This window comes from Tinamus guttatus, unplaced genomic scaffold (assembly GCF_059628265.1).
Source record: "Tinamus guttatus ecotype Peru unplaced genomic scaffold, ASM5962826v1 Tinamus_guttatus_pri_ptg000052l, whole genome shotgun sequence".
In the NCBI taxonomy this organism is placed as follows: Eukaryota; Metazoa; Chordata; class Aves; order Tinamiformes; family Tinamidae; genus Tinamus; species Tinamus guttatus.
This window is the reverse complement of record NW_028288586.1, coordinates 2,181,728-2,253,816: the sequence shown is the minus strand read 5'-3', so window position 1 is coordinate 2,253,816 and position 72,089 is coordinate 2,181,728. Positions and strand designations below refer to the sequence as shown.

Below are 72,089 nucleotides of genomic sequence, written 5' to 3'. Positions count from 1 at the left end.
TTGTGCTCAGTCATAGTGTGTTCTTGGTCTGTTCCTAAAATACAAGAAAAAAATCCAGAAAAAAGAAGTCGAAGCCTGGTGAAGGCATTTCCTCAGAAAATTTGGTGGTGGCACTGCACTCTCCAGCACTCAAAGTCCTCATTACTCATGGATTTCTCTAACAGCACAATGTCATTTTTCTCAACTGTAGTGATTGTGCTGATTCTTATACACCAGGAAAATGTATCTGTTTCAATTTGGTATTTAACAAGGTGCACAGATGGTGTTAAAAAGCAGGTAGAAGTGGTTAATCACCTGTGAATTTTGGGGCATTTTCCTGCTGTCCACAGAGGAGTTTAGAAGTGCATTTACTGCATGGATTTCTCCACAATGATTTGCATTTTCACGGTCCTTTTCAATCAGTCACCCCAGGGAGGTTTGCAAATCTTCTCATTCCAAAACTATGAAGACCTACCCGTATCCCCATTCCTGGCGCAACAAATGATTTGGGACCTGAGTCATGTGGCATTCAGTATTCACATTCAGGCATATCCCTACCTCGCTGCACCCTGAATTGTTTCATTTTACTGACACCATCTGTTTCTGGTGCCTAAATCCATTTGTATTCTGTTTCAAGAGTTGTCCCCTATGCTCTGCTTTCTGACCTTCTAAATCGATCTCTTGTACAGTCAGTAACAGATACTTTCCTGAAATCTGGATGAATAATGTCAACAATTTCATCTTTACCAATTCAGCAATGCATTGAAATGACCCTAATACATTTGTCATACATGATCTTCTTTTTACAGAACCATGCAGTCTTCCTTTTACTAAATCACATCTCTAACTGAATTGTAATCTAGTCCCTTATGAATGTTTCCATTATCTTGCCCACTATTAAAGTCAGTTTTATAAGTATGTATTTCCTTGGATCTTCCCCGTGTCTCTTTTTGACAGCTACAGAAGCCACTCAACAGTGAAGTGCATTTCAGATAAATATCATTGATATGCTCCTTAAAAGAAAAAAAAAATTAAAAAGCTAGTAAAGTGTCTTGATGTTCAATAATAGTTTTAAAAAATCACTGAAATGAATGGAGAAAAAAAAGGAGGATTTCTTTACTGCTGGCAGTTAGTGGCATTGATGGATCATGGCATGGCCATTCTCAATATGACCAAATAATTTCACTGTATAGAATTTTATATAGCTACAGCTAAAATTCAATGAACTGATTCAGAAGGTTCAGTATAAACTATAACAATAACTTAAGCCCCTAAATTGATTTGGTATCTTAAAAGGATAGGGAGCAGCAAGACGCTTGCTCATGTCATCTTCCTTCACAGATGTAACTTTAACTGGGACTGTAAATCCAAAGCAGAGTACTGGGGGATAAGGCTGTATAATGCATGATTTAAGACCCATCCTGGAAATCAGTGAGGATTTGAGTACACCAACTCTAAAACATAATCAGAGCGTTGTAAGAGTCCATCCAGAAAGTTAGGCAGATATTTTTTAGAAGAATAAAGATAAATTTCATACCTTAAGAGGCTGTTTTTGAAGAGTGCTAGGCAAGATTAGAAAAGAAAATGACAGTGAATAGAAGAAACAGAGAAGCAGAGACATAGATAACCACTCATCCGACTATCCTCTCAAGATACGGGCTGAGGATGATTTCTATCAACCACTTCCAAATATAACATTATACGCCCTTCATTATGTTGTCAATCTAATTTGGATGCAAGCTGTTCAGAGCACGGGGCTGTTTTGCCTTTGTGTTTGTCTGTAAAGTGCTGCACACCCCAAGCGGGGGAAAAAAGAGATAGTTCCTGGATTAGAGGAGATAACACCCTCATTGAAAGTCCTGTGTGAGAATGCTTGTTTTGTAATAGTCTTTCTGAAACCTGCCCCTGCTGCATAATACAGAACAATTCTTCAAAGTAAAAAGCAGGTCACTGAAGCTTGTTTTGTACTAACTCTGGGCAGTTTCTACACTGAGGAGGAATGGGAGAAACTCCTGCCATCTTACACTAGTTTGTGAGAAGAATAAACTCTGGACTTAGAGGATTTGCATTTGGTTCATTACCTGAAGTTCAAAGTTCTCAATATTGAGAAAACTCAATGTTTGAGAAGAAAACCTGAATTCACTCTAGAGTGAAATAGAGGGTTTTTTTGTTAGTTTTTTTTTTTTCATTGGCATTAGAAAGGTTAAGGCTCAAATCCCTCTTTTTGAGAAAGCAGCTGTAAAGTTTCTGTGTGCTGAAGCATGGTTACATCAGAATTGAGTTCTGCAGAGATAACCCACAAGTAATACAGGAAATATTATCCTTAGGGCTGCAAGATCTAGGATATAGTCTGTCTGACCTAAAATTGCTATGCACTGCTTATGTGCTGACAAGCTCAGCTTCCTCCTCTTAACTCCAAATAAAAGTATAGAAGTTTAACTAAGATAATTAGACTCAGAACTTTAGAATATGCCTCTTCATGTCCTTTATCAGCCTTCAAGGTAATTTTCTGGCTTTCAATATCCCTTTCCCCTTTTCCCTCTTTTTACAATAAATCTCCTTTATTTTCTTTATTTTCTTTGTCTGGTCTTTTTCCTCCTCATTGTATTTTATTTTTGATCTTTGCCTGCTTTTTGGCTCTAAATTGGCTTTATTTTGCATGTCTCTTAAGCAACTTCCCACCCTTTCCACCCTACGGCCTAACAGAGGGACTACTTCACAGTTAAGAATGTCTGTCCCAGACAGGCTGTTTTCTCCTGAATAACTACATTTGCCAGGGGCGCATCTATAGTTCCCATCACACCCTCAGACAACGCCAGAGCAAGCACCAGTTATCGCTATCAGTAAACTAACCTTTAGCTCAGGCTGCTTTGGAGCACAAAGTGCTTTTGCAGTGTGATCAGAATCATGGAGAAACCACTTCCAGGGCACACAACCTTCCAAGAATGTGAGCCAAGGATGGGGCGAGTCCACAAGAGTAACTACGGCAGCAGACTGTGTCTGCTTTACTCACTTTACTCAGAGCAGTAGCTCAGAGCAGAAGTGGTAGCTGCGTGTGGCAGTCATGGGTCTATCAGCATGCTCTGCACTGCCACCTTTCCCTGGAAGACCCCAGGGAATCCACGAAGACTGAAAAGCAGCCAAGCAGGCTGGTAGGTTGAGGAACCATCACATGAACAGCAAAGCAGCAAAGGGCAACGCACAGAGGTGACTTGGACATCACCACGCTGGGCTGCGTGTGGGCTCTGGCAGCAGGGGCTGAGCAGGAGGCCGCTGTCCGCAGGCGAGCAGGGCTGGGTGCAGGTGTCGAACGCCATCCCAAGCGACAGGGAATGTGGTCAGAGAACACAGCTGAGGAGAAGGGGCAGATCCCCAGGACAGCAAAGTGCTCAGTGCCCAGGGCAAGCAGTGGGGTCCTGATGGAGGAGAGCAAGCTATGCAGTGAGCAGAATGCATCAAATATCATGACGTGTTATGTGATCCTACATGGAAGTTAAAAATAGCAGGATTTTATGATTTTGCAGGGTTCTGATTCATGATTTTTTGCCTTTGAGTAACAAGTATCATAAGCAGCTCCATAACACATTCTCCATTTGAGGATCCATTCTGCAAATATCAAATTAACTGAATTTCACAACAACCAAGCGCTTTTTCCAGGAAAATTCTATCAGTGATAAAAGGAGGGAAAAAAAAACATGAAATTGAAGGGCCCAAGGAATAGCATTTGCTCTATGGCTCATCTCCCTAAGAGGTATGAGCTGTCCCGCGCCATCTGCACGTTGGCCTGTGCTGCGTGGTGGCTGCGAGGCTGGGGAGCTGCTCTGTGGCAGCAGCGGGAGCCCAGGCGGGATCGAACCTCCACGGCATCGCCTGGCAAATCCACACCTGCCGCTACAGCTACCATTTCTCTTTCCATTAGGTGAAGTATTTAAATCAGCTCCCGAGTTTAGCACCGGTATAATGTCAAGATGAAGGCAGTTAGTAGTGGGGGAAAAAAACTTACTGCCACAAAAAATAAACGAGCTATTCTGTTACAATATTTGGGCATTTCAGCCCTGAGGGGTGCTCATGTAAATGAATCTCGTGCTTATTCTGTCAGAAAACACAAATTAATAGCACATGAAGAAATAAGAACCAACGATCTTGAAACCCCAGATGAAATCAAACTACACAATTTCAGATCCCATTACAGATTTCAGCATGAGGGTCTTGGTCAGAAAGGATTCTGTTTCCGTAGACAGGATTTTTAAAATTGTTAAACATGACCTTATGGTAGGGTGGGAGTTTTAAACCTACCTGTCCAAAAAACTGAGATGTTTGGAGCAGGGTTTTTCCTTTGAATTGAGCCCATAATCATTTAAATCTGAAAGGTCTACAAATACGGTTTATTTGGAAAGCAAAGGTTTGTTTTCCAAATATATAAAGGTTTGATTGATTCCAGATCTTTGTTGGCTTAGACATCTACCAAAGTGTGTTTTCCAAGAAAACAGTCAGCTGTTCAATGCTACCACCATAAGGCTAGCATCACTCCCGCAGAAACTAACCATGTTTCCTCCGCTTAGCAGTGACCCAGGGCTATAGGTAGTGTTGAATACAAGGCGCCATGCCCACAGTAAGTCCACTCCTGAATACGGGGAAATACCCAAATATTTAAAAGTCCCCAAATTTGGTCTAGTAGAGGAAAATTAAAAAAAAAAATGAAGCTTCAACAATTTAAAATGTAGTCACAGTAAAGAAAAATCACTCTTGATATCAACACCATTGGGAATCCACGCATTTCAGACTTACCTGTTGCCTTGTCATCTGCTCATCACAAGTTGTGAGACTGTTTTTTTTTTTTTTTTTTTTTTTTTTTGAGAAAGAGAGAGAGACTTTTGCCTGCTTACTTGCCTCTCAGATTTGGAGATTCAAATTACCCACATAATGGGAGCGAGTTGCCATGTTTAGCCTGAATCAGAACAGATTTCACTCTACAAAAGACAACCCCTGGAGAATGCGTACTTCCATAGGAAAGGAATTCAAATTCAATCCACCTCTGTGTTATCTGTATCGGTACACGGGTACCTTCCCCTGCTGAACTGCTGTTAGAGGTCTTCCTTTGTTCAGCAGCAGAGTGTCATTGGGGTCTTTCTGCAGGTTATTATGTTGTTTATGATGCTATTCCAGCTGCTTCTGGAAGTGCTTTTCTCCTCTTCCCGGTGTGGAGATATAACGTGCTGTTACTGCTTACAGCATGACTATGCAGGTAAGGAAGCACACACTTGCATAGGGTTATTTGTTGTGATGCTTTCACAATAACCTGACCAAGTACAATTTTTTACATATTTCTAGTATCAGAATGAGTTGTTCTGAGTTACAGAGGGAGTGTGATTTTTTTATTTAAAATTAAGACTTTTATTCATAATAACTATTTTTATGCCCACAGATAAATAATAAATAAGGTGTGACACATCTGAAATATGGCAAAATGACAAAAAAAGTTAATAAATTTGGAAATTGAGGAAGAGAGAGACTAGGCTAAGACCCACACTTAATACTTGCACTGGACCTTGGTCTTGGTTACCTATGCTCTGGCCATGGCTGCAATCCCTCATGGCCTATCTAACGTCTTAAATTTAGGTGGTAAAATTCACCAGGCACCTGCAGTTATGCTTGGGCCTCTGATCAGAACCACCATCTGAGCTGAGCAGCTCCACATCCCTCTCATGAACAAGTCGCACTGAAAGCCTCTGGAGTGGCTTCCCGCTACCTAGGCCTCCACTGAACTTGATCCACTGTGTGCCTCAGAGCACACGATTTACAGTGATCACAGCAACTTTTATTTAAAAGCAGAAGATACTGCCCACTTTGACACAGCAGCCTAAAGATGAATAAGGGCAAACTGCTCTGCTTAAAAAGACCCAAAGCCAACGAGTAACAGCACACATTTCTCACAGGCTGTGGCAGCATGCAGCTCCATGCCAGGTCGTTCCCTTTGATGGCTCCCTAGATGCTTGCAGATAATGTGAGAATAGAGCAGGTTAGGACTTACAGCCTGAGAGGGGGAGCCCCATTAACTGCTGTGATGGTTTCTAAGCTCCTGTGATGGGCCTGCCCCTGTGCATGAGCTGTGCAAGGAGTCGGGCTGCAACGCCAGGGCTGTTCGGCTGGACGCTCCAGGGAGCCCTGCCACCCACATACCCTGTCTCCAACCCTAAGTGACACAATCGCAGTGACAAGGAATTGGGGCAGAGAAGAAAATGTGAAGTAGGTCTTCATCATACCAACCCACGGCCCAGTCATACAGATCCCATGTCCTGAGTCCCTTCATCAGATGGTTTTGCATGCCCAGGCTGAGGAGCTCCAGGCAGCTGCACAGCTTTAGCACACAGGATTTTTCCCATGTGTTCACTAGAGGGAGCCCATGTGATCTCAGAAATGGGATAGAAACGCTCTGACTTAAGCAGTGAGGAAGACATTTATTCCAAGACAAGTTATTAGCAGTATTGGTCTTTTCCCAGATCAGCTAAAACCACTGGTAATCTTGGTTCCTTGACGGCTTTTCTGTATTGGGGATTTTCTCACTCACTGCAGTGAAGGAGAGAGCCTTTGGAAACATTTCCTGAGGAGAATCTTACATTTTACAAAGACAAGACTATACACTGAATGGTGGCGTGGTTGGTTAGTTGAACCTAATCTAATGATGTTGACTGAGGTCAAATGGCATAAAAATGGCAGCTGTCTAGATGTTCCTTTGAAGCTCTCCCTGACCTGGAGCACACTGTAGCACCAAGATGCTGAGACATTCACTATACCTTGAGGCTGAGGGCCCAGATCCCCGAATTCCATGGGGAATCATGAACTGGAGCATCCTGTTAGCCAGGATCTATACTCTAACACCGATCACAGCAGAGGTGCCTTGAGCTCCATGGAATTATCCTTCCAGAGTGTGGAGGATAGCACCCCTCTAACAGGGACCTACTGAGGTGGGGAGCATGACAAACTGGAAGCTCCTTGAGGTCACACAGGCCTGCCAGGCCCATGTAAACTTACTATTAGTGATGGGAGCTCTGCATTTTCATTCATTTGCTTGGGCTCTTGTTATGTTTCTATTTTCTGTTTGAAAAGACTTGTTTAATTTTGCTAACGACTCTGAATGAAGATAAGGCCCATGTGTGTAATAACAAACTAAAATTAAACTTCAAACAAATTATCTGTTAGGATTTAGGAGAATCTTATCTGGGGAGGAATTAATCCTTGCTGCTTGTTCTGGGGCTTTAGCAGGCCACTGGGGATTTGAAAGAGAACACTTTTTTCAGGCTTGTGCTTACACAACAACTGAAGTGACGTACATAATTCTCTAGATATGCTTTAAAATAATACAAAAATCCACACCTAAACATCTGAAGTGTAGCTTGAATTGATTGCAAACCAAAATGCCGTTGCTGTACATCATCATCTGTCACTGTCAAAGCCATGGTCTCCTTGTAACTAATGTCCCTGCTTCCTTCGTTGTTGCTTATCAGGACAAGTCTCTAAGATGTATCTTAAACCCTAGTGCTCCTAGTGCTCCCCACCGAGCTGTTTTAAAACCAGGCATTGCACCCGCTGGGTGATGTGAGGTTGCTCTGTAAGGAGGACTGTGCTCAGCCTAGCCTGTTAAACAAATTATCAGAGACTAGGGGCAGGAAGCCTATGGGGTCACTTTGCAGAAAAATGCTAACACAACTCGGAGTGATGTTGGGAACGGGAATAGACCTGGGCTGGCAGAGCTTGCACAAGGTCAGCTCTTCAGGCTCGTAGAAGGTCTCTCATGATGATTTGAACCCAGGAATGCTTTCAGACTAGCAGTTCAGTTCAGCTGCACTGACCTGTAAGTACTGCCCATGGCAGGCAATAAGTACACAGAGAAGAGAAGACCTCCGGAAACACCTTCTTACCCTCCTACCACCCACAGAGATAACTCAAATTTCCATCAAAGAGAGGCTCTCAATAGAGTCCTTACATCTTTTTCACATTTGATAATTTTTCTTCTTTCAGTTTAGCTGCCCCCACTGGTTGGAGGGTGAAAGAGCAGCAGGAAGAAGGAATATAAGAAAAAAAAAAGAGGTTTTTTAACAGCCAGGAGGAGATAAATGAAATGCGTAATATTTGAAAGCATAAACTAGACTTAGAGCCAGAAGAATGATGAGTCCATTGGTACCTGCTGGTCTGTCTCCCATTTCAAGGCAGCCAAGCCATTGCTTGGCCCACTGTAATGAAGTATTTCTTTAGGATGTTAAACAGATGAGAACTTGCTGAGGTCCAGCCCAGTCTGGTGCCTGCCCAGCTTGTACCATTTCTCATTGCAGAGCCATGACAGCAGTCTGCACCGTTGTTCCTGCATGGTGCCTTGTCGGCTGTGTTGTGTCTGTTGGGCCTCAGAAGGACCAAGAAGGCCCCTTGCCATGGGCAGAATCTTGTCTGATTTGAAACCACTCCTCTCCCCAGGACAAGGCTCCTTCCCCTTCCTGAGCTGCTCATGAAGCCGCATGTCACTTTTGATAAATCCCCAATGCCAGCAGAGGGACTGAAGGTAGGTGGACTACACAGAGGAAGAACTCGAACAACCTTTTCATTACTGAAATGCAAAGACTCCCTCTTCATTCTCTAAAGCTTCTAGCAAAGATATCAAATTTTCAGTCACCAAAGTTGCATGTTGAAAGTTAAGACTCTACACCTTTGATGGAAGGTTACAGACACATCCTGAACTCAGAGCTTGGAGCTCTAAATACTTCAGTCAGGAGCAATACACTGCAAGCTCCTTGGATAGGTCATGGAAAGAGACAAGCTTCTCTGAAAGGTAATTCAGTTAACAAAACAGCTGAATCACCCCTTAGAGGTGCCTTTAGTCAAATGCACAAAACATCTGGGCCTCAGACAGACTGTGTGAGACTATGCTGGTCACGGTCACCTCTGTGGTAATTTTTATTCACACTGAAACTGTATTTTCTTCTACTCTTTATTCCTCACCTTATTTATGCACATTAGGACATTTTCTCTTATAAGAAGCACAGTTCTCTAAGCATGGCACCTCCTTTGGCAGACATGCATTGAAGTCTGCAAAGCGATAGGAGGCATCCGCACCTTCCAGTGCAGCATGGTGGTGCCCAACTCACTGAGCCCATGTGCAGTGCACAGACCTGAGGATCTACCAGCCTAGAAATGCTGTGTCTGTTCAGTACTTCAGAAGGGCAAAACTCTCTGCCCTTCTTTTTCTTCCAGGCCCCAATGGTGCAGCCGTCACACTGACTGAGCACGGTGCTCTCAATGTCCCTCTTACCTACATAGTCATCTGCTAAAAAACAAACAGAACAAAACCATGGAGAAGAACATCTTGCACCCACTCAAGTTGTTCTTTCATACTATTTCTTGAAAGGCATGTAACAACATGCTAGTAATCACTACCTGCACAGTCTTTCTCAGTATGCAGCCAAGCAAGACAAGCCAGAAGTCTTTAGAGATGCTTGGTATTTTTTCAATCTAGCCTTTAACTGAGCAGAGAGGTCACTACTGAGCAATCTCTAGTCCATGCAAAAGGAGTATGTTATTTTGGCAACATTTCAAATGTCTGTTGACCTGAACAGTGAAATACCAGAGACAAGAAGTTAAGTGCTTTAGTGTGCAGTACACATTTGGTATAATAGCTCTTTTTACCTTTCTTGAATTTCCATCCATATCTCCCATTCAGCTGTGAAAATAAATGTCATATGTTTTATTGTAATAGATATTACTGAGCAAAAACCAAATATATTTGCAAAGGATTGAATTTGTTGCCATGGGAGGAAATGCAAATAATTTGGGGTTCAAAACAAAGAGACAAAAGAAAGCTCTCTTGCTAGAGTAAATACAATCTCATTGCTTTGCATTCAGTTTTAGAAGGTTCATGAATATCCTTGTTTTCTGTAACCTTGCACGTTATTGAAAAGATATTTCATTTGCTCCTACTTTTTGCCATTCCCTTAGATATTCTATTTCCTTGTCTCTGAGAAAGTAAGCTGGTTTTTATGTTTGTTTGACAAACCATCAACATCTGCACGAGAAAGATTTCAGAGAGAGAAGAAACAGTAAAAAAAAAAAAAAGGGAAGAAGAAAGAAACCTTTCCTAATCATTTTTCCTTTGATCTTTATACACTTGTGTAATAGGATGCATCTAGCACTGGATTTTTCTGAAAATATATTTAAACTGAGAGAATTCAGATATGATTTGTTTACACTAGAGAACAAATTCAGTGAAACATGTAGTTTATCTTGCTGAGAATTAAGCTGTGCACTCTGCCATGAGTAATATACTTGTAGCTTTACACAGGAACCATTTGGAAAACTGGTACTGGTTTGAGAATATAAAACAAAAATATGCAACTGTGCAAGTCTTGCATCTGTTCGTAGTAGCACCCGTAGCTGGAAGGTCACCAGAAATACTGCAAGGTGACAAATTTGTCTACCTTTTCAACGTCACACTGCAGAAAAAGAGAGTGCTGAAAGCTGTGTGGGAGCATCTAGATATCCTTTCTGTCGAAAGGGTGCGTAACTATATGCCATGCCTGGGATTTTTGGCCACAACTGTGAATTTTGATGAGGCAGGGTAAGGGAAGGCAGAGACCCATTGCTGGCTTCCATGGAAGTACAGGGGTCCCTTGCCTATCCTTCCTTCCAAGGACCAGGCTTCGAGACAGTAGAGCCTTCCTGCCCTGAAGAGGTGTCCTGGTACGCATTCTCCTTCCCTTAACCACCGGGAGTCCTGCCAAGGGTTGGGTGGGAAGGAACTCATGAGCTACTTCTCAGAGGGCTTACAGAAGGCCCTTTTGTCACCATTTTTATGACTATCTATCTTTACTGAGATGTTTCAATACACTCTGATAACTGCAGATAGATGGTCTTCTTTGGTTGGGAGGGAAGATCTTGGAGATAGTTGTCAGTGTGGACAAGGGAAGGTGAAGAGGAGGAAACCATGGATGAGCTTGAAGCTTTTTTTGTTAAAGACAAACACGCAACCTCGGGCTGCAGTTGAGAGCAATAGGAGTGACTCACTGTCTTTCCTAAATCATGGCACTGCGCAGGGCATGCATCAGATATCAGCAAGCTCCCAGGTACTCCCAAAGTTAGTACAACTCAGTGAGTGCCAACTCATTACTTCCTAAATAGCTTCAGTGTCAGTGCTAAGTGGTGACTTAACTGGCCGCTGACATTCACTACAAGGTTACCAAGATAAGTCTATACTTAGGAACACTCTGGTGCTGCAAATGACGTAGAAGTGATTTAATCTATACACATTTTGAGGGGAGTGAAGGGAACAGAGAATAAAATGGCCAGGATGACTGGATTTTCTACACAACTAGCTATAAAGGTATATTTTCTGTTTGTGCTCCCTCCATAGTAAGGACTTTTTAAAAAACAAAAAATCTTGGGTCAGGTCATGATCTGACAATCTCTTCTAAACCTGAATTCCTGTCTCTGCTGAGCCTTCGTATCACAGGCGTGACCAACATGGATGGAGTAGAGAAGAAGGTGAAAAACACAATTAATATTCAACTCACTAAATATAAACTGGAGAAGGAGTCTCAGAAAAGCAAACGCTTAAGTCAACAGCACCACTAAGGAACTGAAGGAAAACTAAAAAAAGTGATTTTTTTGGCAAGAATTCGTAAGGGATTCGGTATGTTATACGAAGCACTACAGCAACCACACAGCATTTCTCATGGCAGAGAGCACCCTGGGTGTTTTGCACAGCCCTCTTTACAGTCCTCATATTGCAAGAGGATTCTTCTCTCCTGGTACTCAGTGAAGAGGGTCTCACTGAAAGGCCCAGTGCCTTGGTGAGGTGACAAAGATTTGTACGTAGCTCCACCTGGCAGAGTTGAGCTTTCAGCAGCTTCCTAAACTCCTAAATCCAAAGGATATTCTCACTCCCTAGCCTTACATCTATAAGTGTATCAGCAAGCAGCCAGCTTCCCTTACCATCCACCCCTTCCCCTTGCTACTAAATCTCTGCCTATTCCAAGCTCCAGGCATTTTAGAAACCATTCCTGCAACCTTGCATCAAGCAATATCATAGCAGCTGCCAGGATCCTCTTCTGAGCACCAGGCACATTTGCTGCGATATTCCAAAGCAGAGCAGGACTAAGTCAGCATCTTGTGAAGGGGACTTTTTCCTCCTTACTTTCATAGATGGATAGCTTAGCCTTCCCTCAGCACCTTCCCCAGGGGAGCTGGTGTCTTCATTGAGAAAAAAGGTGCCGAGAACCACTTGATGCCAGACTAAGAGAACCTCTTTCTTCTGCTCTATTCGCCATACCAAAGTGCCAGGATCTGCATAAGTTAGAGCTCACTCATAGCCCATCAGAAATATCAAAAAGCAAATTCCCCTCATGTGACCTACAGATGTTGATGTAAGTCTTCCTACAACAATAAAGATAAATACCTCAGTTGTGATTTAGGAAAAAAAGGCACGTGGTTGTGACTCAGACATAATAATCTCCCAGTGATTAAGAAGAAAGAGAAAAGAAAAAAAATGGGACAAAGAGGAAGAAAACAAAATTGAGAAGAGATAAACAATAGTTGATCCTTGATTTAACCCCTACCTGAATCCAAGATCTAAGAAAAGTAAAGGAACTAATAACTATGCATTTCTAGCATGGCAGGATAAGTGTTCCTGCACACATAGATGCTTCCTGCCAAGCCAAGGGTGGCAGAAAGCCTTGAGAGCGCTAGTCCTCTTCCCGCTGTACCTGCATAGAGGAACAAGCTCAGGGTGGCCAGGAGCCAGAGCCCTCTCCATGCAGTTGTCACCTAGGCTCTCCCTCTCATTTAAGAAAGCTCTGCTCCATTCCACAAATCGTTTTTTTCTCCCAAACTCACCTATCTTCAACCCTCAGCATAATCTGAGCTCATCCAATCTGGGCTATGATGGGGAGCTGCCCATGCGGAATCCCAGTCATTTGAGGTTGGACAGGATAAACTTAGAATATGAGGTTTTCCTTTTAAAAACTTGTAAAGATCAAGTGGTAGCTATTCCTAATGATAGAGACAGATGCAATAAGTTGGTGGGGAGTAACTACAGAGTCCTGTAGTTACTCACTTCATTAAGCTTTAATTGTAACTATTTCAAGGTGCAACCCCAGCACCATAATCAGATCCCGAGGTGGCCGAGGCACGGATAAGTGTAATGAGCCTTTCACAAAAATGAAAGGCCTGCAGTTTTCTCCCCAGACACTAATGGTACAAAACAGAGTTAGAAAATGCTGTCAGCAGGAACAGAGAGAAGCTGGGGATCCAAGAAGACCTTTAGGCTATGGAATTTAGAAACATTGAATAGAAGGATGCTATTAACCTGGGTTGCTGATTTAACTTCTGTTTCTCCTAGCTGCATCTCCAGCTTTCTCTGGGAAGCATCTCAAGTAAATCCCCACCATCCTGAGCTCATTCGTACCTCGCTTTCTGTAAAACCATTTACCATACTGGCAAGACCAGAAGCCAAAGAAATGGAAGAGAGATAGTGATTGACATAGAGCCAACACCGCTGCCCCCTCCTTCCACCTGCCACCTCTGGATCCACTTTGTCTCTACTGGTCAAAGCAGTTTCCAGCTGCAGTTTGCAAGCCCTGACCTTTCCTGCGTCAGACTGAAGTGGAGAAGGAATTGTCTGGGCACCTGCAGCTGAGGATGCGTCAGACCCCAGGGAGACTGCTGAGCCAGAGGAACTGAAACAGCCACTGAAGTCAGAAAATGAGCATTCTGGTACAATCCAGTGCTAATGTCCAGGCAGGAAATAGAAATGAACTTTGGAATAAAAGTCAACAATTGTGAATGAATGAAAATGGGAGCAAGGCTACCAGAACCCCTTCATTTTGGTGATGTCATGCTTCCCAAATGCCCTTCAGAGATGCAAATTGTCTACAATGTAATAAAAAGGGCATTTTCTAGAGTGTGCAGAGCTTGCATAGTTTAATTAAGCATAAACTAGGGTGACTCTGAAAAGGAAAATGATGTAGATTGCATTCTCTGAGTGACCTTGGAAATGTGCTCAGATACTTTCTCTGCACAGCAATTAAATAAAGTCGCACTTTGTATTCTGACATGAGTATCCTTTTCTTTTTGTTAGAAATATATATTTTTGTTTTCCCCAATTCCCTGTTCTCGCACTGGTTTAGCTCTGTGCTTAGCAAATATGACTTCTTTCCCTTACAGTAACAGTTGCCTATAGCCTCACCAGGTCTACTTTTCACAGAATCACATAATGGTTGAGGTTGGAAGGGGCCTCTAGAGGCCATCTAGTCCAACCTCCCTGCTCCAGCAGGGACACCTAGAGCACGTGGCACAGGGTGGCGTCCAGGCGAGTTTTGGAGATCTCCAGAGAAAGAGACTCCACAACCTCTCTGGGCAGCCTGTTTCAGGGCTCTGTCACCCTCACAGTAAAGAAGTTCTTCCTCATATGAAGATTAAACTTCCTGTGTTTCAACTTACACCCATTACCCCTTGTCCTGTCACTGGCCACCATGGAGAAAAGCCTGGCCCCATCCTCCCTACAATCACCCCTCAGGTACTTGAATACATTAATCAACTCTCCTCTCAGCACTCTCTTCCCCAGACTAAACAGGCCCAGCTTGCTTATTCTTTCCTCATACGATAGATGCTCCAGTCCCTTAATCATCTTTGTGGCTCCACGTTGGACCCTTTCCAGAAGTTCAATGTCTTTCTTGTACTGGGGAGCCCAGAATTGCGCACAATACTCCAGATGCAGCCTCACCAGAGCTGAGTAGAGAGGCAGGATCCCATCCCTCAACCTGCTGGCAACGCTCCTCCTGATGCAGGCCAGGATCCCATTGGCCTTCTTGGCCACGAGGGTACATTGCTACCTTATGGTTAACCTGTTGTCAACCAGGACTCCCAAATCCCTCTCCATGGAGCTGCTTTCCAGCAGGTCAACCGCTAGTCTGTACTGGTGCCTAGTGTTATTCCTCCCCAGGTGCGGGACCCTGCACTTGTCCTTGTTGAACCTCATGAGATGAGCGGGGCCAGGCACAGCTGCTCCCCATGCAGCTGCCTCAGGCTGGAACAGTCAGAGGGCTCTGCCCTGCCCTGCAGTCTATAGGGCGCCTGCAGTGCCCAGGGGTCTCTTTGGGAACACTCTTCTCTCAGCAGCTCCATGTGGCTTTCAAAGGGGAATAGGAATCGAAAATTCTAGAGGAAAGGCTGGAAAAAGTGGTGAAGCATGGGGAAAAAGTGAGCTTGTGAGGGCACAGAAATGGGGAGGGCGGGCAGGGAAATGGTGCTGGTTGGAAGCTGCTGTTTGAACCACAATGTAGTTTCGATGAACCATAGCACGAAGGCTGCTGGCTCATAAAAAGGTGGGATACCCAAAAGGAAAGCAGTGATCCCAGAGCAATTGCATCCCATTACGGTATGTCAGAGATGCCTTTGATGGCACAAACCTGTAATTAGTTACGGGCAATTTTGCTATTTTTGAAGAAAGAGAAGGAAACAAAAATAATTATTCCTTGTATTAGGGAATAGCTCATTCAAGTCTTGCTTTAAATAAAATTCGTTCACTGCTGATATATATACTCTCATGATTTCAGAATAAACAGCAGTGATCCAGTAAAGTTTAGACAATCTTGAGAACCACAGGAGAGATTTGAAAGTCTACTGAGGTAGGCTTCTTTAAGTTTTAAGGATTTGAAGGTTTGGTTCCCACCCCTTCTGCATTTGAGAAGCTCACTTAACTACTAGTATTTTGAGAAGGAAGGTCTCTCGGTTCTGTAAGAAAAAAGAAAACAGAAGGATTCGGCATGAGCTGCGAAACGGCCGAGAGCTGCATTTCACGCCTGCTAACGCTAGAGGGGGCAGCAGGAGAGCGAGGGAACAGAAGCACCCGGGAAGCGCCCGGTACCCCGGCGAGAAACCCGCCCAGGGCACTCGAGCTCCAGGTTCCCAAAACCGCAACCGATCGTAGCTGGACAAGGTCTGCTCACCTTGGCCGTTCCTCCGGGAGTGCCAAGCACCAGTTTTTGCAATTCCTTCTGGGAACCGTGCCTCTTTTGGGGCTATTTCTCTGCATGGAGAACAGGGAGCCACAGTTGCAGTTCAAGAGCTCAGGGCTGCAAAGCTGTGACGGGCGCCACAGTGAATCTGTGCAGAGGCCTCTGGCACATGGTCAACTCGAGCACCCGCCAGGCCACAGCAGAGGCTGGGGCTGGTTCGCCTCCTGATTTTCCGTAGTATATGGCAGGAGCAGGAAATAACTCACCCCTTTACGGCTGGTGCGAAGAAGGCTCCCAGCCCTGAAGTGGTGCTGCTTCCACGGCAGCCCGGGAAGCCCAACGTGCCCCGGAATTCCGGCAGCAACACTGGCTTTGTGGTGCGGATACTATAACACACACAGGCACTCCTCTTAATCTCACTAACCGCCGTTTATTCATATACTGAAAGAATACACACGCGTGTCAGTAGCAAGGAGTGCACCACCTCCTCTTCACTAAAAAAAGCTACATGTATGTACAGCCTTTAAATGTTCCCAGTGTAACTACCATACTGTATTAAATGTACTTTCATATAAACTACTTCTCTTTACATCATTGTATGCATTTGAAAATGCGTTAAAAATTACCGAGGGGCATGTTCTATTATCCTTTCTCACTTCCTATGCTTCTGCCTGGCGTTCTGACAGGCACAGTAAATTATGGTTATGCATAGCTTATTTACTACCCAAAACAGAATATATTACAGAATACAGGCCAGGGAGAAAATACTATTGTGGCATTTGACAAGGCAGAAAGAAAGAATAATTTAGGTGCTTCGTAACTGCTGTTATTCTGGCTGTAATCTGGAGCTCTTCCTTGGGAGCAGAGCAGAACATGGCGCTTTTTGAGACACTGCCTCATTTAATTCTGTAAAACACTTTGCAACCCCTCTTCTTCACTGGCCAGTGCTTTTGTGCCCCCTCCTGCTGCTTTGATCCCAGGCAGGTCCTGGCGCTAACTTGGCTGGGAGCGGCCAGTCCTGGGCCTGATGGGGCGGCAAAACCCATCCCGTCCCACGTGGATGAGCTGCGCTCCCGTTGATCACTTCATCTTCGTTATTAAGCCCGCCTCTGCAGAGACCATTTTAATTTAATTCTATTTGATAGCCAAGTCTCAAAGCCCCTTGGCTCTTGAATAGTACAATCGTTTGCTATTGGGTACAAAAGCCCTTTGCAATCGTCCTCATCTGCCTTCTCATCAGAAATAAGATCCAGCTTCTTTAAACCAGCTTTTTGCTTTTCGGACTTCGGCCCCTCGCTGTGCGAAGAGTACGAGCAGCGAGTCCCAAAAGCAGAGGTGAGCACACTGTGAAATGCTGCTCCTGGGCAAAGCCAGGCATGCACAGTGGGCACAAAAGCAGTGAAAAATGCCGCCTCACAAGGCAAGTTAAAGAAACTGCTTGTCAGCTCTACCCGCTGCACAAGGACAGGCTCTAAAAACTGAGAGAACAGTGAGAAACCTCATTCACTGCCAGGCACGCTAACCACATCTTGGTTTCACAGGACTGCTTGGCTCAATCCCAGGGAAGCTAGTGACAACACTTACTGCCCTGCGCGGGGCAGCCTGGGCGCCATCAGCCCGAGCCGAGGAGCGGCCGCCACACGAGCGGTCAGAGGCAGTGCCCAAGGCCTCAGGGGCAGCCACCACACGAGCAGTCAGAGGCAGTTCCCAAGGCCTCAGCGGCAGCCGCCACAGAGCAGCCGCCACACGAGCAGTCAGAGGCAGTTCCCAAGGCCTCAGCGGCAGCCGCCACAGAGCAGCCACCACACGAGCAGTCAGAGGCAGAGGCCTCAGGGGCAGCCGCCACAGAGCAGCTGCCACATGAGGAGTCAGCGGCAGTGCCCAGGCCTTGGGGCAGTGCTGCTAAACTGTAGCTAGAAGTAAACCCAGGGTGAGCATCTGCATAGGACGAAAGTTAACACGGAGTTTAAAAACACAATTAAATGAGTTATATTTTATTTCATGGCACCTAGACAAATTTGTTGAAAACTGCGATATTCTAGGTCACTGGTAGTTTATGGCTCCTCATGGGAGTCCTTGAGCATCAGCCGCTTCTGCAGCACCGTCTGCCTCTTGGATGTCTCAAAACCTGTGTGAAACATCTCAGTTTGTGGTAACGGAGCAGGTCTCCACATGCCCAAGGCAAAAAAGTGAGGCTGGGGCTGCACAGAGATGCCATGAGGGCCTGCGTCACGGAGGAGCAAACAAAGAGAGTGTCAGTCTGCACAAAGCCATGCTGTTGCCCAGCTCTGGGGTGCCACAAACAGGCTCGTGATGAAACCAGCCAACTGGGAGGGAAGTTTAAAGAAACCCAGTGTGGGGTGAAACAAAAGGCGGTTCTGGGAGGCAGCTCTTTTTGGATATGGTGCAGACGGCCTGACACAGGCTCCATGCATGGCCTGAATGCCCTGCTGAGGATAAGGGAATGTCTTTATCTGTAGCCACCCAAAATATTTTTAGACTACCCAATATATAGCATGGTCCTGTTGTTCAATCTGACTTTTTGCATCCTGGCAAAAGCCTGGAATGATCAAGAGGAAAATTCTATTTTGAAAACAGGGTTAGGGGTCATTTGAAATAGTTCTGGCTGCCTTGGTTTCCAAAGATTTGGTGCCACCAAAGTAGCATTTAGCTCTCAGGCAGGATTCCCCAAACACAGCTCGTGATGGCCGGCACCTGCACTCATGGCTTGGGAGCTGTGCTGGAGTGAGACTTCTGAGGGGGGGAATAATGAGCTCCCTGTGTGCAGGAGAGCTACAGCTCAGAGAACGTGAACACAGATGTATCGTTCAAATTAACTGAAGCTGTGCTTTCCAGAAGAGCAGGAGATCATGACAGATTTCTTACTTCTTAAAATGCCCCAGAAGCTACTCAAAATCATCAGGAAGACTGACTGAGGGCCACATAAGGTGAACTTATGGAAAAGTTACCAATACATTATGAATTGGGCTGAGCTTGCAGCTGATTTCCTCATGTCACCAAGCAGCTCTCTGTGACCCAACACTGTTAAGATGCCACCACCCAAAAGTGACAGACCCTTCTTTTCCTGGCTACACAGCTCTTGCAGGCTGGGCTATTTGTAATGCATGATCTGTTACCGAAATAAATACCGATTAATGGAAGAAAAATGGCAGTGGATTATGGCTTTCCTTTTGATCTGCAATGAGTTAAAGTGATGCCTTGGGCTTATTATAAACCACAAAGACTTTGAAGACATTCCTCAAGAACCGAACAAAAAGCGCATTTTGGAAAGTTGCTGTTCACTTTTATAGTCCATCAGCAACTATGCACAGCTGCCTCCCATCTTAAATATCACTACTGAGATGTTAGTTTAGGAATCAAGACCTTTCTATGCTTTGCATGATTTCCTCTTTGCCCTTTTTTTTTTTTTTTAAATGAGATAACCAATTTAAGGCAGGTTTCGGGGTAAAATGCAGACCAGTCTTGGATGTCAAAATTAATCTTAATGCATAGCACTCTCCTCTGAATGACTGCAGATTGCAAAGTGTTTTTGAAAAAGGCTAAAATGGACATGACATGCAGTAACCAAGTAGATGCAATCCCTGATTAATAGGCAAGTTTCTAAAGTCCGCAAAATGCTGTCCACAGGTCCACAGGTGCACCCTATTTTTGGACAGGTCTCTGTTTTGCTTGTGTATAAATGCCATTTTAAATGAATTTCACTCCAGCAGCTTTTCATAAACTCAGGTCAATGATGATGTGTTCAAATATCTGTGTGTTTCCTTTAAAACTAGAAGCAAAGAAAAAATCTCTTCGATCTGTTGACACGGCTGTGAACGAACGCGGTGCTTGCACATAGATTTCTTTAAACAACCTAAAGAGCTTCTTCTCCCCATCCCACTGGTATATCTGGGAGAAGGTATAGTCACTTCCCAAGGCCAGGTAGTGATTACTTTTGAAGGAGAAAGGCTGCAGTATCATGGCTCCTCGGGAGGGAAGAGCCTGTATCTCCACAAACTGTTTGCTATTCCATTTCATGACTCTGGAGTCGCCAATGAACCTCGTGAGGGTGATGAACAGGTTGTTTTCCATCCTAAAACTCTTCACAGCCAAGACGTCCTCCATGTTGGGGATTTCACTGTGTGGGACAAACTTCTTTGAAACTTTGTTCCACTGGAGTATGATGGGAACCTGTGAGCGGCTAGAGAGGATTAAATGCGATTTCCCATCTATATCCAGGAACTCGGCATCAGTGTCCCTGAACCACTCGTGAAGTGACTGGTAGGAGTAGAAACCTTTGTTATTCCACTTGTACACTGTTGACAAACCTGCCTTAGAGCTATCTGCTATAACAAAAAACATCTCGCTGTCTATCTCAAACAGCTCTATGTCATTTGGTTTGGAAATGCGAGATACTTCGATATCCTGGAATTTCACAAATTTCGTCCAGCTTTCGTCATACTTGTAAATGTGTGAGCCACCAAAGAGCTGTGCCACTACCACAAAGACTTGGTCACCAACAAGAATGGCTTTACATCCCACTATGGACTGACCTATTGCCCAAAGGAAAAAAGCAAATATGTTAGCACAGTACAAAGCAACATTTACAACACAGAGATTTGTAAAATCACCCCATTCTCACTCCCGTTTTAATCTTCACCATCTCGTAATCTTTTCATGCTGTATCACATATGTCATTTTTGTTTTCTGCCCAACAACTGGAAGATGACTTCAGATGCTGGAACATTGCAAGTGTTTGTGCAAGTGTGTGCAAGTTTGTGTGCACCCTGAAACACTCACTGCATTTTATCCAGAATGTTTTTTCTTTCTCTGTTCAAGCACCTTCCCCTTAATATCCAAAACAATTATTTCAGACAGGTTTTACTACCCCAAAATCGCAAGACTTGTTATTTCATGACTCAGCAGGAATTTGCAATTCTCTTACTCTTGGAATACCTGTGTTTCCACTTGTTTTTTTTTTGCTCTAAGAAGGCAGACCCTCATTTTCATTATTTCAAATGGTGTATCCAAAGGATACCAACTGACAGCAAGATGAACAGATAAACTTAACTTTGTTAAGCTTAACTTCTGTTAAAGTTTTCCAAGTATTCCTGAAATTCCAGATTTATTTTCAACTCAAAATATTCAGGAACAACACAGTTGCCAAACTAGATCAGATCAGGTTAAGGTCCGTTTTGATAAGCACCAAGTCACTATACAAGATCCCCATCTAAAAGGGTAATAATCAGGCTATTTATGAAAGCACCAATGGCAATAAAAGAAGAATTACTCTCGCAAACATGTAGTTGATATAGAAGTTCAGATATACAATAGAGAGTTGTGTATCCACACAAACTCTTCTACACTTGCTCTGGCCATGTCATTTCGGGAGACTTGCACTGGCTTTCAGGCAGCCTACATGGCTGTTTCAGCTCTGACCTGTGATGATTTCTCCTTTCAGAGCTAGTACGGTAAGGGAGATTAAATTTATCTGGAATACCATTAGGTATCCACCGCGTAGACATCCGTACTGGAGTCTGACCATCCAAGCTCCTTCTGGCCTAATCTAGTTTTTTTTTTTTTTTAAAAAAAAAACAGCTTCTAGAAAAGAATTAATCTGACCTATTGCAGAGAGAGGGCAAGAATGCCTGTTTCTCTGTGTATTGACTAAAAAGGCCATCTTGACAAATAGTTCAGGTCCATTTCTTCATGCTGTAAAGAGCAAAATTTGGACATGTGAATGACAAACACATAGTTACTAATACAACTCTCCACGGAGTGTGTAGCTGGATCCTGAGCTCTCCAAAATGCTCTTCGGGCTCTGCAGAGGCTCTCACCTTTGTGCACTCTGACAGAAGTCTCTAGCTCATTTTTATGTGGAGTCCAGAGCTTAGGCTCTGGCCTTCCAAAAACCCAGGTATGTCATTTGAGAAATGAGTCTTGGCGCACTTGCTGGGTGTGCAAAAGAGCAGACACAAGTCCTGAGGGGAGTGTCTCCTAATCGTGCCATTCAGATGAAGGTGAAACATGTCTGGAAGACAAACTCACACAAATGAACTATTTCACCAGCTGTCTTGCCCAATTTTGCCAATGACTTTAGCTCTCAAATCATTTCCAGAGCTTCTAGAGTCTTCTGCTGGTTCTCTTCAGTTCATTTCTTTATATCCACCGGCATGTTTTCCCCTAATCTACCGACACATAATGGAACGTAAAATGCAAATTTTTCCATTTCCAAAATCGGCTGATAGGGAGGCAGCACCTTTCAAAACTTTCAGTAGTGACACAAAGCTAATCTGAGGAAGTAGCTGCTGGTTGGCTCTGTAAACTCCCCAGAGCACCTGCTGAAGACACAACACGCTCTTTGTTACCAAGACTGCAAGGCAAGAAGTAATCCATCATACGTAAGAAGGAACAGGAGGAAAGGATGCTTCATGGATAAATTTAGCTCCAAAGTCTTCAGAACTAATAGCTTGAAGTGGCTGGGAAGCCTGACAGTGTGTAATAGCTCTAGAGACTGTCCCTTCTGCCTGTACACAGTCCTGACTGATTGAGCTTTGCATAGCACCATGATTGTGAGCTTGGGACAGAACAGTTCACAGCATTAGAAAGCCACCTGGTATCCATATGGACAACTGCTTGGTGAGGGATGTAGCCAGGATGTAAATTTAGCACTTTTGTAAATGGAAGGTAAACCTGGAAGCTTTATAGTACACCTACTTAGGTAACAGTCACAGCTTTAACATTTCAGCTGTGGGACAAGCTTTATTGACCTGCCCACCCTAGATGCACTCTCTGTATTCTTTCTACGCACAGGAGATTATTGTTACATTTGGTTTTGAAGGTGGCAAAAACTTGGGCAACATGAAGCGTTTCTTTAACAGGTACTTTAACCTATAGCATAACATAGGCAGTGTCTAAGTTGGGCCAGCGTGACATGCGCAGCAAGTGTATGTGCCTCTGGACCTGTTGGCAAGACCAACGCTCTCACACAGACAAGAAAAAAAAACAGCTTGCACTAGCTTGTGCGCTACAGTGAGGGTAAGAGCACGGGTATTACAAAGATGCACTACTCCATAAAATCAATCTTGTTCAAACCTTATGCACTTTGAACTGCTCATTTCAGACAGAAGGATTAACTGGTTCCCACCTATGAATTTCCTCTGCATGATTCCTCCTTGTGAAATGCCAGTCACTGGAATCCCAGTGTTCATATACCTGTGATATTGTCATAACTCCTGAAATTCATTTCAATGTGATCCCACTCGAGGACCATGCAGTTCTCCATGCTGGGCTGTGCAATGGCTACGAACACATCGTTCTTAGAGTTGAATGTATCCACGGACACTGAGTGGTAGGGCAAAACCTGGTGAACAACAAAATCTAGAAACGTACATTGATACTAGTTAGGATACATCCTGGCTGGGAACACAGAACAAGTGATTGCTGAGTACAACCATTAACACTGAAAATGTTTTCAATGGAACAGTCTGGGTTGTGTATAACATGGAATTGCCAGTGCTCACGTGTCAGGCATGCAGCCATCAGGGAAGAAAGTCTCCTGCTTCAGGCATCATAGATTGTGCTCTGGACGAACATTTTCCAAGCAGAAAATAGTGGCCAATAGTGCCACTCCAATTTTGCACCTGCTTTAGCTGATACCAGTGAATTCAAGATACATTCACACAGTCACATGTCATCGAGATAGAAGCCTCTTTCCCCTCAGCTGGAAGTTGCTTTCCTGTCAAGTGAAATGGTCTCACTAAAATCACTTTCAAGCTGAGAGGCAACAACTTCCAGCGCAAGTCCAATAACTTGTTAAAGACATGCAAATTTAATCACTCGCAATTTGTGTTACGCTAAACCAGGCAGAAAGTGAAATTATATCTGAAGTTTGCCTGGGGACAACCCCATTTTGGCTAGACCATAGACAAAGCAGTGTAATCAAAAACTCAGTTAACACAGCATTTTATGGGACACTGTTAAGCAGTTTAAGCATAAAATATGACCAACCTGCAAGTTACTATCTGGTGGAAAATGTGTCTGAGATTCTAAGACCAAGGACTTGAAGCAATCCATTAAGATTAAGAACCTAACTCCCAAGTGTTAAGATTCCTTCTCAAAAACCAAGCGTCTTTTTAAACTTAATTCTAAAACTCGCCTTGTGCTAAGTCAGTAGTCAGCTTACAGCCTGTTTGGGGCAAAATGGGGAAACTTGAACGTGAATTTGGTATTTGGACTTGATATCTGGGCAAGGTCATTGATTTTCAGTTAAAAATAAATAAATAAAAAAAAATCAACACAGCAGAGCTGACACAGGAAAAACAACATTTATAACATGCTTCAATCTAGAACATGGCAGAAAATCTGAAGTTATATGTAAATATAGCTGTACAGAAAATGAATGAGACTTCCACTAAGATGAAACTTCTTTGTAGAACCAGGCATGCCTCTGTATTCAGCTCCATTTGCTGCATGCTTCACTATTCACTCCTACTTCGGAAGGGCCTGAGCATTCAGGAATTTTGGTGAAACGTTAATTAAATCCTCACTCTGATCCTTCATTTTGGTCCGTTATAAAATAATTGCTTTCAAATGAGGAACCTGATGCCTACACAAGCTTGAAAGTGCTGCCCTTGAGGAGACAGACTTCTGGAGAGTAAAGATAGACCACTACAACTGAGCAAATACAGCAGACACCACAGCTGGAACAGAAATGACAGACTCCCTTCTTTGGGCGATTACTATAAATAGACCAAGGGCTTGATTTGGAAATGCCAGTATGAAAACAAGGAATTTATCTTCATTCTCACTGGGAAAACAGCAGGATTGGAGAGAACTAACACCAGGGCAGGCAGAAAGTAAGTGATAAATCATAAAATGTGACTAAGGATGCAACGATAACAGATCCAGTCACAGAAAACCTAAATACATTTAAAATATTGAGAAAAAGAATATTGAGGGAAAAAAAAAAACCACCAAGCCTAACCCAGATCCAACACTGAAAGAAACATCTTTCTTTTTGAACCTCTGAGCAGTTCTGCACCACTTTGGGGGCACGTGTATGGCATCTGTGTATTAAAGCAAGCCGGAGTGCACATTTCAATGCACGGCTCCTCTGGAAAGGAGGCCACGTTCCATGGAGCTCTTTTCACTCATGCCTGTCACTGGGCTCATTACATCCCCACATATGTGAGGGTGCCTAACAGCAGCAGCCCTTGAAAAACAGTCAAGGCGACTTGTAGCTCCAGTGGGGACTTCCAGACTCTAGCACAGCCCAGAGCTGCACAGCAGAGCTGCTGCCACACCAGGCTGGCCATCAGCTTTGGGCTCTGGGGCTCGATCTACACATAGGCCCACCAACCCTGCTTTAATGCTTGGGAGAGGCCATATGGTAAATATAGGGTAAGGGCAGGGGAGAACCATACTACACCTGACTTTCCAAGCAAAGGCTACAGAGTGTGCACGTGGATTTACCCTTGGAAAAACTTGACTTCAAGCAGGGCAAGGGAGTGACATTAAGGGTGACTTTTGCCCGCAGCAACTTTATAATTACCTCTGCAGACAGGAAGGTGGGACAGAGGGACCCTAGGCCAGCAGAGCGCTGAGGATCAGGTAAATAAGGTTTATTGTTGCACTCAGTTAGTACAGTGTAACTTCTTAAATCAGACTGAAATAAAATAAAGTTCACTTTTACTTGGTGCTTTTGCAGGTACAGTAATGTAACCTCAGCATAGCTCATAGCTGAGTTCCAAGTTAGGACGCTATCTGTTATTTGGTATCCTTCTAGGAAGCAGATTACCACCCTTTACCTCTGCTGATTTTTTAACGTTTTTGAATTCTGATTTCTTTTTCTTCCCCTTTCATGTATTGCCCTTGGATTACCTTTTACATCTTGTCTTAAAACTTAACCTTGCAAAACTAATAATCAACTTTTCTGTTATTTCTTATCTCATTCTTGATGACTGACTTGATGACAGATGAGAATTTGAATGTCTCTGATATTACTGTATGGAATATAAAGGCAATGTATTCTCATCAGATATGTGAAAAACAGTACTATAGCAGCTGATATTCTCAGTTCTGTGATATAGCTACATTTAAATATAGGTAACGGCTGTTATATTTGGTCATAAAATTAAAGCATAAACACATGCAAGTTTTTCTCCTTCCCCTTCAGCATGCTTTACATTACCTAAAATAGCAATCAAGACACTAAGCAAGTCACTAGTTGGAATATTGCTCGAAATTTCTCTCCGGTGTAATGGAGTTCCATAAAGAAGTGCTGGCAGTATTCCTGCCACATTCGATGCTATTAAATTCTGCCCTCCTGAATAGAGATAGCTGATATAGCCCCATTATCTGAACTTCTTTTCATTGCTGTTTGTGAAATACAGAGATCTGGGGAAGCTCATCCGACATAACTACATGACTTTATTCCAGACCATACAAAACATTCTGTGAGGAAAATTAAGACACAAAGTGAGTCATAATCAAGCCTTTTGGAATAGGAACAGTCAGAGCTCTTCTCCCATTATTACTCAGTCCAAATAAAAACTCTACTTGCTTTGGTTTTAAAATGTAATTTTCTCACTTGATGCCTGTTCTGCTGTTTCAAAGTTCTTTGTATATATAAACCTTTCACCCCTTCCCTCCCTCAAGATCATGCTTCTAGAAGCAAAATAGATATAGACAAAACTTCTGATATTTAACTATATTCAGTGTACTTAGAAATACATATTCTTAATACCTGTAGTGGTGCATTCATAATCAAAACTTGCCACATCATTTAACTTCTTATCCTGATATTCTGCTGGACCAATACACAGGACATCAGAAACAGTGGAATTTGTCATCTTTAACCACAAAAACAGCCATTTGGCTTTGCAGTCACACTCGAATTTATTTCCCCTTAAATCTCTAAAAAACACAGAAATAAACATATTTGAAAAGGTTGATAACAATATGAATACTACATAACTGTTAGCACCTTGACATACTGAATTTAAAAATATGTAAAGTATTTTTGAGTAGAGAACAGGAAAGATTTCATATTTGAGTCTGACTCTCTTAGTACGTACATACCTTCTCCACTCAAGTGTTGTCCTTGGAAAACTGTTTCAAGCTGGGAAATATGCCTATGTATAATCTTAAGCATGGAGAACTGTGATTCATGTGTAAAGTCACATATATCTGTAAGTTTTCAAAGGTTTAGGACTGCAACATAATAAATGCTCACAGTGCGGTTGTCTGCTGCAAGTCTGCCTCCCATCGTCTGCTGATGACAGAGATAAATCCCACTGCTGCAGTAAACCACTCCAGCAGCACGCACTGACAGAGCAGGCTCGCCAGCACAATTTCAGTGCTGCATTAAAATACAGGGATATTTGAAATAATAATGGGGGGCTTATATTTTTAATGAGTCACTGCTAGTGGGAAGTCTAGTCAGTGTAAAATCCTTCCACCAAGTTATGGAAGATTTCAAATACTATCCCTGCTCTTCAATCCCTTGACAATCCTTGCGGCTTACAATCATACTTTGCTATTTCGGGGAGCCAGGCCAAAAATAGGGGAAGCTGACTAGCTGCTCAGTTGTACAAGAAAACGCTGACAGCACGTCAGCAATTGCTGACTTATACTGTACAAAAAGAAATATATATATATATATATATATATATATATAAATATATTAATGACTTTTCCTAAAATAGTCTCAGGAAATACTTCAAAAATAACAGGAAAAAATGGTAGGAGAAATTGCAATCCTAAAATTTACTCTCTCTTTTGCTAAAAAAAATGGATGTGTAAGATCAGAAAAAGCACAATAATGCAAACTGTGTGTAATACCATGAAAAATAATAGTGATTTAAGAAACAGCAGTTATTTTAGGAGAGTCTACCAAGTAAATAACTTTAAAATGAAAAAAAAAAGAATAACAAAATGCACATTTATTTTTGGTGTGGATATCAGATACAGCACCACATGAAAAAGAGAATTTATAACTCTGAGTAATAGAGTCACAATAACTGGAAGTAAACAGAAAGATTTTCATTACTTACAGTTCAATTAAAGAATCTAAGTCACTGAAGACATCCCTTGGCAGAGCTTTAAGATGGTTATTGGCCAAAGAACTAGAGAAGAAAGTTAGAACTTAATATCATTGTTATCTTGACTCTTAGTAAGTATAACTTTACTTACATAATGTTAATTAACTGGTATCACAGAACTACTAGCACTGATAATACCTACTAGGAATATGCACATGTTAATCACTCTCATTTGGGAATGGTGATTGCTTTGAGAGGCAAAAACAAAGCTGATGTAAAAAAGAAAAAGAGAAAAATACACATTCCACCTGGAAAAAAAATCTTTGTAACATGTACAGAAATCACTGTGCATGCTGAAAAGAAGCAGGAATGTTAATCCCAAGCACACAGCACCAAGGTGGTATCGGTGGCAGCATCCACAGGTGAGGGCTGCACTTATGCCCTGACATAAGTGTGCATGGGCACCTGAACATGCTGCAGTGCTGCCAGAGCAGGAGTCCCTTAAAGTACATTTCTACACACATCTGTAATTTTACATTTGTGGAAAACATATTATCAACAACTTGAGGTAGTGGACAAACACAGATAAAGGGAAATGTCCCATGTGGCATGAAAACCAGTTAGCCGCACCAAAGAGTTTGGTTCAAGTACAAATCACTCTACTAAGTGTTAAATAACTTACAGGTGAGTCAGGTCTCGAAGGCCACGAAATGCATTTCTTGAAATGGTTTGAATTTTGTTTCCTTCAATGAATCTAGCCAAAAAAAAAAAAAAAAGGACTTAAAAAAGATTTTAATTAGCACTATTATTAGTATCAGTGGTATTTTAACCTATGGCCTCCAAGCTCAGCAGGTTCCTGGCAGCCCCTTCAGACTTCAAACTGAGGAAGACTTGGTGGGGTCACTCACATTCCCTTTTCCCCTTTCCTCTGGCAAAACACAAGGAAGGATGCAGGTACCAGGCAGTACAAGAGAGAGCACATGAGAGAAAGATCCACCAGAAGAACAAAATGAACAAACCAAAAAAGCAAAGAAAGAAAGAAAAAGCATTACTACTCTACTACTTAATCTTCCTATACAGTTTGGTGTGTGAGGAAAGAGACCTGGGGAGCAAAAGCTTCTGATATGGATTTAGATGGACCTAAAGTCCTACCTTCCTTTCACAAGTTGCCAAATTTTAAAATCAGGGCAGCCCAGAGGTGTAAGGTCATCTTCACGGGCTGCAGATGACTCTGCTCAGGGAAGCTCGTGCTTGGGCAATACTGACGGTGCCTGGGCTACTGCACAGCGTGTGCGTCACCGTACCCATAAAGCCAGCGGGCTCCCAGGCCACTGCCACTGTAGCGATGTGCAGTCTGGAATCCCACATATCCCAAAGAGCGGAAAATGGCCACATCTGTAAGAGCACCATCAGCTTGGCCAAGCAGGCTGGCAAGGCAGCCTGGCAACCACCAAGATATTTCATGGCACAGGTGTACCTGGATGCAGAAAACCACACAATTACTTTAAAAAAGTTTTAGGGGATGGAAGTGTCTCCTTCGTTTGCCTTCCAGGGAAACGGAGGTAAAAGTGTAAGCCCACATCTCTCCTTCAGCGAGCCAAGGTGGGGAGAAGCCCTCACAGGGATGCAGGAGATGAAGTTAGTCTTAGTCTGTAGGGCGCCCCGAGTGCTGCTCTTACTGCCCTAGCTGTGGTGTGACGCTGTGCCAACAGCTGCTGCTACGGGAATGCCGAAGGGATACGCGCTGCAGACACAGCCCGGCTGCTCCCCGCCTGGCGGCTGTGCTTAGTGCACAAAGAAACTTCTTGTCCTCGCTTGTCAGCAGGGTTTCTGCTCTCCCTGGAACAGCTAAGCATCGATAGCTGCAGGGCATGAGTTCCTGAAGCTCTAGTGGCATTCCTGCTCCCCATGGGGAGGGGGAAAAAAGATAAAAGAGAAAAAGAAAGGCAAGAAAGAAATAAGGCTGCTCGCTTTGGGCTCCCAAATGTTGGAGGTCAAATTTGCTGGCAAGAGGCAGTACTTTGTGGCTTTGGCAGCGAGAACGACAACAACCATAAACTGAGAGCACTTGTTTGGCTGTTACCAAAGGAGACTGAAACTGTAAGGTTTTGATCAGCCTTAACCCTTTTCCCCAGTTTGCAATTAGCTGCCGAGGCAGAAATTTTCCCTGTGATCAGCTGAGCAGGGGCAGGGTGTTTTTCTTGGGGACATGGCTCTGGCTACAGTTACCCGTGTGCCTCTCAGAAGAGCATACACTACTGTAACAAGCTCCATGTGAGGCTCCCGAGTACCTGAAAGCTTAAGCAAGTCAGTACTGAAACAACATCAGAATATAGGCAGGGTTTTTTCCTCTTTCAAACATTCTGCAAATTACTGTTTTCACAGGTAGACACATGGAGAAAAGAATGATTAGATAAGTGTTGCTAATAAATGTTAATGAATGAGAAATGTTGAGAAATCTAGGTGTAGCTGAATCACGTATTTCAGCCTATACCGTTAACCACAAGCCACTTCTTGGTCTGTTAATCCTATTGTTGGCTACTCCTCACAGAGCATTAGTCTTGGATATACCTCATCTTCACACCTACTTTCCTGTAAGACTTTAGCAAGAGGCAGTTTTATGAACATAGCTCTTCCTAGAGAAGACAAACTTTTCCACAGTTACCTTTCAGCACGGAAAGATGGGTGGAAAGATTAATCTTTTGCAGATCACATTGAGAGTTTCAAAACATACCAGCTCATTTCCGGTAACACAGAGAAATGGCAGTCCTTTGGAGTATGAAGTGAGGACAGCCTGGGACCAGGGCTAATACTTTTTTTTAAAAGAAAAAAGGGTGACCTAAAAAAAAAAATTGGGAAATGAAAGTAATGTAAAAAACAATGAAGAAGCGAACTAAGTTAAGAAGAAGAAAGTTAAATAAATTTAAATAAGAATATAAATAAGAATATAAATAATTACAATATTTTACATTATATGAAATATATGTTTATATATTCATATATTCATAATTATTTATACTAATAAAGATAAATGCCACGGGCATTCAATGGGATATTAGAACAAAGGGGAAGTTGGAGAGGAAAGGTGGGGAAAGAGATCGAGTCTGGCAACCAGGGTGGCTCTGGGCAGGACAGACACTCTGCAACTCCTCTTCGGGGTGACGACGGGCAGAAGAGGTTTCAATAGCTCTTTCCTGAGACTCAAAACTCCTTGACCATGATGACACTGTTCTGCAAATCCAGGACGAGCTCTTGCTCAGCAGGAGTTTCTCAGTGCACTGTAATTACTCAGAGCCACCTTGCATTCATGGCATATTTTTAAAAAATCCACTGCAACCTCTAAAAAAAGAAAAAATGGTAGGCAACCATAAAGGACATTTGCACAGAAATAGAATATAAATCCTCTCTTTCTGATCCTCCTCGTAATTACAGTAAGGACTATTTCTCCAAGCCAGGAGTCTAAGCAACTTATCAAAACATCTTGATTTACAAAGGACAGGGGAATCATAAAATACCAAACTTACAAGTACTCAAGGTGGAAGAGACCGGCAAAGGCATCATCTCGGATAACAGTGAAGGAGTTAGAGTTCAGCAAGCTGAAAATAGAGAGCAGGTGTTAGGAAAGCACATTAAAACCTGACACCCTGGATTCCGCCAGTTGTGTTTATTGACCATGACTGGACTAATCTTAGTGACCCAAGCCCACGTCATCCTGTCCTTGCAGCACGCATGAAATACTGTGGCACTCCTGGTGTCTGCTCCAGGGGCTGCCTTGCCTTGCTCCACATCTTCAGGGAAAAACTGTGCGGGAGCCTTGTCAGAGCCTTGACAAGGCCCAGGAGAAAGAAGCTAAGCTCCTTTTCTGCCAGCAAAGCTTTTCTCTGCTCCATCAAAGAACAAAGGTAAGCCAGCTCCAATATTTGTGTTCAAAGGCAAAAACTGCTACCTCGCTTTAAGAAAACTGCTGAACTTCTTACTCAGCCTGAAAATCAAACCCTACTCAACACAAGTCATTTCTACGCAATCTCACCCAAATTTTCAGCTGCAAGCGACTAAGTCGTATGAAGCGCCGTACTGTAGTCACTTACTAATCCTCTTTTTGTAGGGCTTTAGGCATTTTACTAAAATTAACTTAGAACTAATGAACATGAAATGCAAACTTTCCCTGTGATCCTGGTCATTATACTAATACTAGGCAAATGCTCCTTAAATTATCCCAAAGAAATCTGAGAAAGATTCTGCAATCAAAAATAAATCCTTGCGTTACTGCTTTATCATGGCTGCTCCTGCAGCAGATAGACTCCTGGTGTATGGAAGTGCTTGGCTCAGCATTTATTTCTTCTGTAACTTAATCATTCCTTTTCTCATGCAAACTTAACAACCATGCTAACAAACAAAACCCATCAGGGCCCAAGCTGCTGGTGGGGTTAGAACCCTACCTTGCTCCCACATCTCATCTACTACATAGACACGTAGCTTCTGCCTTTCCCTACTCCCTCCCAGAACAAGCCAACTTTTCTTCCTGGAAACCCAGTATATCTAATGAAAATGAAGGACCTTCTGCAACTTTTCACACTATCACTATCTAAAAGAATTCCCTAATTTGCTATCTTCCACCCACACTTTCTCTCAGGCAACTCCAGGATTCATCGAGATGACACAGGTCTGCTCCTCCTCACATTTCTGGTGGGCAAAGTCCCACCAGAACTCCCACTGGCTCCCACAGGGCACCGTGCTGGCCTGAGCTCCAGCAAAACCTTCCCTTGGGGCTTAGTTGATGACCAGACACTCTCGGGACATCCTCTGTTTCCCCAAGGAGACCAGAGCAGGCATCCTAAGAAAACACTCCGATCTCGGGCCTGACCCATGCTTCCATGGAAAGGGGGCTGGAGACCCCCGGTCTTTCTTCTCTCGGGTAAGCTCTTTACCTACGGAAGGTTGGAGAAGGTTTCTCACGTCAGAAAACATACCAGCGCAATGGTAAAGGCGACTTCCCCACATGCTACCTCAGGACAACTGTGTTTAGAAATGAGGTGGTTGGAGATAACCAGTGACTTGGTTGGTTGTCTCCAAGACATCTTCTCATCCCCAAAACACCCAAGTCCCAGCCTGTGTTGCTCAGCGCTCAGCTAAAGCAGGGGAAGCCTCTACACCGGCTCCGCTTCCTTCTCCCCATGCTTCCCATGAGATGGTGCTCCCACAAGGGAGAAGCACAGGCCTGTGGGACCCAAAGGGGACGTGGGCGCTGCAGAGCGGCTGCCCATCACCCTACCACGGGCCTCCACACTCCTGCCTGAGGCTCATTTTAGCTTGTAGAGCACGGGCGCTTCACGCGCGGACGCTTGACCTCCTGCTGGCTCAGGCTCCCTGCCGTCGCCTCAGCAGATGCCCAAGGTGAATGCGAGCGTCGCTGGCGCAAGAGGATCGTGAGCAGAACAAGTGAAGAAAGCTCTGCCCGAACTTCAGAAATCTGTGCCTCGAATCAGAACTTGCCAGAGCAGAGGGCAGCCTGTCCTCCCTGCACAAGGAAAGGTGCGTGTCCTCAGCAGGCGACACAGCCCACCCGTGCCTCGGTCACCAAGAAGCAGCTCTGAGCAGCCCGCAAGCTCCGTGCCTCGTGGGTGCCCTAAGGATGCCCATGCAGGGGCAGAGCGCTGCGGAGCCAGAGTGGTACTTACAGCAGCTGCAGGGAGGGCAAGTGCGAAAACATCCTGTCCTTGACTTCGGAGAAGGTCCCGTTAACGAGGCTCCTGGGGAAGGAGAAGTCAGGGGCAGCGCCCGGGCGCGGGGCCCCGCCGCCGCCCCGGGCCGCCCGCACTCACAGCGAGCCGAGGTCGGCGGGCAGGCTGCGCGGCGCCCCCGCCGCCCCCACGCACAGCGCCGACTCCCGCCAGCAGCTGCAGGGCGGCGCGCAGCGCGGCGGCGGCCTCCGCGCCGCGGCGGGCGGCGGCAGCAGCAGCGCGGCCAGCGCCAGCAGCCGCAGCGGCCCCGCCGCCATGCGGCCCGCGGGCGGCGCGCTCCCCGCCGCTGCCATCCGCCCGACTGCGCGGGGCCGCCGCCCGCGGGGCTCCGCCCGGCGCGGCCCGGGGGCGGGCGGAGGCGCTGCCCGCGGCGGGGCGGCGCTCGGCGGTGCTGCGCGGCCTCCGCGCCGCGGGCGGAGCTGCGTCCCGCGGCCGCGGGGGCGCGGCGGGGCCGCGGCGAGCGGGACCCGCGCCCTGGGCGCGGCGCGTTGCGCCCCTCGGGACTCGGCGCGGCCCGTGTCGCCTCACGCTCCCCATCCACGGCATCCCACCTCGGCCCACCCTGCCCCAGTCCAGACCATCCCTACGTGCCCTGTCCTGGCCTGGAGTCATGGGATGATTATGGTTAGGAAAGACCTTTGAGATCATTGAGGCCAACTGTAAGCCCTTCAACACCGTGGCTGATAAACCATGTCCCTAAGTGCCTCATCTGCACATTTCCTGAATACTTCCAGGGATCCTTGATCCACTTCCCTGGACGGCTTATTACAATGCTTCACCACACCTGTGTAGAAGTTGTCCCATCCTGCCCCCTGCTCCCCACCTCAGGCCATCTCACCTCATTCTCTAGCACAGCCCATCCTGCCTCAGCCCAGTTGGCCCCGTGCCCTGCATCCCAACCCATCCTGCCCCATGTGCTCTATCCTGCTTCATCCCATTCTATCCCACACACCCCATCCCAGCCCATCACACTGCCTATCGCAACTCTTCCTGCCCCATCCCAGCCCACGTCGCAACCCATGCACCTCATCCTGCTTCACCCCATTCTAACCCATTCCACCCAACACACACCATCTCGGCCCCTTGTGCCTCGTCTCACCCCAGACATCCCATCCTAACTTATCCCAAGGCAGCCCAGCTCATCTCAGTCCATCTCAGTCCACCTCAGACACCTGTCCCCATGAATCCCAACACATGTCAGTCCATCCTGCCCCATGCACCCCATCCAACCCCATGTGACCCAATACTCATTACAGGACATCTCATTCTGTGACATTGGTGGGGTTTTTTTTGTTTTTGCTTTGATTTGGGTTTTTTTTTTCATCAGGAGGAAAGAACAAAATTACAGACTTGAAACTTAGACAAGTAAACTCTTAATAGCAGATTTAAGACTGAACCCTTATCTGAACTGGAATCTTACTTTTTTTTTTTTTTTATCCATTTGTTCTCCAACATGGGAAGAGGTAGAATTTCTTCCTGATGGTGAGACCTTTGTAGACATAGGCATCTTTTCAGCAGAACTCCTAAAAAGGTGTGAAGAATTAATTTATTGCTGACCTAGAACCTATTTGTTTTCTTGATTTTTTTTTACAAAAACAAAAAAATGGGGTTCAGAAGACTAGTTTGATACACATCTAAACTTTAATTTGGGATCTGAATTAGGAAGTCCTGAATTAGGAATTTGACTTATTAGGAAGTCAAAATTTGCTTAGAAATAATTAAAAAAAATAGCTGAGATGCTACAGCCTTTCTGGGCAACTTGTTCCAGTATCTGACCACTCTCGCTGGGAAGATTTTTTTGCCTTATGCCCTCAGGATTTCCACTGCCACAACTTGTGTCTGTTGCCTCTCACCATTTTACTGGGCAGCTTCAAGGAGATCATGGCTCTCTCTCCTCTACAACTTCCTGTTGGGGTCAGACAGCGAAGAGCCTTCTCTTGCCCATGCTGAGCACAGCCCCCAGCCTCTCCACTGCCGTATAACCCCATAGGAAGCAAGAATTCAGAACACACAGCTTCAGGAGCGGGTCTGATGGCATAGAAACAAGGCGGAAAATTATATGCAGTCTGTGTTATTCCGAGTTTTGTTTTGGCTTTTGATTGCTTTATACTGAGGTCACTATAAAGCAAAGAAAAAAAAATGACAAGGAAGCTGACAGAAATAAAAAAATACTGCTGCAAAGCTTTGAACGAGGGCACACTCCCTGCTGGTGTGCACCTAATGTAGCTGGTGTGCACCTTTTTTCCCACCACAGGCATTATGATCCGAAAGCTCCTCAGTGTCGGGAGGAAGGTGATGTGGAAGGAGGTGCAGAGGCAGCGAGAAGCCCCTATGTGGGCTGGGGGCTGAGGGGCTGGAGTGCCAGCAAGACACAGCAGACAGCCCTGCTTGCTGAAATTAGAAATGAACGGTTGTTTCTGACCATTCAAAGCACGGAAAGCAGGCGAGTATAGGTTTAGAAATACAAATATGCATATACACATGTACATTATATATAATTGCTTAATGGAACATTCACAAGATACTTGTTTTAGAAAGTTATGCCTTCAAGATTCACACAGCAGCCTTGCATAAAAATGAGTTTCTCTCTCTTCATCTGGGAGGAAAAGGCATTGAAATAGAGCTCTAAAGAGCTAGAAATAACACTATAATGTGCATTCTGTTGCTTTCCCTCAAATTTCAGTTCATAGACTTAGGTGATTTTTTATGTAGACTTGCAGGTGCATCTATTTAAGTCATGACACAAATAAATGCAGCCAAGTGCATATGAATGATCGTGCTATCAAATACCCGTAGATATGTGCATTTAAAATGGGTGGCACAATCAAAGAAGCACGCAGATAGCATGACAATGAGCATGATATAAAACTCCAACAGATAGATGAGGTGGAAAGGATATACCATGTTTCTAAATAGTTGCCTTAATCAAGTGTGCACAACAGAGCAGTGTCCACGTGCAGACAAATGCAACTCTACACGTGATCCTCCAAGTGGACATTAAATGGAAAACGTGCTGGTTCCCAGTTGATTGGGACTCAGACGTCTTGTCACTTTGATGGATTAGGTTATCATCATCATTCCTGCTAACAGCATGACTCTTTCTTTTTTCCAAAATCTCTGATATTTATCTTGACTTGTGAAGAGAAATGGAATTGCACAAACATTTAGGAGCACATAAATATTAAAATAGATATATTGATGCAAAAGTTGGGAACTCTGTTTTTTGGGGGGGACTAGAAGGTGTTTCTAGCACAATCTCATTTCTCCCATCAATCCCCCTTTCATAACAACCCAGATTTATTTAGGGTAATATTAATATAAATGATTTCACATCGTTTTTCCAGTAGTTTGACAGTGGTCACAGAGCTAATGATTGGCTCATCCCATACAAAATGTAAAATATAGGAAGGAAAAACATTTCAGCTTTTTCTGTGAAAAAAAAATCTAGGTTAATTTGCAAATCAAGTGACTTTTGTTGGATCACAAGTGACCACCTGTCCAAATTAAGAAATTTGAGAAAATGTGGGCAGGAGGAAAGTGTGTTGCTAGAAGCCTTCCCGCAATGAGGACTCTTAATTGCTTGGACCCTGCTGTGGGCGAAGGTACAGGAAGCTAATGCTCTGAGCAATATTCACCTTGCTGAGTGTTTTCCTTCCTTCACTTGTGGTTGGTATGACCCCTTTGGACTCCAACTGCTAGAGAAGCTGCATGGCAACATGCAGAGTATGTTATTATTATCTTGAATATTCTCCAGCTTTTGTACCAAATGCTTAATCTGCTTGGTCAGGATTAAATGTCCTTCGCTTTTGACTTCTGAACGTTTTTGCTGCAGATCATGCACCTGGCATGTTACTGCAGCTTGCTTTTAATGAAGAACAAACACAATATTATTTGCTGAAACATAGCACTATGTGATATGCATTTGTGGACTATTTTTTAAAATTTTCTCAGAAATCAAACAAAATTACAGCTTGCAAAACCCTACTGTGTGCAAGCTGGCTAAGGGCCTGCACCGGGCACTGCGGAGCTGCTGGGAAAGAACCTACACACGTTGTCAGCCTGCTTGCACCCCTCTCTGCCCTTGTCTCAAAACTTGTCAAAAACTGAAGGAGTTCAAAGGGTTTCGGCAAATAGACCCAACTTCAAACACGCAGCACAGTAACAAAAGCCTCGTTTCTTCAAGAAACCAGGCAAAAAAATCTAATAGGAAGCATAACAAGAAAAAGGGATTTTCTTACTGATAGGATGACTATATTTCACATGCAATGTGAAATTCGGCATACCGTTTGATCACCCACTTCCCACCCCCAAACGAATGAGGAATTCTCATTTTTTTCTACCTTTTCTAGAACTAATAAAATATTTCTATACTGTAATCATTAATTAAAGTAAAATTCATCCCTTAAATTCATAAGGAGAGAATATCTATAGCATCGGTTATAGAAAAAGTGAAAAACTGATAGGCAGATAAAGTCCTTTGAAATGAATAAAACAAAATTACTGTATTTTCTCATGTATGGACAGTGCTCAGAGAACCTGTACTGTGTCAAATGTATTTGTCTTTGGAAATAAATCCATAGATAACTTATAATTTCCAATAACCCACAAAGAACAATAGAGGCAGAGACAGAGAGGCTATGGGAGAAAGCAAGCAGGTTTTGTGGGAATCAAGGCAAGGCTTAAGATAAAGAAGGCTAAATTTTGCCTTGCATGCACCTGCTCACTGGCAAATTATGCAATCACCTAATAAATTTTAATGCCATGTGATTAACTGCAGTTCCCTTGACCATTTTACCCCAGCTCTACCTATCGATTTCACATGCTCTGAACTATGCCAAGCTTTGCCATTCAACCCAGGGCTGCCAGGAACATCACCCTTAAAGAATAAAAGAGTCACTACATTTTACAAGGAGACAAATTCTTTGCATTCTCAGTTTCCTTGGAAATGATGCCAAGCTGTTCAAATGGCCTTGACTTTTGCACATTTGAGATAAAGACAGAGATAGATATGTTTGTCATGCAACCTACGGGAGTTTCACTTAACTTGTAAGCTGAAGGGGGAAAAAAAAAGTCATTTTTTGCCATCCGTCTCTGAGGGTAATGCAAAGTCCTTGCAAAGGCAGACAAGGGTGAGCAAAGGCAAAAGCTGAGGTGGGTGGTCTCAGCTGGACTTCCTGCACTGTGCCCCTAGCCCCATGCTTGGAGGCTCATAGAGGAGGATGCCAACCAGCCATGGACAAAGGCTGAGTTAGGCATTGTGAGAGAACTCAGCCCAGAAACATCCATGGGACCAGGCAGGCTGCCTCCAAGGGTGCCAAGCAGCTGGTAAATGTCCTCAGAGGGCCACCTTCCATTGCCTTTGAAAGGTTGTGGAAATTCCCAACAAACAAAGCAAGGTAAATCTTGTACCTGTCTTCAAAAATGGCCGATCCAGGGAACTACAAGCCAGTCAGTCTCACTTTGGTCCTTGGAAAAGTTATAGAGCAAGTCCTCCATGAACACGTTTCTTCAGCAGATGATGCTTACCCAACCTTAGCAAGGCTTGTGACACTGTATTCTATAGTATTCCTATGTCCAAGTTAGGACATTATGGTCTGGATGCATGGAGAGCCAGTCAGGAGAAGCTGCTGGGATGGCTGGGCTGAGGGAGTAGAGGTTAATGGACCATACTCTGTCTGGAGGCTGGAAACTAACAGAGCCCTGCAGAGCTCTGTCCTGCTCCATATCTTCGTCAGTGACTCAGAGGAGGCAACAGACTGCACTCGCATCGGGTTTGTGGATGACACCAAACCAAGAGGAAAAGTCAACATGGCTGACAGGGCACAGGGACCTAGGCAGGCTGGAAGTCTGGACCAGCAGGAATGGCCTGAAAGGAAGAAAGACAAGTCCTGAGCCTGGAAGAGCTCCCTGCAACACCGCTGGTGGGCCCAGCTGGCTGGGGAGCCGCTCTGCTGAGGAGGCCCTGGGGTGCTGGAGGATGGCAACCTGGACATGAGCCAGGAGTGTGTCCTGTCAGCAAGGAAGGCTGAGAGCCTCTTGGGCTGCCCTAATGGATCAGGGCCAGGGGGTTGAGGCGAATGGTTACTTGCTCTGTGCTTGCTCGGTTTTTCCATTTGAAGAAAGAGGCTGATCAAGTTCAGTGAGTTCCGTGGACTGCCCCCACGGTGGTTGGGGTGGGAGCACTTGCCCTGTGAGGAGAGGCTGAGGGAGCTGAGCTTGTCCAGCCTGGAGAAGAGACAGCTTTGGGACACCTGGTGGCAGCCCCCCAGTACATGGTGGCTATCAAGAAGATAGAGCCAGGCTCTTCCCAACCATGCATGGTGAGAGGGTGAGAGACAATGAAAATTGAAATGAGGAAGGTTGGGACTGGATGATTTTCCTCACGAAGACGGTCAGACACCGAGAGACAGAGAAGTCAGGCGGCCTCCAGCTTGGGGGCTTTAGAGAATGGACTTGATCCAGCCCTGAGCAACCAGATCTAACCTTACAGCTGGCCCTGCTTCAGACTGGAGACCTTCTGAGGGCCCTTCCAATCTCAGCTCCCCTTTGATCCGGTGAATATCCTCTAACAAAGCCTTGCTTGTGCACTCCAAAGCAAGGAGCCTGCTTGTACGCAGTGTCACAATAAGAAATGCAACTTTGAATTTCTTGCTTTCCCTCTATTTTAAATCTCATTAAAAAGATTTTTTTCAGAGCTTTTTTTAACATCACCCAGATATTTTCATATACACACATCCATATATATAGAAACAGAGAGTGTCTGTGCATTTTCCTCTATGTATTTACCCACTGAATGTATATTCTATAATCCTTGGTGTTTTGCAAGGCTACAGCATAATCTGCTTCATTCAGTAGTTGCTCTCACTCAGGAAATGCACAGCAGTCACAAATGCTCTGCAGATTGGTTGCTGGGTAAACTGGGGCTCATTTGTATTCAGCACCCTGTGTAAAAGTGATAAGAAGCCAAATACTCCTAGGAAACAGCACAAATGAAATACAGCACGCAGGAGGCGAGGTATTTATAGAAACAAAATATCAGCATTTTCCACGCATTTACACAAAGCAATTTCAGTCTTTTCACAGGAAAAAAAAAAAAAAAAGAGAACATCTCTTGCATTCATTTACTCATTTCCCTGCAGTCATATATTTTGGCCAAAAAGCACTGACTACATGGAAAACCTTCAGGTCACAGCAAATTAAAGATCAATGACAACCTAAAATAGATGCTGTCATATTTTCACTCCTAACATGTCTTTGCAATAAGAGCATTGTCTCAGTGAGTAAATAACATGACATTTCTGCTTGAATGGGGATCTCAGCGTTGTGGCCGAGCTCTGCCTGCAGATCCCAGCCTGCTATGACAGACCAAATTATATCTGCATTTGAGCCACCGGGGTTTCTGGGCCGATTAGCTGAAGTCTGTAAGTGCAATACAGAGGCTTGTTTATTAGAAAGCCAACCTATATATGAGGCAAAATCAAATAAAATAAATAAACCAGTGAATGGAGGAAAGCATCTAAACTGGGAAACAGAAGAAAGGCATAAGCAAAGTCGCTTCTTTTGCTGCCCTAATCTACAGCTGAGTCAAAAATGCTTTATACAGAAAGTTCTTATCCATAAGAGAAAAGAAGTTATATTTAATGGTACTGAATAATCTTGTGCAAATCTCTATTTTGACCCTAATTCCTTTTGATCTCTACCAAGATTAAATAAGAGAATAAACAAGTAGTGGTTGGTATATGTAAATGGTTTACAAATAGCAGAAAAAAAAAAGGCTCAGACACCACTAGAGGCTGCATGAGGGGAACCAAGTGATGCCAATAGTTACACATGGGTTGACTCGGTATTTTCTTGAATCTGTTTTCTGTCTGTACATACACAGTGTGAAGGAAAGGAAAAAATATTTTTAAAATGTAATTCTACATGTAATTTTTCAGACTTCTTTCTTGGCAGAGGAGTGACAATATGTACAAGTTATAGATAAGCTTCATTAAATGAAACAAACTTGGAAAAAAATATAAAAAAAAACAAAGGATGCAGTTGTAAGAGCTTTAAAAACCTGATCCTAGAGCAGCTGCAGAAGAGCAGATCCAAGATTTTTTTTTTCCAGCCAAAACTATGGGGACACTACAAGCAAGTAATTCTACTTAGGAAAAACTGATGCAAGTCAGTTATTTACAAAATTTCTGAGCCCTATTCCTCTGGGCATTGCAGGGATTAAGTAAGCAAAGACAGTTTCTCTGCTTCTAGCAAGTCTCTTCCAGACAGCTTATTTCCAAAACTGCCTCTGTAGGCTTTTTCTCAGCATCATGCTTATTTAGGCTACGTCCGACTTTCTGCTCACTTCTGTGTTTTTCTCCTTCCTTGCACCCCTAGTCAGGCAGCAGCTGAGTTCCTCTTTGCACATCATCCAGTTCATATGCCATGTATTGTGATATTCAGATGCCTTACGGTGATATTAAGTGAAAGATGGCTGCTTCCGTCTCCTCCACAACACAGATTAGTATAGACCCGTGGGATACAAAAAGTGAATATTCAAGCTCAGGACATCTGTCTCACCCTTCAAAATGCTTACTGATTTACTGAGGTCATTAAAATTAATGCAAGCACTCCATTAGGTTTTGGATCGGGTTGTTAACCTGATCTGGTGTCGCCAGATCTGTAACAGGGAAGTCAATGTTTCCAATTTGCGTACCCAAACAGCACCTCTTTTCCTCAGATCAGGTTTCTATTTCCCTTGATGGGATTCTTGTCAACATTTCAATACACATAAATCATACCAATGCAATAAAATCATTTATTGGGAGGTCTTTAGAGGGTCATCAAGACATCTGACATGGCAGCGTGCACGTGTAAGAAGCTGCAGTTTGGGCATTATTATTGTCACCGCTTTCTGCTAAAGAAAAAAAGACAGGAGGAGGTAGTAAGGTAATAGCTCTCTGTGCGAGCACACAGTGCAGAACACTGAAACCTCAGCAAAGTATCAGATGGACCCTGAAGGCCGTGCAAGAGAGGGCGCAAGGTTCTTCCCTCCCACAGGCGGGAGGGAGGATCAGAACAACGGCTAACTCGGGGAAGGCAGCAGGAAAGAGGGAAAACCCTGTGCAGAAGCCCTTCTCACTCTGTGAACTTTCAGAGGGGCCTGGTTCTGTGTGAAGTGTGGGCATCACCTGGAGAACGTGATCTCCAGCAGGGAGGTGGTCACCTCTCAGACCCCTTGGTCTGACTCTGGTGGTCGTTGGATTTAAGCCCTGGATTTAAGCCCCCCCAGAACAAATGTTCTGAAATTCAAAGAAGATTCAGTAACTGGACATTTCTTTACCTATGTCCCAATAAGATCCTTGATCATTAAGGCTTCTGAGGATGCCTTCTCATATCACACAATCAAGGCCTTCATGAAATGCAGTTCCAGACACTTGTTCTTTTAAAAAGTCTTAATAAGTGCCAATTTCCACCTTCCTCAACAGCTTTCTGATCCTCATTCATCAGGGAAATGATGAATCTATTCTCAGCTTTGTGCCGAGGACTCTAATTCTGGAGGGAAGCGTCTTAGCCAGATGTCTAGTCTGGAGATAGGGTGGGGAGGGCTGTACTTCATCCTTCCCGGTGTGCCACTGGGGAGGGAAGGGGGAAAAACCCCACTGCACAACCCTCACATGTTCATTAACCCTCAAATTAAGCAGGAAAAACAAAAAGTTGATGACCTCATGACTAGGGAAGGAAGGAGAAGTTTTCAGCACAGGCTCCAGAAGTGCCATGGCTGTTTACAGGAGCGGTGTGGGTGTTGTGGCAGAGATCCCAGCTGGGCATTCCCGCAGCTGCCCACACCTCTGAGTGAGGCCTCTGGTCCTTTTGACATGCCATATAGCTCAGACTGTCTACACGTTAAGTCAAAATGTCTTTTGGCATCTTTTACATAAAGATTTGGATGTTTTGGATGCTGTTTGAAGTGGTTTAGGAAGCGCAGAATCCCTCTTTGAGGTACCCACTCTCTTGTCTGCATCTGACTTTTAGGAAAAAGACTCCAGAGAGGCAGCATTTTACCAGAAGCACTGTAGCCCCGGCACACATCCTAGCAGAAATCCAGAGGGAGCTGAGGAACGTGAACTGGCCGCCTTGTACCACAGGGGTGCCTGAGATAGCAGCTTTCCTCGCAGCTTATATCCCACTCAGGATTTGGCTCTTAGAAACAACACAGATGAAATACAGCAATTAGCATATGCTCAGTGTGAAGTCTATTGCTTTTTATAGACAGCAGTGGAGAAACAGGCTTAGCAAAGCTCTTCCAAATGCAATCACGAGCCCAGAGTACCGCAGCTGCGCAGCCACGTTTGCCCCTGGCCGGGGTGGGGACCGGCTCCCGCAGTCCCTCTGCCCCCAGCAGTCTCAGGCCGGGCTGCTCTGCGCTGCCCGCAGCTCGGCAGGGACCGGCCCCGCTCTCCCCAGCGCGGGACCTGCTGCCAGGGCCCACGCGAGGAAGCGCCCCCCGCACGGCAGCCTCTGCGGGAGCACCGTGAATACCTAACGCCTTGGTTTCTGAATCGGTGAACTTGGAGGATATTCCTGCGTGAGGCACGAAATTGAAGTCAGAGTTATTCTGTACCTTGAGACTGATCTTGAGATTGCTTATTATTTATATGACCCTTGGCTCTCTTCACATGTTCCCTTTGGCTTTCAAAAGCAGCAATTTGAAAAGTTGTATTGAAGATGAGTTTGAGTGACAATGATTTGTTTGGGAGGAATGTTAAGACCCATTTTTGGAAAGGATAGAAAAGTACAGTCGGGATTAATGAATTTTGAGCAAAGCTGAAGGTCCATTCTTTGGGAGTGCAGCCAAAGCTCCGGACATGGGAATCATATTCCCAGAAGCTATGGCCTGACAGTTGGCTGCAGCCAGCTGGAGCACCAGGAAAGCCCAAAGACCAGCATGAAAGAACAGCTAAAGGTCGCAGGAGCAAATGAGAAATATGGCAAGAAAAGCCATATTTCATATGATCAAGAATAGGCTCTGAGGAAGTTCTGTCCCAAAGATGTGATGGGCAGGAGAATCCGTTGGAGGAACAAAGGGAAGAGCCTCGCGTTGGAAATTTGGACTTTGGAATTTGGAAATTGCTAGCACCACCTATTGGTGGCAATTTTAATTGGAAAAAAGCTGGCTGATTCCCAAGTGTATTTGTACAGAAAGAAGGGAAAAACCATTGCTGCTATGTATTTGCTTTAACAAACATTAAGTAGTTAAAATATTTATAAAGATGTGATACTTACTTGCCCTTTCGGTGATGTAGTTTAGGTTGAATCTCAATGATGCACTAAATGCTAGGAAAATATATGTGTTTGAGCTTAATGAGATATAATTAGGTCAGCATTAGATCTGATCCTCTCTCCTCTAAAATAAGAGAAAATCCACTGAAATCTACCCTCGCACTTATTAATATTTGAAAATATATGCAAAAAAAAAAAACTACCTCCATGTACTGTAACAAGCAGCACAGTGGAAAAGACTAAAAGATAAATGTCTATAATAAAAATCGTGCACATTCTCTCCAAAGTTGGTCTAATCAATCAAAATCTATTTTGCTCTGTGTATTTGCTTATTGCACTGCATTTGCTGACCTGTGTGAGTAAAGCTTACAAATACTGTTGATCTTGTGCTTTTGGGGAAAGGAAATTTCAAGTAAGGCTCTACCCATCATAGAATTATTGCTTCTAAGAGTAACTTATAAATAAAGCTTGGACTGCATGGATTTAGTGTAATGGGTGCTTTCAGTTTGCAACTGCTGTTATAGGGGTGATTATTGGCCAAAAAAAAAGGGAGGGGGGCAGTAATAATGGTAACTCTGATTTGGACGTGGTGCAATACAGCTGCTGCCCTAGCAAACCTACAGTGTAAATATATCAATTTGCCTACTCCCTGCCCACATCTCCTTTTTATTTACATCAGAAGCCTCTTTGCCCGCAAAACCTCACTCAGAGGAGTGGGGCCGATCTGCAGCTGGGGCAGATTGAGCATCAGGGCTCAATCACGGGGCTTGGTTAACGTGTCAGCAACGTCGGGGTTTTCCAGGATGGTGCTGGGCACCCACGAGGGCCTTCGCTTCCCCTGCAGGCAATTTGCAGGCCCCGTTTCTGCAGGCTCTATTAATAAATAATGGCACTTGTTCAAAGGTGTTCCCGCAGAGCTGCTTTATCTCGTGCGTGTGTTATCTTTCTTTCACTTAGAGGCAGTTAATGAAGGGCCCAGCAGTGACCAATTCTGCCAGGCCCAGGCGAGAGGCAGTGATCGCTGGCCCTGGCGAGCGCGGGCTGCCCCTCTGCCTCGGGCTGCGGGGCGTCTGCGCACTACAGAGAGCTCCGGTTCTTAGCGTGGGACTTCTGCTAGGGCTTTTTTTTTTTTTTTTTTTTTTTTTTTTTGCTAGTGCATTTTTTTCTGTATTAACAACTGAAAAACATCAGGAATCCACAAAAACGTTGGGAAGGTGTATGTGTGCTGAAAGCACTTGTCTGAAAAAGAAAGTGGAATACTAAAGATTGTGGGTAGGTATGGAATAAGCGTGGCTTCAATATTCTGGGTTTATGTCACAGATTTTAGTAAAGGAACAATTCAAATTAAACAAATTATTAGGATTTTTAAATATATCTCAGAAAGTGTTTTTTTGCCCTTTATTTTAGGAATATTTGTAGTGCCTCTGTTTATATTATCGTTAAGACTTTGCAGAAAAATTGAAAGTGGAGCTCAGCAACACCCTGAATTTGGAAGTTATAACCACTGCACTCGAACACAGATGAAATCTCTAAGTGAAGAATCAGAGCTTGTTGCTGCTGTGCGCTCTCTGCCTGTTAACTTTTGAGAGAAAGATCTACTTTGAGATAGAACCAGAAAGAAAATGAATGGATTTTGACCAGCAGTGCTGAAATTTTCACTGTCAAAATGATATTGTAGATAGGTTGATAGCTACATTTAGAGCCTAAAAGTGTTTTGTAGTAGACCATGCTCCAGCACCTCTGGCTAAGTTATTTGCTTAACTCCAACCAAGCTGTATTTAGCTTTCCTAAAGCCACAGCCTTCAAAAGTGACCCTGCCAGTGTGCAAGGGGCCATTTAAGTAACTCTCCTGAGATACCTCAAATACTCAGGAAAAATAACTGTTTACAGGCCTGAAACCTGGCATCTCCTGCCTGTGCCTGTTCAGTTGAACTGGGAACTGCAGAAATGTTGATCCTTAACCGTTACATCCCTGCTCTGCCACTGGAAGGAAATCAGTCTTTATATTTGTTAAGCGCCTTTTATCCTAGGCCCTTTGAAATTATCAAAGGAGTGAGTTAGTCAAAAACACCAGCCTGCAAAATGAGAGCTCCTGATTTTCCCGCTATCTCTGCCACAATGTGGTATTTAGTCCTATGAATCCCCTGGCAAACCTTGCTGAGGCAAAGGGGTTTTTATGGTTGGTTTGAGTGTTTGTTTTTAATAGAAAACAGCTAAAAATGCAAGTGCTTAGCCTAAAGCCACAAATGCAAGCACAGGGGTGCCCTGAGCTCCTGGTCATGTAGCCTCGTGCATCAGACCACGGTGATATTCTGGGTTCATGAAGGCAGAAGCCAAGGGCTGGTCTAGATCAGTGCAGCTGCGCTCAAGCCAAGCAATACTCGCAGATGATCCATTTGTCTTTACTCTCTCCTCTACCTGTTTGGAAATATATATGTATTCACTTCTATCTCAAAGAATGTTGGAGAAATTCATGCTCTTCATTTCAGGTTTTGTAGGCCTCAAGGAAAACAAACAAAAAAAAGCAGGCAGATGTTGCACAAAATAATAAAATAAAATTAAAATAAAATAAAATAAAATAAAATAAAATAAAATAAAAACACAGTGAAATCCTCGAGTGAAGTGATTTACCCTTTTTTTTTCTGTGTGTGCAAAACCATTTCCAAGATCAGCTTCCCCGTTTTTTTATGCCAGATGGTAGCTTCTACGGATCTTTTTGGAAGACCTCTAAGCAAATCCCTAGTGGCTTGCTCCTAGTCTGGGCCAATGACAAAATCCACCTTCGGGGGTACTGTGGTCCCCTGCAGTCTTGTGACCCAACAGTTATATTTTATATATAACTAATTTGTATTTTCTCATGAGGAAGCCAGGCCACTGAAGACTCACAGACCCCTCAGTGCAAATCCCTGTTACCCTCACATAAGAGAGAACAATGGGAGCAACCTCAACCCTGGCACAAGTGGGCAGTAAGGATGCCAGGACACCACTGTCCCAGATGGACACAGGGATATACCCCTGGGAGCCGTAGGCCGGGGCAAGTCCATGGCACGGGGCATCAGCCCAGCAGAGCCGCTCCTCTAAACACAGAACAGAGGGCAAGAGAAGAGGGAAGGACTGCCGGACTGCACCGAGCGTCCAAGTAACGTGAGTCCAACGAAGCAGAGCAGCAGGAACAGAGGAAACAGCAGGAACAGGGACATGAAAGCTGCCTCATCACTCAGTAGCTCCAAAAGCAATCCATGAACATGAAAAATCCAACATGAAAACCCTGGAGCTTTGCCTGCTTGCAAGTGAAGCTTGAATTAGTGTTAGCGGATCTGGGGAGCCCTCACAGAACATCTCAGCACCCAGAAACCTCCGCTCAGGCCTTTCCTGAACCGCTCGAGGCAAAGTGGCACCGACGGCAGCTCCCGGTGCTCCCCCTTTCCAGAGCTCCTGGAACCAGCAGGCAGCAGGCACAGGCCTCCTGCCATCGCCCAGTGGGAGCAGCCAGGAGAAAAACAAAGTCCCGAAGCAACGGGAAGAAGGAGGGCACACAGCTACCGAGGCGGAGAGGGGAGTGACGGGAACGTGGTAGGGGCAACGCTGAGCAGGATGAGAACATTTATCATTAGGAAACACAGTGTTCTTTCCCATGTGTCTGGATAGGGCGCATTTACGGTGCAGGTGCCACTCATTGTGGCAGCTCAGAGCTGCACAGACCAGCCCTGCGTCAGCCTCACGGCCAGACAGAGGTGGCTGCGGCGGCCACGGCTTCCAGTGGCTTTGTGCTTCATTTCAACTAATGAGAAGCTTGCGCTCGTTCCACTTTTATTGAAGCGATTTCTTCTAATTGGCTATTTAATGCCTTAAAAAAAATATCAGGAGATACAGGTCAGTGCTCCAGTAAGCCGAGGCTTGAGCAGTGTTTTTCAGACACAAATGAAGATTTGCTTACGCTCATCAGAAAGGCTGCAGAGAAAAATTAATGATCTTATCAGGTAAAGCAGGTGTTGTGGTCACACCATCAAGGTCACTAGCATTAACACAACAGAGCAGTGGCCTGTTCCCAGCAACGTGCTGGAGTGTGGTGGAGATAATGCGCTCAGCCTCGAGGGGAAAAAATATGATGCGCTAACACTCACTAACAGCTGTTAATGGCAGCGTGTCGTGGTTGCAGAGAACACGTTTGACCTCCTAGTCCTTTGGAGGAAGCTCTAAACAACTGGCTCAGTCCCCCACTGCCTTGCTCCTGCAATGGCCTCCCGCTCCCGTGCCAAGTAAATGCAGCGTGCGTGTTAAACACTATCACATCAGAAGAGCTGAGCTTTGCCACCACTTGCACAGGTGCAAAATCCCGTGGCAAGCGCAAGGGAGGGGATAATTCGAGCCTGGGGGTGCGGGACAATGGGCTCCTGCAAGAATGAAGGGACTCACCCAGACAAATGCAGTTGCAGTGACTAAACCAAAGCTGCCCTTTTTAAAGGCAGCTGAGCAGGAACATGGTGGGTCACAAATACATGCCCCATGACAAAAATCAATCTGTGTTACTTTTTCCTGGGAGCACAGCATAGCTATCGTGTCTAGAAGAGGCAGAACTCCTTCCCGGCCCAGTATACCACAGTGCTCATAAGGGCAGCTTCCACCTTACCCATTCTTGTAGAAGGGCCTCCCCAGCCCATCTCCCTTCGGCACCACAGCCACATGCTGCTGTTAGGAGCTCAGAGCACTATCGCTCCTAAGATAGGTCTGAAACACCCTCAGTCAGCTCCCACCATTAGCAAATCCACACCTTTCCTACAGTCTCACTGAAGGAGATCGCAGAGTTTCACTTACCAGAAGGTACCACGCTCTGGTTACCCATTTCTATCTCCCTGTACAGAGTATATTGATGCAGAAGTCACTGCGTAACTGCAGAGGGCCTCACAGGCCCTCTGAAAGGCCCTTATGGCCTGCCAGCATCTTTGGTAGCCACCAGCTTCCTTCTGAAGACAGAGTCATTGAAAAACTCATCACGTCAAAAGGCCTTCGAGCAAATGAGACTGAAATTACAAGCGCTGCTCCGGAAACGTGAGAGAAAATACAGGGGGCCAGATTCGGCCATCCAGAAGTCTTATGTGGTGTGTGTCTTCTTCCAAAGCCTGAGTTGTTGCTCTCATTCAGCTCATAGATTTAACATTCAGCTGAAATTCTTCCTAAATAAAAACAAACACAAGCCCAGAGCATGACAATTTGCGCCATCTGCACGGAACACAAGCTTGGCTTTTAATAGCGTCAGTTATATCATTATTAAAGAGCATTTTTATATTCAGATTCATGTGCTGATTAGGAAGCCTGTGAGACGACAGCCAGCGGCGTGGGCGCGCGCACCCGCTGCCCTGCGCAGCTCGGCGCAGGGTCGTGTGTTTGGAGGCCTTCCCCAACCGCTTCCTACGCAGTGGAACAGCAAAGTCTGCTCAACCTCCCCGAAACACCTGATGCATTAAGACGATTCTGTTATTAGAGAATATTAAAAGGGGGATATGCAAATACCGGTAACAATAGTAAAGGATGGGTTACTGCCTTGGTGAAATAAGAGATACACTTTTATTGCACTTTCTGGATTAATAAAATGCCTATAAGCTTTTTAAACACCTTCTTCATCTTTCTTTCAAAGTGTATCCCTAACTCCACACCCCTTGAGCCATTTCCTATTCCTTTACTGCTAGAGAGGGACGCTGAGGCCAGAATTCACACTGCAGCTTTGTTAGAGAGTAACAGAACAAAACATTAAGAGGAGTAGGATGATTTGTATATAATCGAGAGTTCATAAAATACACAGGAAGTTTTTAAAAATGCTTCTGTTTAGCTTTATTGGACAGATCCTTCTTCCTCAGCAGCTGCATGCCCTGTTTGACACAGCGGAGGCCAAAGCGAGAGCTGTTTCCATCAGCAGTTCCTTGCGTTCCAGGGAAACAAGGTGTAGGATTAACCAACTGCACAACACGATTCGCCTTTGCAAACTAGTTTTAATGGTCACATGGGCCTGGCAGTCCCCTACAAAGGCAAAACGCGACCGCTTCCCTGTGTCGTCCTCCACAGCCAGGCCGAGCCGCCTGGCTCCTCCGGAGGCGCCGCCTCGCTGAATCCAGGCCCCGCCGCGGAATCATTGCGGCAAGGGATGAAGATGGCTGCGAGTATTGAACAGCAGGCAGAGGTTTAGGCATAGTAAAAGCCAAATGCTGTAAACTAGTGAGGAAACCTTCCCAGATATGGGAGGCCTTGTTCCTTTTTCTCATGTATTCTGGCCATGTGTTTGAGTGGTACCCACAGACCACAAAAAATGCATGTGAGAAATATTCCTTTTGGAGGAAACAGATCAGGGAAAGCACTACACAGATCTGTCTTGGATTCCTATGCAAGATGACTAGAGAAAAATAAATAATGCACACACCTCTGATGCAGTCATTTTATTTGTGTAAGATCCCCACTTTTTTCTTTAATCAAAAGAGTGGTAGCGAGTAGAAGAGGGCAGCTTAATGGTCTCCGCTCTTCCAGAAAGAGCACTAGGAAAAGCAGCACTCAGCTGCAACCATTCTGTTCATGCTATTCACAGTACGTTTTTTTAAAAAAAGTGGTTATGATTTTGCTATAGCTGAGTCAAGCTGGATTTGAATCCAGGATCTGAAGGCAAATTAGGTTTTAATGTCTTCTGAACTGGATTAGCTTTGATGCTTTGCTAAAAAAGTTGAGTTGAATTGCAGTACGATGAAAAGACTCCTGTTCAGCAGCAAAGGAGATACAATTATCAAACCAATCTTAATGAGATTGTGGACTTAATTTTAGGCTCCCCAGAGGAATGTTCAAAGCCTGGTCTGGTTACACTGACCCTGTCCAGAATGTTGAAATTTATCCAGCAAGATAAATCTGTGAGCAGTGCTTTGATACAGCAGATGCTCGATGAGGGACTAGGACAGAGCAAATGCCTTTTTAACTGTAATTTTTAAACAGTTATTAAACTGCACTACAGTAGGTGTTGTTATCTTTGGGGGGGGAAAAATGTGTAGGACATGAAAAACAACTATTACAGAACACATAAGCACAATTTTTCAAGCACTGGTTTCAAAATTAAAACTTCTGAACAAAGGTTTTCTCTGAGGAGAGCCACTTTGTAACCAATTCAAGTCTTCAAATAGCTATTTTTTTAAAAAAATCTGTCAGCTACACAAATTGTTTTTCCTTTAGATTCCAAATCCTGTCAAGCCAAGTTGATTAAAATGTTGCATTAAGGGGAAAAAAAAAAAAGGGGTGGCAATCTAATCACCCCTTATAAAAAAGTGAAAGCAGCAACTCGATTTTTAAAGCATCATGAACAAAAAGCTATAGCCCATCTATCATTCACATATGGATTCATGTAATGATTCTTCAATTAGAATTATTATCTATACCGCAGCTGAAGACTGAGAACTGCTGATACACTGCAGATGAGAACATTTGCTAGTCTCTGGGCTCCAGCCTTTCTCAAAAAATGATGATCGCACAATATAGATTGCTCGGTTTATGTGTATTAAGCTGCAATGCCAGCATTTACATTTGCAACATTACAATTTTGCTTTCTTAGGCTCAAGAGAATTTGCTGCATCTGGTAGATTTTATTTGCTTTGTATCTTAGGCAATTGTTTCAAGCAAAGCGTGGATAGGCAATATTATTGGCTGTTTAAGTCCTCGGATTTATTCACTTAGATCCTACAAAAGAGGTAAAGTAAGAGTGAGATCCAAGTTTTTGGCATGGCTCCTTCAGTGCCAGCTTGCCTGCACTGTGTCCCAGTGCCGTCTAGTCCTTCTTTCACTCACCTTCGTGCAGACAGTGCAAGAGGCAGCAGCAGAGGGAAGGAAAAGAAAAGCAGCTCTCTGGACAGTCAGGGGCACTGCAAGTGATGAAACGCGCTGCGGCGACGGGACCCGCAGCAGCCCGCGTGTTCCTGCCTGCCTGCGCTCCCCGTCTGCACCACCGTCTCTGAAAGCAGAGCAGGCAGCACGTGCTCACCCTACAGCCCCGGGGGCTGTTCCAGGGCTTTCCCTTTCCCACCTCACTGCTGGTAACTGCATGGTGTGGCCCAGATCACGCAAGACTGAGGCAGAGAGCTGCAGAAATAGTATCTGCGAAATAACCTCACCAAGTGCACATCTGCTCATAGCGTTTCTGCTCCATGAGTGAGCAGAACCTCAGGTTGCCCTCCTAGATGTCTCACTAGTAACACAGGTGCAGGAGATGACTCCAAAATCTGCTGGACCCAACCTGTTATCTGGAAGCCTTCAGTGGCAGGGGTCTACGTAGGGGTGAAGAATAGGGCTGCACATTAATTCAGTTCAGGAGCTTCTTACCTCACCCTACAATCTTAGAAACATCTTCATATAAGGCAACTCGCATTAATGTATTTGTTTCAACTCTGCTTATTTTGCTTATTCTTGCATGAATACTTCTTTTACTGGGAAAGTCCTGCCACAGCTATGAAGTCTCCCAACATCTGTTACACAAAGGAAACAAAAAAAAACAGCTGATAGCTGTATATGTCAATATTATTTCACTGTTTTATTACAGATATTGAGAACAGAAAGTAAATGCATTATATTATATTCCTTCAAAAATATTTGGTTTATCTACCAAAGCTCCTTTTCCAAGTATGTGCTATATATAACAATTCTCCTCCATTTAACTTGAAAGGTAAATTGCAATCTGAATTACTTGCATAAAATTTCAAACTCTCTGCTTACATGACATTATACAATGCCTTTGTCCCTAAAAATTTAAGACCTAACAAATACAGATCACAAAACTAGCAAACAATAGTGGAAACTGGTACAAGAGCTTACTCAAGTAAGGCAACAAACATTTAGCTTAAGTGTCTACACATCACGATGTGGCAAATTTCTAAGGTATTTTAAATTGTGCCACCTCAATGAGATTTGTGAAGTACTTCACTGACATGCATAGACACCAAATACTTTGATTTGCTTTGCAACCAAAATCATTACCTTAAAATTATTTGAAATAAAAAAAAAGGGTTTATAAAGCTGAATTCAGATCAGAACGATGCTTTTTTTCTTTTCCTCTCCACCTCTGTTCAGAGAGCACTGTGGAATTTTTCATCTTTCTGATGAATTTAGAAATATTTTGCAGACAGGAAAATCACTACCTGAGAAAGCATGTCAATCCAGAGTTGAAGTGAGTGAAGTGACTTCTATCAGACAACTTAATGGAAGAACATAAAAGGTAAGGACTTTTTCCTCTCAGAAAAGCCATCTGCTGTTTTCTCTCTGTTCAGGTTCAGGTTATTATTCATCAAACACTTTCTTGAGCTGCTATCAAGCGCCTCTCGACAGCTATTGTTAGGAAATGTTAAAGTTTGCATCCCATGACAAGTCATCTAACTGGGCAAGTTAAGCTCTCACAGGCTGGCTGGGCACTGCCCCAAGCCTCATAAAGATTAGTACGGTATTAACTTACACATATTAATACCATATTTTATATCAACTAAGATGTAATTGATAAATGATTGAGAGGATCCTTTCAAAAGCATCACTATTTTGACCAAGCAATTTAGAGGGCCCCAGTCCCACCAAATGAAACAACTAGAACAGTTTGTGAGGTTAACTGTGGCATCCTAAGTGTTAATACATTACAGGAGGACAGAAAAATGCCTCTGAACATTAGGCTCGCTTTGGCGAGTATTTGACATCAAAACTACATACAATATAGTAATTGCATATAATTAGCTAAAAATCTTGAAACCTACAGTAACGTCATTCCAGTGACCTTCTTCAAGGAACAGATTCCAATCCTATTGTTAACTTAATGAACTCACATCAGGAACTGAATACAGCTACAAAAGCAGCAGTGCCAATGACAGGAGACAGCCGAGAAGTGGAAGTCAGTACATTAAAAAAACAAACAAACCTGCAGACTCACTAGTTCTTGAGATTGCTATATTCATGTCACAGACTTCAGTGAATCTCCTGCTCCTATCCAAGAGCAGCTACCAAAGAAGAGACAATGCATTAAAAAAAAAAAAAAAAGTAGGATGGGGGGTGGGAGGGACTGTACCTCTTCACTCCATGCTCCATAGCCCCTTGCTTTTATAACTGTATTCCCTTAAAAAATTCCTTCGGGTTGCTGAACCCTGCAAATATTTCCAAGAGTGGGGAACCAACAGAATATGAGGCATTCTAGATTTTTTTCTTGGCTACTGAGAATTGTTTTGTGCAAGGCAGTTTATAGACAAAAATGTGCCCAAAAGCAGCAGTGTTGTAAGGCCCTGAAAAGATTAGTATTCCATCTCTCTCACTCCCTCATGTAGTTTTATCATTATATTTAGTGCTATCCCACGCTTTTATACAAATCTTTGAAAAGTGGCAAGTATGCCAAAGAGAAACCACTCATAGACATTTAGGAGGCAGGGAAACATTTTTTGCTGGATATGTACCTATACCAGAAAAGTCTGCAATCACTGCCACAGAGAAAGTTGTTAGTCAAGAACATGGGAATAAGTGTTTTGTGATTTGCTAAATCACAGAATCAGCCACAGTTGGTCAGATTCACTCTCAAGCAAAAGGCTGGCTCAACATCTTTCTCAACTTTGGCACATGTTAAGGACATTTAAATGGTGCAAAAAGGTTGCGACTGGCCCTCTGTCTGAAAGAGAACATTACCTAAAGTTTTCTTTAAAACTGAATTTCACCTGAGTTTTGTTGTTGTCTTTTTCTCCCCTTCTTCTCGGCTGAGGGATAAATTGTTTTCTGCACTGCAGATTCAGAAGGCTAATACAAACCTGACATATTTCAGACAAAAGTGTATCTTCCTGTGTTACAAAAGCTGTATTTTCTAGCCTTCAAGTTGTTCTGAGCTTGTATTAGAATTACTTATTTCATCCACATTTTTTTCTTTCTTTATTTCTTTCCTCGAAGTCTTCAAACACTTGTCAAGCCTTTTCAGGAATGTGTCTACATCTTGTTTTTTAATTCCAATTGCTGATGCAGCGTTGAGGTAAGCACAGGGGTAGTCATTTGTATGTGACATAAAGCCTTTAAAAGTGTAGTTATTAACTGTTTGTACAGACCCACAGGGAACCACCCTGAAACACACAAACAAAATTGCAATTCAGTTAAAGATGCCCTAGTTATTTTTATGTAATATCTTACGATGAACACATTTACCTTTATTCCTATCGAGTTTTCCTTCCTTTCTTCCAATAAACCTATAAGAATGTCACTACAGGTATTTATGACCTCTCTAATGTCAGGGAAGAAGCATCTGCAGCAAACTTGCATTGCAGATCAAGGCTCATGTATTTGATGTGCTCTGTTTCTGGCCTGGTTGGTTCAGCCCTCAGGTAAGCTGAGGAGGTTACAGGTACAACTCGCCTTGTGGCTATGGTTAAAACACTTATCAATCAGAATTTGTTACCTCTACCGGGATGTTCTGAAAAGAAACTGCATTTGGAAAAATACCACTAGGACTGGCAGATCTTCCCTGTATGGAAGTGCTCAGGCCATGTGTTATGCAAAAGTTTGAATGCAAGTGAAGCAGGGAATTGTTCTTACTAACACTGACATTCAGCACAGACACAACATTTTATACCTGCTGATATACCAGGTGAAATCATATATATACTCTGCTGTTAAAGAACCACTTGCCTACATAAAAATAAGGAAAACCTGAAGCCTTTGGAAGTCTTGAAAGTTACAACTTTTCAAAAACGGAATCTTTCGAATCATTTCAGCCGGAGATGACTGAAATTGCAGGACAATACAAGGTTAGGACAGGCAAATTAAAGCGAGCATCTAACTACAGTACATACAGATTTACTGTCACTCATCTGTGCAGGAATTGGAATAATCCAGGCTAATGAAGCCTATCTTCTGATGCTGAGACATTCGGCTCTATTCGAGAAAATGACATTAACTCCATGGCAGAAGCTAGCATGGCAGCAGTAACATTCAGATAAAGGAATTCTGCCAAAACAAATTCTAAATCATTTTCTTGTTCTCAAAGGTTTAAACCAAAATCATTAGAAGTGATTTGGCTTGCATTTTCATGTACCAGTGTCACTAAGAATAAATTCAGCTTGGACTGGTCCTGGCTTTTTTTTTTTTTTTTTTAAGCATAGTTAGTTCCAGAAAGCAGAATTTTCTTCCATATGACAAAAGCAAAGCAGAGTATAAAAAGTTTATTCCCCTGATAGCCAGCACAAGCATATTTATGCTGCATAAACAAAACAAAAATAAAGATCCTCCCTTGTAACTTAATCATAGGATCAGACGAGCTGGAAACTAACTGCAATTGAGAGGCTTTAGAAAATAATGACACCAAGTTATATGGGGACAGATTACCTATTTAGTCTACCAAAGCGAAGGAAGAGGTCCTCACTAACTCAGGCAGGTAGACATATATTATTAGTAGAAAATAGTGATGGGGAAGGGTATATTACTCTCTGACTCTTAATTGCTAGGCTGAAATATGTACTCATGAGACACAGGACACACAAAAAAAAAGTATATAGTCTGTAAAACCTGAATATAGATGTCAATATTTTTCGAAGTTGAGAGCATTCTTACCTTGCTCCAGAAACCTGTCTTGTGAAAAGCATAGATCCAAGCTGGGTAACAGCAGCATCACTATTTTCATCTAGATTTCTCAGTGACATGGCTAAAGTAACAAAAAGTCAGATCAGAACGACTACATTTTTTTTTTCAAAAAGATAACCACAAAGGACAACCAGTCACATAACAATAAAGTATAGCCAAGTATTTATGGTCAGATACAATGAAAATATGAATACTAATATTACATTTATTTGTTCACAACCTATCACTGAATGACTTCTTCAGTTGGATTGTAGGTAAAGCAGAGATACTACATGGAGGAAAAACATTCCTTTTTAGTGCTCAGCAGAATTTATAGTTAGAAAAAATATCTTGAATATGAATTCCATTATCTACCTCACAGCACTGAAAGATAATGACTGAAACAACTATATCATAAATTACTTTAAAAAATCTATTTATTTATAAAGTATTGCTGCAGGCTGACTGTCTTGATTACAGTAAATGAATATTTTGTACAGGAACAATTTTGTAAAAAAATAAATGGCCTGGGTCACAGCTCTACTACAGAACCACAGAATGGTTAAGGTTGGAAGGGACCTCTAGAGATCATCTAGTGCAACCCCCTGTTCCAGCAAGGACACCTAGAGCACGTGGCACAAGGTGGCATCCAAGCAGGTTTTGAAGATCTCCAGAGAAGGAGACTCCTGAACCTCTCTGGGCAGCCTGTCCCAGGCTCTGTCACCCTCACAGGGAAGTTCTTCCTCATATGGAGATTAAACTTCTTGTGTTTCAGTTTGTATCCATTACCCCTTGTCCTATCACTAGTATTAGTCTGCTTCTATAGGAAATTGCCTTCTATAAAAAGTTTAATGGGTTCATTTTAGCCTAAGAATCATTTCATAGAGTGTGGTAAACAATGTCATATATGTAAGAACTGTGTGTAAAATAATATTACAAATGCACATTGTATTAGATTTTTTTTTTTAAGAAAAAAGAAAAAAAAAAAAAGAGCAATGATTACCTAGGGAAATGGGGTTATGGGGTGTGTCCAACAGTCTCTCATTGTGGGTATCTGCCAACTTCTTCAGCTCGCTTGAAAGATAGAAGAACATTTCCTGGAGAGGGAAGGAAAAAAAAAAAAAAACAGTATTTTTGCTGTTAGCTATCAAACTGAGAAAATAGTATCAATTTCACAAAATTGTTAAGTTTCCATTTCACCCTATAGGTGCCCGACTGATAGGTTTTTATGTGTAAAAAAATAACTAGGTTAGACAGCTCTCTGCAATCTCTCTATAAAGGAATGATTCAATTTCCTGAACACTGCTCTGCCCCTCAAGCTGCTTGGGATGTCCGTCATTTGCTCTGTGACCCTGAAACTTAAAGCGGGAAAGGTGCGGAGAGATTTCCAAATTTTCCCAGATTTTCCTCTGTGTCAAGTCCCTGTCAAGTTAGCTGAGCTCCCTGCCCACCGTGGCCTCGTAAGCCTCCAAGAATGAGCTGTTACTATTGCAGGTGGCCATGTCACGGCGAAGTGCTCCTTGCACTATTCTAATCTGCACCAGAATTGAAACAGATAAAAGTAGTGCATGCATGGAACTACAATTAAGACCAGTTCATACATTTTCATACAAGAAGGACAGTCCTAAGAAGAGGGGTATGAACATACATTTGAATGGACTTTGTTTCACAAAGTACAGTCCTGAATGCAGCAGCCATTCTCCCCATCCTCCAAGTCTTTGTGATCAAAATTATGTTTTTGAGCTGCACCCTCACCTCTCCCCAAAGGTCATATGAAACCAAATGAGTTTTGTGGTGGCTAAGTTTGAAGAACGTCACAGCTGCTGTTCTTCAGCTACTGCAGGGTCTCATTTCATGAGAGACCAAGTGAACATAGCTCCTGCCCTGCCCTTCCCAGTACAACGGCAGGAGCCAGCCCAACAAAAAGTGCCACGTCACTAGCATAAGTGACTGCATACCAGATTCGCTGTCAGCAACAGCATAAAGCTTCTGTAATACTCTGAACAATAACCAAAACTTATGGGGACCACCAATGGTTAACTACCAGGGCTATAAATTTGTGAGCAAGTGCTGAATTTTTTCAGAGGTGTTTTGAAATCAAGTGCCTCTGTGGTTTCAAGTCAGCAGGGTTTACTTACAGGGCACTCGTGGACTGTTTGGACACTTGTCCCTCCCTTCTGCTTCAACACGCAATATAAACACGACTCATTTGTTACTTGCTTCATCGCAACAAGCATCACTAATGTATTTAGCCATTAAATCAGTACTTTTCGGGAATCCAATTTGTTAATTAATTTGTGCTCCCTCTGCTGGCTGTTTAGATCAATGATTGAAGAAAAACAATGCAGAACTATATGTTAACTCTGTCTACTATAGATATACTTACTGTTGAAATTAGTCCTGAGAAAAACCTATGTTCAAGTAGTAAGAAATTCCCAAATAATTCCTATATGTGTGTGTCTCGCCTACTCTCTGTTGCATCTCTAACTATTCCATCAGTGAAATGACCACAAGTTTGTTATCCACTGTCTGAGTGTATAAAAATAAAATCAACTAAGTTGCTAGGTCAGTCTTCACATACATATGGACTTGGTAGAACAAGGGAGAACAGAGAGACAGCAAAGAAAATATAAGGATGTGTTTTCATTAATTAACTCAAGCTACCTGAACACAAATTCAAAACTGCCTTTTTTTTTTTTAAAAAAATAAGCTATAATATTTTGCATCTTTCTATTGGAAAGCCTCTAGATATTTTATAAATAGTTTCAGCAGTAAAGCAGTTTGTTATACAATAGATGAACAGCACTTTCAAAAGGAGAAGAAAAAGCAATATTTTTGTAAGGTCAAATCTATAGCCAACCTCTATTATAAAAATATTTCTCTTGTGTGAAAATTTATAAGCAGCCTAACCAATTATATCCAATGAGCTCTTATATAATTTATTTCCTGTGGTAGGCACCCTGGTTTTCTCAAATGGAGCCAGGTATTATGCTGAAGTTGTATTGAACAACCTATGCACTAAATGTCAGCTATGTTTTAATTCACTCTTTCCTCTTAGAAGCTCTTCACAAAACCTCAGCAGGCCAGTAGAATGAATGCTAAACTATGTGAAAATGTCTTGCACTTTTTTTTGGTCTTCCAAATTATTTCTAGCATCTAAAATGATAAAATACCTCAAAAATATTGACAAGTCAGCAATTGTATCTATGCCCAACATGCCAAATGACAATTATTTGGATGAAGCGGCCAATTCCACAAAAAGTATATACAAGCATTATCAAGAAGGTTTGTAATAATTCACTATTAGAAATACTGGGATCATGCTGCAACTATACTACAAAACTATACAACTTGTGCTTTGTTTTGGAACCTTCACGCTAGGTACAGGCGACTCTTCACTTCTTGCTCGAGTGCAACAGGTCCTGCACAGAGACACAGCTCTTGTCCTAAATGAAAACGGCTACAGGGAGAAAAGTGAAAAGCCAGTAACTCCAGAGGAAAAAAGAGACACATAGTTATATTACTAAATATTCCATTAGCCTATAGTAGTTTACAGACAACTGACGAAGGTGAGAAAACCTCTTCTGCACAGTGGAAAGCAAGCTGCCCTGCTTGCTGATAATATCTCCCTTGCCTCTGTCTTGCTTCACTCATACCTGAAAAAAATCAGCATTGCTCGGATGGCAGCCATATGCTTATCATGTTGGAAAGGACATCGCAGAACAGTAATTTTACAATCACTTTGCACTAGATACAGACTGCCAAATCTCCTGTGCTGTACACGAGACTGATCATTAAAGACAATGATTACATTCAGTTAAACTACAACCTGCTTGCACCCAGACAATAAATTAAATATGATCCTATATATCTCACCAAGAAAAAAATCCTGGATTCCCACAGGTTTGAGAAACCACAATGTAGCAAGCTGACTACACAAAACAAGTGCTTTTAATCTTGAAAGAATATGTGAATTTTGTCATTTTTAATATCCAGCATTGAGTGTCTTTCTCTTCTTAGATTTGATCATAAGTAGAGCAACAACATAATCTCATGCTGAAGTGTACAAATAATTCATTCCAATCAGAATAATCCATGTTTTCTTGCATCAATGGCAACTTCGCTGTAAAGATAAATTCCTCCCACTTGATATGATTTTAAATATTTTAGATAGATACTCCATAAAGACATAACAATGACTCTAGCTGACCACTCTTTGAAACTTGTGGATAAACAGACAGGCACAGATATTGAAAGTTCACCTCCATCCCAAGTAATACAATTATAATTAAGATAATCAGAGTACCTTCATCATTGGATTGTTAAGGAAAAATTATTGAGGAAGTCCTTAATTGCTGAAAACAAAATTAAGGCACTACTTCTTTGATAACATCATTATACTAACTAATTAAATGGACATGTTGGAAAACAGTTAATGATATTAAACCTGATATGGAATTTTAGTGTTTGGCTCTCTATCAATTCTGAGATGATAATTAACTGAAGTCTATTGTTCATGATATCAAGTAGCGCTGCCACTAGATTTGTTACATGTGGCCCAGTTCATCCAACAAAATACACACCTGAAGAGAGACATCTAGGCTTAAGACCAGGCAATACAGAACTTGAAAACTAACACACTCAGAAAAGCAGAGGAGTCATTAGAAAAACCTAACCTTTACATAGTATTATGAGATGTTTGAAAGAAGAGCTATTAGCAGATTTGACCGCAGATCCATTATCGTTAACTGCACTACAAAAAGACCTACATCCCCAAACAAGACCAGGGGCCCACTGCTCTAAACACAGGGTAAACATAAAAAAGGCCACACTGACAATCCAGAACAAGAGAGAAAATAACACTACTGGGTATGACTGACGGAAGTCTTCTCCACTCCTTGCCTAGAGACACTGGGCTAATAAAAGGTCATTGAGAAGATTCCTTACTAAACTTTCACATATGGCCACCTTTAGTCAGATACTTGGCCAGCATGTGTGCTTTCCTCTCTTGCTCTTCCATCCTCAGGGTCACTGCACCATTTCGCTACTCTATGAGAGGACATATAGCCCATACTCTTGGACAGTTGCAGACTCCATGAATGTCAACCAGTTGGAAAACCACTCAAACTCCTTCTCCTCCCCACATTAACCAGTTCATCCATCCATGTAAAGGAGAAGTGGACATACTATTTATTTTCTTTGTTGCAAGATATTAATCTCTTTGCAGTAACACTCTGGGCTTTCTGGTTTGCATTCAAATAACCTGAAGTAACACTGATATGAGTAAGGTAAAAGGAGAAAAGAAAAAAATGCCTGTATTTTTTTTTATAGCTGACTTTGTGTGAGTAGGTGTAGCTGCACCAATATAGAAAGGAGTACTCAATGTCAAGCTATAAATAGCTCCTGCTGAGAGCATAATAGCTCTGCCTCTGCTTTCACAGAGCACAGGCAATAAACTATCACTATTATATTTTAACAGTTCGGAAGCAAAAAACATTTAAGCAAAAAAGGTTTCTATTTCTACAGCAAATCCAATAAAAGAAACATATTTATGCCATATATAAGGCTGTGTTTATGGAACATATTCACTCTTGAAATATAAAGACCTGAAGTTGTGAAAGCATAATGTTTTATTTGCACTAAAATCCTATATCCAATAAAACCATATCATTTTAAATACAAAGCTATTCATTAAGACATTGTATTTACTAAAGAACTATTATTCATGACTTGACAATATTTATACTGCCCAATACGTATTTGCATGCAGTATAAATCTACAGAAAGAATGCTCTATGTTGAAATATACAGTTAGCAAAATCAGGTCTCTTAATATAAGGAAAATACCAGAATTAAGGGCAACTCAAAGGCATAGATTCCAGCCCTAAGCCGATTTGAACATTTGTGCAATGCAGTTAGAGTCAACACTGCAGAAAGCTAGGAGAAGCAGGGAAGAAACCTAGCTCTGTCTTAATGAATGTCTTGAAATCTGGTATCTTTCTCTGTTTGTAGCCATACACGTTACTTATAACTTAATCAAAAGCTGTGATTCTCCAGAGAAAGTGGTACGCAAACACAGAATGCAACACTGCTACAGTACCCAAACACAGTAGGGCCAAATGAAGTGGCAGAGAGATCCCTGTGTTAGCTCTGACTGTGCTGGACACCCACGCTGTGCAGCCCAGTGTTGCAAGCAGCGCGACCACAGCACATCGCTTCCACTTCCTGCGCTTCTTTGGGCAAAATTCTATCCACTTAGGTCATACAGAAAAACAATAAAAATGAGCAAGATAGCACAGGACTTTCATTCTCTGGTTTGGAATACAACATATAAATAGATCATAAAAGCCATGATTTACTAGCACCATTTGGCCAACAATTACTACTGCTGACACTAGCTTTCCCGATTAAGAGCTGTGAGCTTAGAAGAAATTCCACAGCTTTCTATAGAGAAATTGGATTCCCCAAAAAAAAAAACGGGTTCACAATTGGAAGATTTTGTTCAATGATGACTTCACGAAAGTGTTGCTTACCTTCCTCTCTTTCAGTAGCTGCTTGTAGCCACTCGTACCTAGAGACAGAAGTGTAATGAGGACATCTAAAGAAGGAGATGCAGATGCTCTTCCTGAAAAACAGGCAGACAGATCAAATTCACCAAAAAACATAGTATGAAAGAAAGCTAAAAATCAAGTTCTTTACAGTTATTCTGAATGCACAGATAAAAAACATTCTGAACTCTTTACCTGGGTACATTTTGCTGATCTCCTGAATGAAGGACTCACTGAAGCCAGCAATGATAGCACCACCTACTGGAACCATAAAATTCTTGTCCAGGCTCTGAATAAACGCATCTATTCTGCCCACTCGAGCACCCTTTACCAAAACAAAATCCAGAGCATGGATTAGCAAAAAGCATTTAATAGCATCGCAATCACACAGCAACATAAAGAAAATAAATCTAATTCCTAAAACACACTGACATATTGTACTGTCATGAAAACTAACAATTGGAGCATTACTTTTTCTTAGCACAACTGATTAATTTATTACTGTTTGTCGCCTGACTACAAAATGCCCTATAATTTCCTCTTTTGCTGATTTCTTGACAATGATTTTAGTTCTTACAAGTCTACAGACTGCAATTCATTAAAAAAAAAAAAAAACACACACACAAACAAAAAACTCTCACATGGAATTTAAGGGAAATTATATAGTTAAAACTCCATAATGCAAAACACTTCACAGATGTGTACAGTAAAAGGGCTACAGCTTAATGTTTCATCAGAAAAAGATTTATCTTGGTACATGTTTAGAATTTGCATTAAAACAAGTGGGCTGTGACAGCACTCCTTCATATCAGGCTGCTTGCAGTATGAAGATCCAGATAATTTCCCAACAGCAGATTTCTCCATCTCCCAGAAAATAAAATGGCAATACATGTATAGTTCATCAGATACTCTCAGAGGAACAAATGCAAATCCTACAGTACAGCTCCCATTTGAGTAATGTGCTGCTGTGTATTGAGCAATTAAGTATGCAGCATAACAGACCCTGAAAAGCATATGCAAGTTCATCCTTACTACATACACTACATAATACCAAGAAACAAAACACACCTAACACTTATGGCAAAAAGATTGGAGAGAGGAAAAAAAAAAAAAAAAAAAGCAGATTCCATTAAAACAGAGTTATTGTTTCTATGTTAAAGTCGCTTACTAAATCGGAGAAGGGAAGAGGCACTAAGAGTTTGTTGGCTTTTTGGTAGAATTTGATTTAGCTGAGAACAACAGAGGAAAAGCAGGGCAAATAAAATTGTGCCAGAAGCTCTTTCCTGTTACACTCTTGCTTTTTTGAACAAACCACTGAAGGTAATTCGGTATCCTCAGCTACCCTCTATAGCAACAACACCTATAACAGTGACAAAACCTATATAGGTACAATCTTGTTTCTCAGACAAAAATCTATAACTCACATTCTAATGAGGACTATATTCCTATTGGTGCCTTATTTTCATTTTGTTAATGCATTAATGAAACATTTAAAAAAAAAAGCTTATGAATGATATCTTTCCATTATGAAAGATGCTTTGAAGGAAATGAAAATCTGTTTTAGTATACAGAAATGTTATGTTTATAATTTATCTCCTCAATTTCTACCTCCCTCTGCTCTATGTTCTTAAATATCAGACTTATATAGGATTAATCTCAAAGGTGTGAAACACATGTACTAGTGTTATATATAATCAGAGATTTAGTCATAGTTTTTAAAAAATATTGATTAAAATACTTTCACCTGCTGGATAAGATGCATGCACTTTGAAGACTGAACGCCATATGCATTGTTGACAATATGGGGAATGTCATAACTAGCACAAATTACAGCCAGCTCCTCCAGCCTACAAACACAAAACTATAATTTAGACAAATATTTATGAGATGTTACAAATCAGAACATTAAAAGGCTAAGAGATCTACAAGAAGATCATAATGAGAAAAGAAACTTCTTTGATTAGTACATTAAGTACATAGCTAACTAAAGTCTTAAAAATACAGAGATTTTGAGAACAGAGCTGTATAGGAGTTACCCTCCTACAGGAGGATTATGTTATAGCTTTCTATAGTTGCTGGTATCCTTTAAATAGGAAGTGCATTCAAATCCTCCTGTGGTACAGCACAACTGCAGAGGACAAAATAATCGTGTGTCAAAAAGAAGAGACAGATAAGGAAAGGATTCATTTACCCAAGTGAAGATATAGACCATTCAATTTTGATAGCTTTGATTTAAGTTTGCTAATAAATTTGCAACTCAACTCCTAGCAGGGTTCATAGTATTCTGACAGAAGTTTTTGTTTATTTTTACTTTCCCCTTGGCAATAGGGTTAATCCATGTTAAATCCTGAATTATTATTATTTGAGGCAGAAAAGCAGAAGGAAACATCTTTACTCAACATGTTTCAGATTCAATAAAGTTTCTCTTCCATACTTAGAAATGTTCAATTATGTTTCCCAGATAACAAAGTAATTAATAACTAAAAATATACTGCAGAAGAACTTTAAATGTAAGCATTTTAAATTTTGGGATAAATTAAGAAAAAAAATCTGATGCTCATTTTGGAAAACTGACTCAACATAAGCAAGTGCTTCGCCCACCCCTACTTCAACATATCATTTTCAGTCTGAAAGCTTTTTTAAAGTAAGCTTCATAGCAATAACGTTTCAACAACTCTGTTTTGTGTGAATGGCTGTATTGCTCATCTCTGCTTCAGCTAGTGCTTGAAAGACATCTTTGCAGCAACTACAGAAGATATGTACATGGACACATAGTATTAGGAAAGAATGCAACGTATTTTAAGCCTTTTAATGGTGATTTAACAGCTGGAAATTAGAAGTAGTATCATGCAATCAGGCAGCAAATGTTCAAACCAGGATAAGTTACACCAGGGCAAATTGTCAGTTATACTTGCACAGTACATCTGTCCTAGATGCTTCCAAGAGCTTATTTATATCAGTGTATCTTAATCAGCTCTAAAAGCATCAGTGTAACACAAGAAAAGCGTAGCTCTAAAAAGGCCTTTTGTAGGCTGTAGCATTCTAAATTGTTTTAACGCACAGACTAACATTAAAAACGACAAGAAAAATTCATCAGTGAGCTAAAGGAGAGAAGATAACAATACTAAATTATAGTATTATAACTATATAGTATAGTTATTTAGTATAGTATATAGTACCATACTCTAGTATAGACTGTGTAACTGCATTTTCTGGATTATGTTTCTGTAAATGAAAATTTACTTTTACCACTTCTGAAAAAATTACAAAACAAACCACTGCAATAGTAACATTCATTTCATCCCAAGAATCTATTACTAATCTCTCTGTCACACAGTAGAAGGTGTATCTTCTGTACTGTTCTCATTTTCATGTTCTGTACTGTTCTCAGTTGCCCAATATTCTTTTCTACAAGTGAGACTTCATTTCAAGCTACCATTTCCCTTAATTCAGGGATAAATGTCTCTGCTCTACTAATTTTTGACAGAAACTGAGCAGTTTTAAGAAGATGAACCTCAAACATGCAGGTTTGCTACTGCAGCAAGAACTACCACACTTATGAAGACTACTTACCTATCAGGTACCCTTGGAGCAAAGCAAGAGGTTGTAGAATGAACACAGAGAATATTTTCAGCACCAAGAGCTTTGATTTTAGCTTCCACTGCTTTGATGTCTGTCCGTAGCTCATCACCTTCCAATACATTTTCTATCACCACAGGCTCAAAACCTAACAAATGCAGACAAGACCCCTAAGTATGTCACAAAGTAATCTCAAATCTCAGACTAACTGTGGGTATTTTGGGTTCCAATATAAATTTGAAAAACCGATCAACCTCATACTCAGGTTCTCTAAAAGCATGGACAGATTAATGTCTAGCAATGTTCATGATGAACTAGCTTTCATCATTAAGTTCCTGTCTTATTTGTTTAATCCATTTTCAAACTACTTATTGTAAAACAAAGATTCCTATTTTTGATCTCATCTTGAAAGTGAAATTTTTCATTAAAAAAAAAAAACCACATACTTTGGATTTTAACATTTCCAGAAGTCTATATATAACAGCTGAAAAACAGTTATTTCTCAAGGATATATTTGAGAAAAGTTGAAAAAAAGAAGAGGGCGAGCTAATCCCCTTTTTCTAAATACCAGTGAAGGCACATCTGAAATCCAACTTCAGTTTTGGAACTTGCAGCTCAAGTGGGATGTTGAGACCATCAGAGGGCCACCAAGACTACTAATGTACAATGGCTAGGACTTGTTCAAGTTGTTCAGGAGAGGCTGTTCTTGTTCAATCAGAAAGAGCTAGTAGAGCATTCAGCCACATGAAGAGGATTTACAAAGATGACAGAAACAATCTTTCTTGGTAGGATATAAGAAAATACAACAGCCATAAAATTTGACTCGAGAGGCTCAGAATGGACCACAAGAAAGCCTTTTTCATCATAAGGAGAATGCAGAACTGCAACAAGCTATCCAGAGAGGTGGTAGAAGTAAATTGGTAAAGTTTTCCAAAAAAAAAAAAAAAATACACACTCCAAAAAACAGATCAATCATATCTTTCTTCACTATAAAGCTAATTTCCTTGATGTTTTAAATTGAGCACAATTTGAAAACACTCACCTTTCTCACATACACAGGCTGTATCTGCCCATCTAATTCCTTTCAAACACCATGGACAGAACACTTTATCTGGATCCAAACTTCTAGTCATTTGCATCGAACAAGTGATTTATGCAAAAAACAAATCAAAAAAACCTCCCACGTATCCTAGGAACTAAGCCCAGAATCTATGTCATGCTTTGCCCAAGGTAAGAGCACAGAGCTGAAAAATTATGGTCTCCCTTACTTGCCCTTTCCTTGATCCCATGAATCTTTGTGCAAGAGAAGGGAGCTTCAGTGTGAGGATAAACTTCTGCTCATATCTTACAGTCTGGTAGACAAAGAATTCCATTTGAGAGACATGCCTGTGGCTTAAGGATCAATCTGAGAGTTGTGGTTTTAAATTTAGTAGTATAGCACGGTGTATACCCAGTCAACTCCCACTCACCTGCAGTTATCATAGATTTAAAGCAAGATTTCTGGTCTATACGCGGCCAAATAATGTATTTTGCCTTTGGTCTCTTGTGTCGCAGCGTTAAAAAACACAGAGTCAGACTCATTCCAGTTGCCATGGGAACCACGAAGCAACTGGTCACCGTCCGAACACCTGCACATCAAAAGCAAGTCAGAAATTAAAATGAAGAGCACATGGTAAGTCCCCACAAAAGAGAAAGACTTTTAGCTTTACACCTACCAGCCAGCTTTAAAATATCCAGAACTATCGAATTAGTTAGTTTGTTCAGAAGGCTAGACCCTGCAGCCTTAGGCTGGACAGCAGAAATATCACCTGACCTTCCAATTCCATGGATCAACCTAAATGGAAAAAGTTGAAAATATCCATCAAGATTTTTCATGTCCCAAAGCAGCATTTCTTCCTGACTGAAGAAATATTAGTTTGATAAACAATTCTCGAAAATGCTATACCCAATGTAACATCAAAATACCATAATGAGTGAGTTCTATTATAGCAAATTACATATACTAGTATGAAACCTTTTATTTCCTGAAGAGTCGATTAACAATGCTCTATGAAGCAGACAGAAACTGTGAGAATGCCCAGTGTAACAAACCCTCTACTGTCTGGCAGACTCGCTTTTAAGAAAACTTTGAAACTCTTGAGCTCTTCTTGATGTCTACTGAATTAACATTATAAATGATGCCACATTTGTACACACAACTCCCAAGAAAAAACAAGCAAAAACACCCCAATTGCCTATACACAAATGGTGTTGGCAATACTCCTCTGATAAATGTTTCACCTTCACAGGGTGACACAGTGACCACATATACTGTGACAAAATGTCCTCAAAAACCTTTCTGTTACCATATCACTTTGCCCATCTTTTTCTACATCTTCACACCATCCACCTTGTGCTACTATTCAACATTATGTATTGTGCAATACCACCTCTTCTTGCATTCTACATCCATAAACTACATTTACAAACACTGGTATTACTGCCTTTCAGGATTGAAGGATCATAATAATCCTTTGCAAAATATAATCTTACAGAAATAATCTTAACCCTGGCTGAAACGCAGCAGCTGCTCAAGTAAGCTAGTAACAACATACATCTATTTATGGCTTTAATTTCTTTCTGTTTTGGGAACAGAGTGAAATGCAGTCTGATGAACGGATGGAATTCAGAGCTTCTAGGAGCATAGTTTTACAGTTTAAATGCTTTTCTCATGTTCCAGGCTAATTACAGTAAGTTGATAATTAACTGAAACTTGCACTAACTCTCACTCCCTCCTTACTTATTCCTGTTGCTATGTTCTTAACAGCCTCCTCATACTACTGCCTTTTCTTTTCTGTATATATTTACTGACCATAGCCTGAAATCACTCTCACCTTTCTCATATAGCCCATTTCTAATGAATTCTCCTAATACTAGTCTCTGGCATCTATAAAGCAGAAAGGAAAGAAAGCTTGAAAACTCTTTCCTGGAATCCCACAACTCCCTAATTTACCTGTAAATATTGCTTCAGGAGTTAAGTGGAGTAGCAGAAACCCCTTCCTTGCTACTGCTGACACATGTGAAGATGAGGTGCCAGGTGAGTTGCCCCAGAGCAGCAGTAGCTAAATGATAGTAGCCCAGGGACTCTGCCAAGAAACTGGATACAACTTGTCTAGTGCTGCCAGAAAGCAGAACTTCCTCCATGGTGCGACCTCCACCTCCCTATCAGACACATCTCAGTCTGTCTACAGGACAGAAAATGGAAAAGCCTAACAACTCATGTATTAGTGCTTTTCTGCATTATTTTTTCATGGTACCATGGGACTCTTGAAAGCTGTTTAACCTAAATTAGTTTAGCATTTTTGTTTGAGAAAGGTTTGTTTCACTCATGTTAAATGAGACATCGGCAAAGATACCAAGCACAGAGTACCACTGCAAAAAAGAAAAAGAAAAAAAAAACCTATAAACTTTAATTAAAAAAAAAATTCAGAGCCTCTGGAATTATAGCATACAAGGCACGCATCAAGTATCAGAAGATTTCAAGACTTTCCAATGAGTTATTAATGGATCTTCAACACAGAAAGCTGTATCAACTCAACATTGCATTACACAGTTTCTCAAATACTGCCAAAGTTTGAGCTAATAAGATGTAACAAAAAAAAGTTTTGAAAATATTAATAACGAAACAGTATAGTGATTCAAACTGCTGACGCCTGGTACCTGTAATGCCTCCGGGCCACGAGTCCTGAGGCCACTCTTCCTTCCCTCTCACCCACACCACAGTTGCCCAGGAAGTTGTTGCTATCCATAATGGCGAGCTCATGAAGAAACAGCTCAATGGTACTTTCATCCCATCCATCCTCAGGACACTTTCCCTTTGTAAAAACAGCAATACAAAGTGAATTCCTAGACTCAGGGAAGTAAAAATGAATACAACTGTGAGTAAACTGCTTTGGTAATATAACCCTTTTCTGCAAGGAGGAGCATTGCTGTAGTATGTTAATGCTATTAATGTAGTGTATTAATGCTAATTTTCTATACCTTAATGCTATTTTCATATTTTCACATATAGCAATACTATTATAGTATTTTACATTTTATTATCTAATCTTGTGAGCCTGTATTCGGAGAAAAACTAAACAATAAATCCATGCATATTCTGTACCGTTAAACTAGCATACCCCGATATTAAAACTCAGAACGTATTCTACGCTGGAAGACTCCACGGCACGTCCCCCGTGAGCTCAGAGCAGCTCGGTGCTCCCAACAGGGCGGAGGTGGTGAGAAGGCGGGAGGCGGTAACCGCGCTGCGCTCACCGCGGCCCGCGGCCCACGGCCCCCAGGGCTCTTCCCCTCCTCAAAGCGGGCGCCGAAGCT

General features: G+C 42.5%; 2 protein-coding genes across 2 annotated transcripts in view; both read right to left on the bottom strand.

Annotated features, from left to right (window-relative positions):
* Positions 1–19,150: 19,150 nt before the first annotated feature.
* On the bottom strand, positions 19,151–34,055 carry LGI2 (leucine rich repeat LGI family member 2). The gene is made up of 8 exons (XM_088540056.1): positions 33,844–34,055; positions 33,700–33,771; positions 31,546–31,617; positions 28,704–28,775; positions 28,034–28,105; positions 26,725–26,894; positions 23,193–23,357; positions 19,151–20,530 (listed from the first exon to the last, which is right to left on the bottom strand). Exons 1-8 carry the CDS (start codon positions 34,053–34,055, stop codon positions 19,713–19,715), a joined length of 1,653 nt encoding a protein of 550 aa, XP_088396182.1. The 3' UTR covers positions 19,151–19,712.
* Positions 34,056–55,424: 21,369 nt separating this feature from the next.
* Positions 55,425–72,089, bottom strand: part of SEPSECS (Sep (O-phosphoserine) tRNA:Sec (selenocysteine) tRNA synthase) — a 16,835-nt gene continuing 170 nt past the window's right edge. Inside the window, exons 2-11 of the mRNA XM_088539951.1 lie at positions 71,433–71,587; positions 69,449–69,567; positions 69,203–69,361; positions 67,728–67,881; positions 65,899–66,001; positions 64,350–64,479; positions 64,140–64,231; positions 58,610–58,703; positions 57,598–57,688; positions 55,425–56,114 (exon numbers count right to left, since the gene is read on the bottom strand). Of these exons, the coding sequence (XP_088396077.1) occupies positions 55,865–56,114; positions 57,598–57,688; positions 58,610–58,703; positions 64,140–64,231; positions 64,350–64,479; positions 65,899–66,001; positions 67,728–67,881; positions 69,203–69,361; positions 69,449–69,567; positions 71,433–71,587 (1,347 nt within the window). The 3' untranslated portion in view covers positions 55,425–55,864. The remainder of the gene's footprint in view (positions 56,115–57,597; positions 57,689–58,609; positions 58,704–64,139; positions 64,232–64,349; positions 64,480–65,898; positions 66,002–67,727; positions 67,882–69,202; positions 69,362–69,448; positions 69,568–71,432; positions 71,588–72,089) is intronic.

What these genes read in the sequence shown, in the direction of transcription:
- LGI2 (XM_088540056.1), bottom strand. Translation starts at nt 34,055, where the DNA reads ATGGCAGCGGCGGGGAGCGCGCCGCCCGCGGGCCGCATGGCGGCGGGG. An exon ending in CTCTTCCACCTTGAGTACTT is followed by an intron (nt 28,776 to 31,545) that starts GTAAGTTTGGTA and finishes TTTTTTGGCTAG; the next exon opens with ATTCATTGAAGGAAACAAAA. An exon ending in GAGTTATGACAATATCACAG is followed by an intron (nt 20,531 to 23,192) that starts GTATATGAACAC and finishes TTTGGGCAATAG; the next exon opens with GTCAGTCCATAGTGGGATGT.